The 72089-nt window shown below is 37.0% G+C and overlaps 3 protein-coding genes across 3 annotated transcripts in view; 2 read left to right on the forward strand and 1 right to left on the reverse strand.

Annotated features, from left to right (window-relative positions):
• The first annotated feature begins 11409 nt into the window (after positions 1–11409).
• On the forward strand, positions 11410–31621 carry LOC149842008 (uncharacterized). Its single transcript, XM_089998829.1, has 6 exons — positions 11410–11850; positions 12290–12376; positions 15014–15199; positions 15317–15403; positions 15495–15566; positions 29401–31621. Exons 1-6 carry the CDS (start codon positions 11668–11670, stop codon positions 31363–31365), a joined length of 2580 nt encoding a protein of 859 aa, XP_089854955.1. The 5' UTR covers positions 11410–11667; the 3' UTR covers positions 31366–31621.
• Positions 31622–43269: 11648 nt separating this feature from the next.
• LOC149842009 (uncharacterized) lies at positions 43270–44417 on the reverse strand. Its single transcript, XM_090001244.1, has 2 exons — positions 43592–44417; positions 43270–43423 (listed from the first exon to the last, which is right to left on the reverse strand). Exon 1 carries the CDS (start codon positions 44395–44397, stop codon positions 43597–43599), a length of 801 nt encoding a protein of 266 aa, XP_089857370.1. The 5' UTR covers positions 44398–44417; the 3' UTR covers positions 43270–43423; positions 43592–43596.
• A 25251-nt stretch (positions 44418–69668) lies between these two features.
• LOC149842010 (vesicle-associated membrane protein 711-like) overlaps positions 69669–72089 on the forward strand; it is a 9277-nt gene continuing 6856 nt past the window's right edge. The window contains exon 1 of the mRNA XM_089998831.1: positions 69669–70082. Coding sequence (XP_089854957.1) covers positions 69866–70082 — 217 coding nt within the window. The 5' untranslated portion in view covers positions 69669–69865. The remainder of the gene's footprint in view (positions 70083–72089) is intronic.

Consider the following 72089-nt stretch of genomic DNA (forward strand, 5'->3'; position numbering starts at 1 on the left):
TTAGCGTCGAAATATTCGCGACGTAAGCATACTGTCGCCGCGTTGTCGCTAATCCGTCGCTAACATGGTTAGCGACGGATTAGCGACGGATTAGCGACGAAAGGTGGTCGTCGCTAATCTACTGCTATATATATATATATATATATATTTGGCTTGCTGATAATGTCATCTATGTTTGAATTTACTTAAGATTGCATGTTTACTTGATCTTTAGGCAAAGTTGACACAATGGACCTTTCTGTAAGACCCCCAAATTTCTGAGAAAAATTATAAGGATTTTAAAAATTAGTTGCTAAAGGGTAATGTCAAACTGTGAATTCAGAACTACTGGGATTCGAATCTAGTTCTAACACCAAACTATCCCAAATCCATTAGTTAGAGAAATGGACCCAGTACTTAGACAATATCCAAAGATTAAAGGAAGGACATATATATATATATATAATGGGCCGAATTTTGATAAGTGGATCTGGATATTGAAATGATCTAAATTGGATTTGGATCCCAAAGATCCAAAATCCAAAATTTGATTTCGGTTGGTGTATGGATCGAGAGGCATGAGATTGGATCCAACATGAATCCAAAAATTTATGATTGGACATAAGTTAAAATATATATATATATATATATATATATATATATATATATATATATATATATATATATATATATATATATATATATATATATATATATATATATATACATAGTGTTAAATGCAATTAAGTAAAAGAGGGATTTCATAAGTTAGGAAAGGTGTACATATTATATATAATGCATACACATTGATGTAGGAAGTAAAGGAGTTGAAGAGAGGGGCGTCCTCTCTAGTGGACCCCACTTAGAAAAAAAAAAGTCCTAATGGAAGACTAAATATTCAATAAGTTAAAGAAGAAAACGTGTTTCTTGCTCTCTTTATGGTTAGGAGCCCATTTAAGTAAAAAAAAAAGTGAGCTGCCCATCCACGTAAATAGGGAGTTACAATAGTACTCCAAACAAGTTAGAAAAAAAATGATATACCTATTAGAATAGAAACACATTTTTATTTATGAGTAAGAGGTTACACTAAAGGGTAACGATGGACCGAACCCACTCTCCCATTCACGTGAATGGAGGAGTTACATTAGTTAATTCAAAGTAACTAAGTAAAAAAAAGTATATATATATATATATATATATACATTTTGACAATGGAAGGAAAATATAAGTATACTAATAAGCTTATGCATTTTGACAATGAGGGGGAATTACATTAGTAAGTGACTTAGAAAAATATAATAGGATAGTGAAACATGTTTTGTTTTTAAGATATACATTAAGTGAATAAGGACTTGAGCCAACAAGAAGCGGCTGCAATAACACCCCATTAATGTAAATGGAATAGAGAAGTTACAAAGTATATGAAAAATAAAATATGTAACTCTCACCCACCTATACGTGATCTCTATCTATCCAAAACTCTCTCTCCTAATTGTGACCTTTAGATTTCCTGTGAAACTCCCAAATTAAACTCACTAGAGCCTCTTCTCCCATACTTCTTCCTATCAGTCTCTCTCTCCACCTTGTTTCATCCTCTTCACGGTTAGAAGGTGGTGATTGTAGCAGTGCTTAGCTGAATTCATGGCCAATTACTTTAGTCCAACCAACGATTCAAAACTTCTTGTTTCAAGTAGGTACTCTTACATAGTGTATGTGTATTACCCTAGGTTGTGCATACTTCATCTTGTTCATGATATGAATTTCGGAAATTTGGTATTGTTCGTCAGCCCGATTTAACGTTTTTGTCATATTGTGGTTATTTTCAAAAACTCGCATTTGTGTGAACCATAATTGAAATCTGTGATTAAGGACTTTTTTTAACATGGGAATCTGGAAATTTTATTGGATACAGTATTCATTGTTGTTGCCATAATGTAAATTTCTGAAACATGTATTTCGCTAGTACATAAAATGAAATTGGTGTTTGTCAATTTTTCCTCTACTGTGAAACTCCAAAATTTTAATTGGACTGCCATAATGGTGGTTAATAGAAAACAATTGAGTGATGTGCTTTCACAACATCACTCAATAATTGTTTTCGACCAATTTCATTTTACTGAAAAAGATGAGATGTAGGATCGAAATACATTTTTCATTCATATTATCACAACAACAACAATGAATACTGCATCCAATAAAATTTTCAGATTTTCATGTTAAAAAAATCTTTAATCACGGATTTTAATTATGGTTCACACAAATGCGAGTTTTTGAAAAATAACCACAATATGACAAAAATGTTAAACTTGGCTGACAAACAATACCGAATTTCAAAAATTCGTATCATGAACAAGATGAAGTATGCACAGCCTACCTTAATACATATACACCAAGTCAGAGTACCTACTTAAACAAGAAATTTTGAATCGTTGGTTGGACTAAAGTAATCGGTCACAAATTTCACTAAGCACTGCTACAATCACCATCTTCTAATCGTAAAGAAGATGAAACAAGGTGGAGAGAGAGACTGATAGGAAGAAGTATGAGAGAAGAGGCTCACGTGTGCTTTATATAAAAAGGGAGAGGGAGTGAGAGTTACAAATTATTGAGTGAGTAAAAGTAGTGGGTTTAATTTGAGAGTTTCTCATGCACTCTAAGGGTCATAATTCTATGTAGTGGAGAGAGAGTTTTGGATATATAGAGATCACGTATAGGTGGGTGCGAGTCACATTTTTTTTTTCATATGCTTTGTAACTTCTCTATTCCATTGACGTGAATGGGGGTGTTATTGCAGCCCCTTCTTGTTGGCTCAAGTAACCCCACAACCACCATTATAGGTGGCAAAATCTGACACAACACGACCCACCAACCCGCTTCTTAGGCGGGTTCGGATTTGGCTTAAATGGGTTCATGTCGTAAACGGGTCGACCCACCTAACCCATTTATTAAACAGGTCGGGTTCGTGTTAGGGGTATGCCAACCCGCCAACCCGGCTGACCCATTTAATAAACAGGTTAGGCGGGCAAGTCAACCCGTTTACCCGAACTCAACCCACCAACCCGCCTGCCAACCTGTTTACCCGACCCTGACCTGCCCGCTAACACGAACCCGACCAACCAACCCATTTACTTGACCCGTTTATTAAACGGGTTAACCATGTCGTGTCGGGTTACCCGTTTAATAAATGGGTTAGGTTCGTGTTTGCCACAATTGACCCATTTAATAAACGGGTCAGGTTCGTGTTGAAGTATGTTGACCCGCCAACCCGACCCGATTGCCACCCCTAGCCACCATCCTTATTCACTTAATGTCTCTCTTAAAATAAAACGTGTTTCATTATCCTATTATATTTTTCTAAGTCACTAATGTAATTCCCCTTCTTTGTCAAAATGTACATGCTTATTAGTATATGGATATTTTTCCTTCATTGTCAAAATGTATATTCTCATTAGTATATATATATATATATACTTTTTTTCTTACTTTGAATTAACTAATGTAACTCCTCTACGTGAATGGGAGAGTGGCTTCAGTCCATCATTACCCTAGTGTAACCTCTTGCTCATAAATAAAAATATGTTTCTAATAAGTATACCAATGACTTGAATAATTTGAATGTAATGCAATGTTTAAATGTCTTGCATGAAGTTATTTTCGATTTGATTATGTATCCATGATGATATAGAGTTGTGTAACTGATCAAATTGTATTGCAAGTTAAGGATAAGTTATCCATGATTAGCAAGTGATGTCATATCTTATGTTTTAATCTATCGCGATATTTTATATGAATGATTTGAATGTATTGCAATAACTTGAATGATTTGAATGTATTGCATGAAGTTATTTTCGATTTGATTATGTATCTTCGATAGGTATAGAGTTATGATTTGAATATATTGAAATGTATTGCAATGACTTGAATGATTTGAATATATTGCAATGATCGAATGCCTTGCATGAAGTTATTTTCGATTTGATTATGTATCCATGATGATATAGAGTTGTGTAACTGATTAAATTGTATTGCAAGTTAATGATAACTTATCCATGATTAACAAGTGATGTCATATCTTATGCTTTAATGTATTGTAATATTTGATGTGAATGATTTGAATGTATTAAAATGTATTACAATGATTTGAAGGTATTGCAATGCTTGAATGTATTGCATAATATTTTTTATTTGTTAGAATATGGTTCGTAGATGTTACAGTGGTCGAGCACCTAGTGGTACTCAGTCTCAATCTTCATATTTACGGTCTGCTTCGATAGGTATATTATTTAACTAATTGTATACTTGATTAGTTTAAATGCGCATTGTGTGAATTTTGTAACTCATTTTTCTATAGATGATGTTTTGCCTGCACATGACCTACCTACATCAGTTGTTTATACAAGTCACGAGACAACGCTGGATGCAGGGTTTTCTCAGTCTGACACACGATGACTCATTCAAATAGTGTATATTGATAATCAATCGTAAGTATTTTATTTTTACTTATCCTATACTTAGCTTATAAATATTGTATATTGATACTTAATATGTACCAATTCATATGCAACGAGAGATTCGAGCCACAAGAGGTAATACGAGAGATTAGACATTCACTAGTTCAACATCTACCAGGACTGGTCACTCAATGGAAAGAGTACTCGAAGGAGGTGTTGAACAAATTGTGGTCCTTATTCATGGTATACAATTGTTTCTCATAGTTAATGTGTTTTATATTTAATTTTTTGTTATAGTCATGTCTACTAACTTTCTAAAGTTATTTGTAGGCTTCAAATCATTTTGCGACTATGATGGAGGAGCAGAACACGAGAAAGGTGCGACAGAAGGTGACTGTCAGTCGATTTACAGACATGATACACAATATGAAGACTGCAATAAGAAAAGCATCTGACAGGATAGATGATCCACTACAGTGGAAGGGTCATGACCCTCCTACTATTAGGTCAGATGTTTGGGATGCAATGTGCGACAAGTGAGCGAGGCATGAATTTTGAAACCGCTCAGTGAAGGCTACACAAAACCGAGCGAAGATGCCCGATGCCCATCTACACACAGGTGGATCTAAGACTTTTGAGAGCCACCTAAAGAAAATATCAATTTTATAAGTATTGTTGCATACCTGTTAAATAATTTTTTTATCATTTAACTTCACAAGAAGCAGAAAAATGAGGCATTGTGCCATACAAGGACGTGCTTGTTGAAACACATAAACGTAAGACTATGTGAGAGTTCGTATTAGAGAAGACGATAACGATAACGATATGTATTTATTGTATTAATAAACATTGTAATATAAGGTTATCATAAAAATTATAATTCTTAGTTATTAATTCATATTATAATCATTACTTTGTAGGAGTCATACGAGCAACAGATGGTAGAGCGATATGGCGATGAATTCACTAAGCATTCGCCTTTTGATCCTGCAGCATGGGTGACAGCAACAGGTGAACACAAAAAGGTTCGTGTGTTCAGGTTTGGGAGTAATATGAACACTTCACCAATCGTTGCCTCATCCAGTCACGACTCTCAGACTTCTTCCGTCAGCATCAACTCCAAGCATCTGACTGACCCGCCTAATTCTTGGGATGGTATCCACCAGCTTGTTAAGGACACAATGCGTGACTATTTACATGAAGCAATTTCTGACGTTGTCCGTAATAAGTTGTGCAGCTTTTTTCGGGACAGGAGAACTTCATCTGCAGGTGCCACTCAGGTATGAAAGTTTCATGTGATTTGTTTCATATCGTTAGATTTCAAGCTAATATATGCATGATTAGAACACATATTTGCATGATTGAATCATTATGAATTTTTTATGTCAGCCTTAGAACACATATGAATTCTGTTAATATCCTTCACTTTGTTACTAGCTAGATTATGTGTAATTCACTCATGTTACTTTGATTGCCTATATTTAGGTGCATTGCATATAATTTATTTTATTATATTTTGTTTATCAATACTAACATTTCTTTTCTTTTGTAGGATATTGGAGATAACTAGCGTAGAGGAGCTGAAGGGGCAGATTGAGAAAATGAAGAAGATGATGCACAAAATCTTGGCGATGATTAGATCCATGTGTTAAATTTGTTGTACTTTCTTGTTGTTTCAAAAGAAAAGCTTTGTAAATGTTCACTTGTAAATAATTAAAACTTGGCAAGGATTATACTGGATCGATAAATTGTTTTAGTTGTTTTATATATATATTTTTATGTGTACTTTATTTTTTATACACAAGAAATATAAATTGTATAAGAAATATAAATTGTATCACGAGATTTTTTCTCGATATTTATGTTTTAAATATTTTTTTATTTTTTTTATTGTTTGCGACGGATTAGTGATGGATACTATCCGTCGCTATTTAGTATCGACATCTAATTTAGCAACGGATTAGAGACGAGTATTTATCCATCGCAAAAGTAAATCAGCCAATGTTTTTGCGATGAATTTTAATTCGTTGCTACAATAGCAACGAATTAAAATCCGTCGCCAAACCAAATCTTCACATATTAACGACGGCCTTGCGACGAATCATGGCATTCGCTAATTCATCACAAATTAACGATGAAACTTGTGACAGATAATTTTCGTCGCTAATTAGCGACTAAAATTTTATGATGAAAGTTATCCGTCGCTAAACTGTTTAGCGACAGATTGAGGTCGTCGCTAATCCACAAATTTTTTTTGTAGTAGTATATCATTTTTTTTCTAACTTGTTTAGAGTACTATTTTAACTCCCTGTTTACGTGGATGGGAGAGTGGCTCAACTCACTTTTTTTTTTACTTAAATGGGCTCTTAATAAAGAGAGCAAGAAACACGTTTTATTCTTACTTACTCTTGAATATTTAGTCATCCATTAGGACTTTTTTTTTTCTCTAAGTGGGGTCCACTAGAGACGACGCCCCTCTGTTCAACACATTTACTTCCGACATCAACGTGTATGCTCCCTAAGTATATATATATATACACCTTTCCTACCTTATGTAATCCTTCTTTTATTTAATTGCATTTAACACTATATATATTTTTTATTTTAACTTGTGTCCCATCATAAGTTTTTTTATTCATGTTGGATCCAATCTCATGCCTCTCGATCCATACACCAACCGAAATCAAATTTTGGATTTCGGATCTTTGGGATTTGGATTCAATTTGGATCATTTCAATATCCAGATACAATTATCAAAATTTGACTTTATATATATATATATATATATATATATATATATATATATATATATATATATATATCCTTCCTTGAATCTTTGGATATTGTCTAAGTACTGGATCTATTTCTCTATCTAATGGATTTCAGATAGTTTGGTGTTAGACCCAAATTAGAATCTCAGTAGTTATGAATTCACAATTTTAAAATTTTAAATATCGCAACTAATTTTTAAAATCCTTATAATTTTTCTCAAAAAATTGTTGGTCGTGCACTTTCTCTTTTTAAGAAAGATATCGACCAGCTAGCTCTTGCATTAATTTCCTGTGATCCATTTATTATTTTTGAACTGATCTCTTGAAAATCAATTGATTACACCAAAATGCCACAACACTGGCTGAAATGAATATGATCTGGTTCTCATGAAAGTTTTCTTTCATTGATGAGCCTGCTACTAATTTGGCATTTTTTATTCTAGTTCTGTACGGAATCTGTATGCCTGATGAAGTTTGTATGGACTAAAAATTTGTGAAGCTTTGTCTTTTCTGAATTTTGAATCGAGACTTTCTCTTCCTGTGTTAAAGCTCATATGGTATCCGGAGGTCCTATATCTCAATGACTGGGGGCATTATACTGGCTCTATTATCTTTACGAGACTCATCATTCACTCCAGCTTTCAAAATCAAGAATATGGGTCAATAGCGGTCACCTTTTTCAGCAAAAAAAAAAAATCACCATTATAGTGAGATTTTTGCTCTTGCTATTAGCTTCATCAGTAATGGCGAGTCATAAATCTCATTGTTGTTGCTCTATAACAGTTATGAATCTTACCGTTATTAGCTTCATCAATAATAACGAGCCATAAATCCGGTTGTTGTTACTTTATAACAATTATGAATCTCACCGCAATTAGCTTCATCAATAACGATGAGTTGAATATCTTTTAAAATGTTTTGCCCTTGCACATATCGGATCGTTAAAGATATATATATATATATATATATATATAATATATATATAGCGAGATTATCTGACCATTAGATATTACCATTAAAACATTTTAACAGTCAAAAAATCTCGCTATTATAAATCAATAACGGTGAGATCTGACTCTCACTGTTATAGAATGACGTCAGTGTTAAAAATGTGCCTCAACGTGCAAAAAACATGCATTGTCTTGAGGTGAGGATCTTATCTCATCGTTATTGATCTTTAACGATAATATCTAATGGTTAGAGAATCTCGTTGTTATAGATCAATAACAACAAGATTTAACTCATTGTTATAGGGTTTTACTTTATAATAGCGATAATTATAAAGTGATATCTATAAAAAGTGCTCATTGAATCGTTTTTATATATATATATATTTTCTCTCTCTAGTGTTGTTTGTTTCCTTACCCCTTTTGTTGATGGGTTTGATGGGATTAGGAATGGTGAGATTGTTATCTTTTCCTATCTATTTTGGGTTTTTGATCGAAACATTCACTTTGGAGACCCTTGCCCATTCTGCTTATTTTTCTTGTTTCTTTTTAAATCATTCTCTATAGAGGTGTTTGCAAGAAGAATGGTGAGATTAGAGAAAATAGAAAGCCAAAAACAATCGATCTGGAAAGCCTAAGGTTTCATGAATGTGTTGATTATTATGTTTTTTGTTCATTTTCAAGTTTATTTAGTGCATTTTGCATTTCTACTTACTCTTTTTATTTTCTTTCTTTTTTGTGAGTTTTTTTTTTCTTCGAATTTGTGATGTTGCACTTGTTTTTTGTTGTTTTTGAGGTGAAGTGTGTGAGATCGTGCTAGTGTCTTCTGGAGGAATCAATAAGATCAAAGGAAATAAGAAGCTATAAACAACTAATCATTTTCTGGTAAGCCTAAGGTTTTATGACTGCTTATTATTGTATTTTTTGTGTTCATTTTCAAGTTTATTTATAACATTTTGCATTTCAACCCACTTTTTTCGTTTTTTCCTTTTATGGTCCCACCTATTCTTACTGTAGGCTGCCATCTATGTCTACTCTTATGGGCACAAAAAGTGTCTCATCTACAATTATTTAGGGCTATGGATCTTACCACTTTACTCAAATGCCCTTGGTGCAAGAAATACTTAAATAGGCCTAAAACAAACAGGTATCATCTGTTAATTACAAGTTTATAGCTTATAACTGTGAGTTAATACTCTCTATCGTAACCTATAACGGTGAGATAGGGATTTTGCATCATAACTGGTTAAAACAACTTCATCATTAAAGATTGTTATGCTGCTATTGGTGTTCTTAGTTTGGGAGAGATTTGTGGCTGGTATTGGTTCACCCTTTACCAATGAGTTATTAATGTCATGGTTACTCAACAAAGTTTAATTTTTTAATGATTTATCGACGAGAATTCTCACTGTTATAGGCTTATAGCAGCGAGAAATAAGGCAATAGAGACAAGATATATCTGTTCTATTGACCTGTACCTTTGTAGTGAATTTATCTTTCATCCGGTATGGCCTCTCTCACTTTTCTTGAATCTCTCTTGGTAGGTCAACATTTATTTTAAGGTACACTGAAAATGTGAGAAAGTGATTCAATTTCATAAGAAAATGGACACCATCAATTTTTTTGTATTTATAACTCGGAAAAACTGCATCCGGTGCAAAGACTGGCTCAACCTACCATACCTACAATCATTGTGCCGGTGACATAAAACTATAGTATTAGGCAAAAGAAAGATGGCAAAATGGATCCATAACTTGGGGAACACTATCAAATTTAACAAAGTTCAAATCAAATAGATTGATTCAGCTCAAATGTTTCGGCAAAACGCACATCCTCTCTCTCTCACACACAAATAAAAATGGATTAGATGCAAACAGTACCATATCAACTTGATTGGCGCATTGTCAAATGGAATTGGTTTGGTTACAGGAATGGCAGTGGACCGGGAAAAAACGAGATTCTGCCCCGCTCTGCCTCACCGCATTTGGACCGGAGATGGAGGACATGAAACGGGAGGTTAAAATCAAAACCTGTGCAGGGATGGACTTACTCTTTCCCGAGAGCTCCGCCCTGCCTCGCCCCCATTTGAACCAGGGATGTAGGACATGAAACGAGAATGGAGGCAAGGATGAAGGTTAAAATCAAAACCCGTGTGGGGATGGAGGCGAGAATAGAGGGCAAAATTTTGAGATGGCAGGGGTTAAGACCTTGTCCACCCCCCCCCCCCCCCCCAGTCCATTGCCATCCTTATTTGGTTATGACACTGGATCGGCATGCTTATTCCCTCTTAATTTAATGAAAGGCTAATCCAATTTAAAGAAGGGGGGATCTAGATAAATCCAACTTAATGTAGTATAAAACTAACCTGACAAAATATCTGTTCCACATGTGCAACATAAATATGAGACCATGGGTTTTGAAGTTGTGATGTCTCATCAACTTTGTGACATTTACAAGTGCCCCAACCAGAGCTCCTGTGGGCCTTATATATATATATATGTGAAAATAACTTTGTTTTCTTAAACATGCCATGCATTTGAAAGAGAAAAGAATGTCATTCAAAATTCCAGCAAAAAGTTCATCAAAGTCGGGTTGGATCTAGGTTGGTCCACATCCAAGACCAACTTTGAGCGTCATTGCCAGGTCTAGAACCATCAGAAACCGACTTGATGTAAGCTGATCCAGCTTCCAGCTTCCAGCTTCCAGCTTCCAGCTTCCAGCTTCCAGCTTCCAGCTTCCAGCTTCCAGCTTCCAGCTTCCAGCTTCCAGCTTCCAGCTTCCAGCTTCCAGCTTCCAGCTTCCAGCTTCCAGCTTCCAGTGAGTTCGGGTCGTGTCTAACAAGATCTAGCTCGTATTCAGACCTTTTGCAGCCCGACTAGTTACTACCAGCCTACCAGGTGAGGGGAGCCTTCTTGGACTACTTTTGGTGTCGTGTCTAGAGTGACACGAGCGAACACACTTGGACATGTGGATACGAAGACGCAGTATGGTTAACATTTTAATATTATTTTTCAATATTTTAAAGTTTGATTTTACTAAAATATATTGTTAACATTAAAATATCAATAAATTAGTTTTTTATTGATTAAAAATTTCCTGCTCTCGTGTCCTATATTTTAAAAAATAAACGAACTCGCGTCACCGTCCTCTATTGACGTGTCCTTGTGACAACTCTTGGAGTGGAGCCTTCTAAGATAAAAATGAAAAGGCAAAAGGAAAAAAAATCTTTTTAAACAAGAAAGAGACTCGTTGCTCAGACTCGTATCCAAACCCAAGTGAGGTCTCTCTCTCTCTCTCTCTTTTGGGGTTCGTCCTCTCTCAACGAATCCATCCATGGGTTCCTCCGAGCTCTTCTTCTTCTTCTTCCTCGTCTTCTTCAATTAGGGTTTTAGGGTTTCTTTTCTTCCCTTCTCCTTTGTCCCTAAATCAGAAGTTTCCCTCCTTATATGCGGCCCTCTCTAATCAAACCAAAAAGAGTAATTTCCTGCGATTCCCTCATTTTTATCCGTGGATCTGCCGATGGACTCCTCAAGAGAGCCATCGTCGTCCTCAGCACTAGCGCCCCCTGAGGAAGACGGCCACGCTATCTCCGTCATCGCCGCCATCGCCAATGACGCCGCCCTCCTCTTTCAGTCACGCCGTTACCAGGAATGCCTTGACGTCCTGAATCAGCTATTGAAGATGAAGGAAAACGATCCCAAGGTTCGAATCCCACGTCTTGCCCCTCGTTACTTTCTATCTTTCATCTGTTTTCGATTAGCTTCGTCGATGGGATTCTTGGTATTTGTCAATTGGGTACCAAGATTCTACCTTTTAGATGGTTTTCGTTCGTGTGTCCGGTTGTGGTTTATCTTGTGGGGAACACGTGTTTTGGATTATTTCTCACTGTGGGTATGTGGGTCTGTTTGGTTTGGATAGTTGCTGATACAAAAGTATCTAAAAATGTAGTGTTTTTTGTCTTGTTTGTTGATTTCATGCATTATTTTGGATTAGATGTGTATTGGTGGAATGATGACAATTAGAAAAAGATTATTTTGTGCATAGCATAATTGTGCTAACGAGTTAGAGTTCATAATTTTCTGCATATTTATTTGGTTGTTATGTGTTGTCGTGGGCATGTCTTACGGGTATGGTTGTGCAGGTTCTTCACAACATTGCTGTTGCAGAAAACTATCGGGATGGCTGTTCTGATCCCAGAAAGCTTCTTGAAGTGCTTAATAAGGTCAAAGTAAGTGGGATGAAGTTGTATAACTTGTGAAACAGTACAGAATTCTAGTGATACTTAAGTGGTGAATCTTCTTTGTTTTGTAGCTATATTTTAAGCTTTGAATGCTTTCTATAGATCCATCTTTTTATTTTTTTGTATAGTTTGTTTTTGCTTGTCAGGATGTAACATTGACTTCTTTTGTCATTTTATGAAATCACATTTTCATGGTTTGTTGATATGCTTTCAAGAAAGTGAAAGTTTGTCTAGCGTAGAAGTCATCCTCTTTTTATTTGGTTAAAGCATGAGCAAAGGAATCTTCGTTAGCATCAGAAGCTGAAGTAAGGTGATAATGTGTCATGTGAAATGCAAAAGCATTATACAGAAATCCGAGAATCCTTGGCACAGGTGCTCTGCCTTTTGTCTAAGGCTGGGATTATGCTCTGTGCTAAACTCACAATAACCAACCCTGGATATATTCAAAGCTCAATGTCCCTTGTCATTTACAGATGACTCTCTGAAGGCTGAATGTTGGAATGAAGCACATAACTAGGGATTGAGACTCCTTAAAGAAAGCACTTCCTTGGAGTGTTTTGATGCACCGAGTTTTCCAGAAAGGTTGCCCAAATAGAGTTCATCTGTGACCTTAAAATGCATTTTTTCACTCTGGTGTAACCCAATTCAATAATCTGTATACAGTTTTAATATGATATGGAGGTCATTCTTTGTTGAAAGCTTGTCAATATTTTTGATGACTGAACATGTAACACATGCATTTCTTAATTTTAAGTCCTCAATCAGCAGAGTAGTGAAGCCTCTTCCTGTACACTTTCAGCGGGCAGTATTATTGTATGGGTTGGTCACACTGAGGTCCATCAGAACTTCATCACTCAAAAGTGGATGGATGCTTCTGCTAAGGGTGAAGATCTAGTTGTGTTTAGTGATGTTGAACTAGCAGTACTTTTACTTCATGTGATTAACTTTCCACCATGTTTGCTAGACATTCCTACCAACTAGCTGTGTTCATGTCTGTCATTTGGTTGCATCAACACTAGCAAGGACACTCCTGGGGAACTTTCAGATGATACCATTTTTTAATTCATGGATATCCTAGCACTTTTGGATGTTCCTAAGACATCTATGAACACTTTTTTGTAATTTTAGCTTTAGGTTTACCATTTTCTGTTTTTGTATTAAACATGCTTTGTGGTTAGTTTTCTTAATTTTATCTAAAATTATAAACACCTTGATGATTTCATCGTTGCAAGATTTTTTTTGCTTTGTCGAGCCTGTAAATGTGTTGATTAGTGCTTGTTGACTTAAGTGATTTGGTCTGAATTAATTTCGAATACATTTTGAATTTTTCATCACAGTCTTATCCTAACACGAGTTGTTCATTTTTGTTGATTTGTTGTCTCTCTGAAAACACATCTGAACATGAAAAATACATAATCTAATACGTATTTTCTGCTAAGTTATAGAGAATGAATATGTAAGTTCCAAATTAAGCAAATACCTGCAACTATGCTTTCTGTAACCATAGGAGATTAAATTGGTTAGGACCTACCAATTCCAAATTAAGCAGATACCTGCAACTGTGTACTTTGTCGATGGTTAGCATGGTTAGGAGATTAAACTGATTACAACCTCTCTAGCATTCTCTATATGTGTGTGTGTGTGTGTGTGTGTGTGTATTGTGGAATTGGGACTGAGCTTTCTTTACCATGTACTCCAGTGTCTCCCTGATTGTTGTTAGAAGTGACTTTCTTATTCAGTTATATGCATGTTTATAAATGTAGTTGTTGCATTTTTCATATGGCTTATGGTCGATCTTTTGGTCATTTTCTTTTTACTGTTTGGAAAATTGTTGCATGGATTTTTTGTACTTGAAAATAGGGGTGGGCATCGGGCTGGCCCGGCCCTGCCCAGGCCAGTTTAGAGCTCGTTCCATCGGATTTTAAGTGTGGCCCGACCCAGAGATGGCCCATCTCATTTATTAATGGGTCAGGTTTTGGCCCGGTTCTTAATGGGCTCGGGTTTGAAGAGAAGCCCATGACCCGGCCCATTGGCCCAATGGGCCAATGTTCAACGTGTCAGTACAGCCTGACCCAAACCCATTTGTAGGTTATTTTCGAATGAAGTTCATAAATTAATTCCTATAAGTCTATAACGCTAAAATCAATAAATTAAATGAAAGATTAGTACATCCATCTAATTATCTTTTATTTTTCATATAATCAATGCAACTAATTAGGTAAATAGTAATAATTACCAAGTTACTATGCAACCAGCTACTAAAAAATTAATTAGGTAGTTCAGGCCCATCGGGTCGGGTCGGGTCGGCCCTGTAGACCCGGGCTCGGCACATCTATATAATGGGCCGGGTTTCGGCCGAGTACTTAACGGGTCAGGGCCTAAAATCTTGACCCAAACCCGGCCCATGGTGGGCCGGGTTGCCCACCCCTACTTGAAAACAAGCCCAACACTTCTGTGATGCCATGTTGTGTAGATGTAGATGATACATTTCCCCTAGTTCTTTTCATTGAGCTTTTTTCTTTTTTGTGTAAGTGGCAGCATGCACCTATAGCTTCATCTTTTGGATTTTCCTATAGCAACCTGTCAGCACATTTACTATTTTGTACATTTGAATTAATGGTGTAGAAAAGAAGTGAAGATCTTTCCTGTGGATCTGGAGAACAATCAGATGCTGCTAGCAACTCTGAAGGTAGTGTTGTTTCAGGATCTAGAGGAAGTATGACCCGTGCTGCACACCGGTTTTCCAATTCATATCCTGCCAATGTTGTGTATGTGGATGAGTTTGACACTTCAATAGCAGCATTTAATATTGTATGTTGTCTGTGCTCCCTTGATTATTCTTTGGTTGTAAAGCATTTTAGCGTTAGTCAATATTTTCCATGTATGAGATGGTTGATTTGTTATAGCTTTTGCTTCTGAAATATGCAGGGAGTTACCTTGTATCACCTTCAAGAATATTCACAGGCTTTATCCATTCTGGAACCATTATATCAGAATATAGAACCTATAGAAGAAGTACTCTCTCTAAATTCTGAGTCAGCTTCAGATCTTAATGCGTTGATGTTGTTTATTTATTCCTTTTAAAGGATGGATTTCGTTTTTCCAGGCAACAGCTCTCCATATTTGCCTTCTCATATTAGATATTGCCTTAGCCTTCCGTAATGCATCAAAAGCTGCTGTAAGTTTTAGTTTATTAAGTTTTTATAAGTCGCTAGATATTGATTCATAAGTTTGTTCTGGTATGAAGCTCTTTTAGTTGCTTGTGTTCGCTTAACATCCCACTTCAGGAAATTGGTATTTTTAAAATAGTTGGTTGGATGCTTGTCAACTAGTAGTAGTGATGGAGTTTTCCACATAAGGGAAACTTCCTGATTGTTTCTTTTGAATTTCACCAAAAATTCATTATTGCTGTTCATGGTTCACTATAGTAATGTCTATCTCTAAGTAATCATGTTCTAAAAGTTCAAATGAGACTACTTTTTTGGGCAGTTTGTTAACTTTGAGTTGAACTTTTGTCTGTTAAGCTAGAGTGCAGGATTCCTCTGAGGAATTTTATTTTCTTATTCTTTGTAGCTCCACTTGATTTTCGTTTAGAACTTTTTGTATGAAATGTTCTTCTGGGGGTTTCCCATAATAAGCTGTAATGTTTCCCTTTTTTAATGTCAAATCAATACCATATTTGACTATCTGAAAAAACTCAATGCCATATTTCATGTGCTATTCTGAATGAAGAACTCCACTAAAGTAGTTGTATCCCTACTCTGTAAGTTTAACTGTGTGTCATACTTCTTGCTTGTAGCGGAACTTAGCTCCGGGAACCAGACTGCAGGTGAAATGAGCTTGTGTGTCAGTTCATGATAGTCTCTCTTTCTATCGTGGATAACCCTAGTACTTATGGCTCATGTATTGTAAAGCTGAAAGTTTTGTGAAATTGAAATGTGAAAAAGGTGTATACACCTACTGACAAATGGAACTGTGCACAGAACAGAAGACCAAACTAGAAAGAAATGCCCAATTAGGTTAATTCTATTGCTCTTCAATCCCTCCCCCCTCCCCAACACACAAACATGCAACATGGAGGTTTGCTTGAGGTTCCTGTTAATATATATATATATATATATAATTGTATATATTGATGTAATAAGCAATACCCATTAGGAGTATTTTGGTCTTTTTTCCTGTCCAATAGGGTCAGAGTTGTCTTTTTTTCTTATTTTATTTTTGTCTTTTATTCATTGTGTAGGGGCTCTATGGTCAAAAGATCATAGAGTCATTGGGAGCTCCCCAAGACCATCTAAGTGTATATATAGAGGGTGTTTCCCCCCTCTTTAGTTAGTACTTTTCTTACACATTTGTTGGACAATAAAGACATTTTTTATGTTGCTTGTGTTCTCTTGATTGGTCATTAGTAGCCATTGTATGCACTTTTGTGCTTGTGTGTTCTTGTATAGACTTTTTCCCTTTGTATTGCCCCTTAGTGGACTTGTATTTGTGCTTAAGCACTTTGTTTTTGCATTTTCGCTTGTTTCATTACATAGTATCAGAGACGTTGGATTCTTCGACCTCGGAACGTGTTGCTCATGGTGATCAAAGGAATGTGTGCTCGTGATTGAAGAGTTCATGTTCATCTTCCTTCCTCTTTTTTCTCTACCACTCTCTCTTTCTTTCTCATCTTGTTCGTCATGGAGCGTGAATCAAGGTTGAACTCTCTTTCAAGCTTAATGGAACTAATTATATGATGTGGTCCGCCGCCACGAAGAACCACCTCGAAGGAAAGAAGCTTTGGGGGCACATGTTGGGCACCACTCTCGAGCCTCTTCTAAAGCTCACCAAACTTGGAGGCATAGAGAAAACTCTTGAAGGATAAGATCAAACCATGACTATTTATGGTCATCAAATCGAGGTAGAGAATTGAAAAGTAACCATGCTAAAATTCTAGTTTGGTTCATGAACAATGTCGGCATTAAGATATGTGCCAACATTGCCAAATGTAGAAAGGCAAATGAGGTTTGGTTCTTTATGAAGGGTATGTATACCACAAAAGACCTAGCAAAACAATATTTCTTGCAACAAAAGATTAGAACCACTAAATAAAGGGACATGAGTGTTCGAGACTATTTTAGTGCCTTGTCTCCTTTTTGTGATGAGTTAGCACTTCTTGAACTTAAATGGGTAGCCGTCACAGGCGTGAAACTTAAGCGTGAACAAATAAAAAAAGAACAATTTTTTTCAAATTTTACATGATCTACGCTTAAAATTTGAACAAGTGAGGTCTTTCCTCCTCCATAGATCCTTTGCTATGCCTCTTTGAAGAGGCTCTTGCCAAAATATGCCAAGAGGAAACTCGTCTTGAAATGACTAAGAGAAGTATTGGTCGTGGCTAGGTCCGGTAACAATATGAGAACATACAAATCTTTATATTTTGGAGGCAAAATTATAATGGATGATCACAAAAAATTATTTGCCACTATTATAATGAGCGTCTACAACTCAACAAAAAGGTGGCTTTCGTTGGAGAATCCACATTCAAGAATAATGAAGAGACACATGGAGATCTTAAAAATCCCATTAGTTAATTAACGAAGGCACTCCAACAATTCCTCAAGACATCTTATTCAACTTTAGGTGTTGCTATTGCTTCATCATCTCCTCCAGGTTTGTGCTCTTGGATTCTTAATTCGAGGGCCTCCTTTCACATGACTACTCATGAAAGTGTTCTTTTCGCTGTATGCATTAACTCAAAATTGCTTTGTGTTTCAACCATAGTCATCTATATCATTAAAGGCAATTTCTTGGTGAGGGTATTTCTCGAAGAGATTTTCAAAAGTTGATAAATCTTGAGAATATCTTGATAGTTTAAAAAATTGAAAAAAATATAAATAACAACAAAACAGCTAAGAAAATATTAAGTTTTGTATTGTTTTTCTTTTAAAAATATAAAAAAAACATGTTTTAAAAGTTTTACAATATAAAAGAAACAAAAAAGCAGGAAATGCAAACTTAAAAAAAAGAGTTTTTCCAAAAAATATCATAATATTATGTCTTTCGGCAATATTTTGAAAATATCATGAGATATTACCTTTAATATCGGCCACCTTAAAATATTGGTATTTCTTGCGATATTTTTAAAATATCCTTGATATCAGTGGCAGTGGTTTCAACTACCGATGGGTCATCTTTAAAAGCCAACAATGTTGGAATTTTAGACTGTAAAAAATTCTTTGTTCCAAAAATTAGAGTTCTTAAATTTAATTTAGATTTTTTTTCTATTTTATAAATTTTCGACCATAGATGTGAAATCTTCTCATCTAAAGGGTGCTCTCAGCACGATCTTCAGTCAATGAAGCTGATTGGGCAAGGACATAGGAAATGATCTCTACTTCATAGATTTTTTATCTTTTCCATCCAAATCATTTTTGTAATTATGTCAAAGATAAAGATATTATAACTTGACATAAAAGACGTAGACATCCAAGCTTATCTAAGATGTATCTTTTCCCTTTTGCGGAAAAAAAATTGAATGAAAAATATATTGTTTGCAAATATTGCATTTTTGAAAAATGAAATCAATTCATTTTTCAAATCGAACCTTTATTTCAAAAAACCCTTTTGAGTACTAGCATTCTGATTATGGGGCCTATCCTCAGTCTTGTCAAAAGATGGCTATTCGTATTATGTCATATTTATTGATGATCTAGATATGTATGGGTTTACTTCCTTAATCTCAAATTGGATGTTTTCTCATGTTTTAAAGAATTTCACATGATTATTAAAAATCAATTTCAAAACAATGTTTATATCATGGTTGCCAGTTGAGGAAGCGGGAGCAGGAAGCGAGTCACTTTCAAAATTTTAGGAAGCAGGAAGCGTGGGACCACTTAGGAGCGAACCGGGAAGCAAACCAGAAGCGACCTAGGAAGCTAGGGGGATGCAAAAAGAATAAATAAAATAAATAAAAAATACAAAAAATAAAATAAAAAAATGGGGGAAGCGTGATGGGAAGCGTGCTTTCCATAAAAGGGAAGCACATTTTCCATTAAAGGGAAGTGCGCTTCCCATTAAAAAGTGGCACTTTCCCGCGTGTTTCGGAAGCGCGATGTTTCGCGCTTTTGAAGCGCGCTTCCCCACTTACCTAGGCGCTTCTGGTAACTCTGGTTTATATACTTAGGTCTGATTCAGGTAGAGAATATATGTCAAGATTTTCAAAATTATTTAAAACAAATAGAATTTATCTTTAAAGATCTTGTCCTAAGACTGCTCAACAAAATGTGTTGGTGGATAAAAAACATAGACATATCATAGAAACCGCTAGAACCCTACTTATTTCTAAAGATATTCCTAAATTTTTTTGGACTAAATCTATCTTGCCTTCATTTTATTTGATAAATAGAATGACTTTATCTTCTTTGTAAAATATTTCTCCATTTGAAAAATTATTTAACATAACACCCGATTTTAAGCGTTTACAAATTTTTTGTTCTTACTCATAAAAATGACAAATTATCTCCAAAAGCCTTTGAATGTATTTTTGTTGGGTATGGTGAAACTCAAAAAGGGTATAAGTGTTTTGATCTTAAAAATAATAAACTATATTTTTCTAAAGATGTAACTTTATTGGAAAGTGAAAATGGGTTTGATGAAAAAGGATAACAAAGAGGAAGTAGACTATAGTTTCATCTTTGATCTTTTGCCAAAAGAAGAGCATGGCTCCTATGAATCAAATGATTGTGAGATAAATCAAGATATTATTTGTGATAACTCTTTAGATAATGATGTTGATAATAGACATCATCATGTTGATGATAATTTAGAGTTGTCTCATAATAATGATAATGTTATTGAAAATTCCTCCAAAGATTTGCATGTCTATACTCATCGTGAGCAAAGAGATAAACCTTGTGCTTATGAAAGATATTCACAAGGTCTACCCATAGAAGAGTCAACCTTTAGGAGATCTAATCGAGTCTCCAATCCACCAAAGAGGTTTGTGTTATATGACTCATTTTCTCCAAATTATAGAGTTTGTTTAATGGCACTCTACTTTTGCTATGAATCATCATATTACAATGAAGCTAAAAACTATCTTCTTTGGTTGATGCCAAGAACATAGAACTAGAATCCGTTCATAAGGCCAACACTTGGAAAGTAGTTAGACTACTATTAGGAAAGAAACCGGTAGGGTGTAGATTGGTATTTAAGGTCAAAACTAAATGTGATGATACTCTTGAAAGATACAAAACTAGGTTAGTTACTAAAGGGTACGCTCAAGAATATGAGATTGATTATTAGAAAATCTTTGTGCGGTAGCAAGAATGACTAATGTAATAACTCTAATCGTCGTTGTCTTCATCCAAAAGTGGCTCATTTACCAGTTAGATGTCAAAAATTTCTTTCTCAATTAAGGACTTAAATAAGAAGTTTGCATGGATCCTCCACCAGGGTTTGACATTGGTAGAGGAAAAACTCTTAAACTTAAAAAGGCTTTGTATGTACTTAAACAAGCCTCTAAGGCTTGGTATGATAGATTTAGTGTTGTTATGATCAGTTTGAGTTATCGTTCTTGTTATACTGTCACTTCTCTTTTTGTCAAGAATACATGTACTAATAGTGTTATTCTACTATTTTATGTAGATGATATGATAATCATAGAAAATGACAAAAAGAGAGTTGACAAAATTAAAATTATCTTAAAAAAATCTAATCTCGGCTTTTTGAGATATTTTTTAAGTATTAAAGTTGCTTACTCACCCAGAGGGTATATCTTGTCTCAAATAAAACTTTTTATTGATATTTGTGATAAGTCAGAAATTTCTGATGATAAGCTGGAAACTCATAAAGTTGTCAATGTGAAAATAAGACTAGAAGATGGAACATTGATTGAAGATCCTACTCCTTACAACAAGATCCAACTAATATGCACAAGAGTGCAATGTTAAGGATTGCCAGATACATTAAAAACTCTATCACTAAAGGTTTTTTTTTATCCTTATTATTCGTTTTTAGATCTACTTGCTTATACTGATGCAGATTGAGGAAGAAACTCTAATGGTAGAATCTCAACAATTGATTTTTATGTTTTCTTAAGGGATTCTTTAATTTCTTGGAGATGCAAGAAGCAACAAAAAGTTTCATTATCTTCCATTGAAGCTAGGTATCGTTCAATGATTGCGACAACCATGAAGCTTGTATGACTAAGGAATCTTTTCAGAGATATGGGTGTAAACATCTCCAACCTTTCGAAGATGTGTTGTGAAAATAAACACGCAATTTACATTGCAACCAATGACACCTTCCATGAGTGAACAAAACACATTGGGATGGATTGTCATTGTGTACGAGATAATACCTGAGAGGGATTATTGAGTTGTTGTATGTTACTTCTGAGCTCTGTCACATGGGTGTAGGTACGGGTGCGACACAATTTCAAAAATTTTGGACACAAGGACTCGGCTATATATATATATATATATATATATATATATATAAAATAATAAATTAATAATAAGTTTGCTAAATTTTAAATATGGACAATAATAGGCTCAGTCAAAGTTGACCGAGTCTATAAAGTTGATGAACTTGGCCCCGATGCATTGACCGAGTTCAACACTTGTTGATGCAATGGAGATCGAAGTTTTCGATGCACCTTAACTTGTTTATTGAAGGTAACAAATTACAATGAAGAATAAAGAAAATGTTGGGAATGGAAATAACGGCTGCAGTGGAAACAAATGCTGACAAAAAGAGAGAAACAATAAAAGAAATAAACAAATCTTCAATTCCCCCCCCTCTACGTAACCCTAAGGCAAGGTATTTATAGACTGCATAATGGATCTGGATCTCAGGTCCAACCCTTGGACCCGAGGTTAAATCGATGTTGCTGACATGCTTGATCACCCATGCGTTGGAATGCTGTCGACGAGCAACGTGTTTCAGACCTTCACTCGCTTGGAATAAGTACGCAGGGGCACGTCCCTGCATCGTGGTACTAGACTCGCGATCGGATCCATCACCTGGGTCCGATCGTCCATCCCATTGGTGTCGGGTTCCATGGCCATGTCCGGTTCACACTATATAGGCTCAGCCCTGGCCTGCTCTGCATCACTTGTTGACCGAGTCCGCCCCGTGTCCGAAGCCGCACCCGTGTCCGCACCCATGTCGGGGCATGTCGACACGGATGCGTCGACCTCCTAGCCGAGTCTGTGTGACATAGCTTCTGAGTATCGGCTTGCAAACTTCTTCATTAAAGCTCTTTCTGCACCTCGGTTCATCTTTCTCCTTAATAAACTTTCGGTAATCACACCATAAGTTTGAGAGAGGAAATTAAAATATAATTATATATTCATATATATATATATATATATAATTGTATATATTTATGTAATAAGCAATACCTATCAGGGGTATTTTGGTCTTTTCCCTATGTAATAGGGTCTATCCATTAGGGACAGTTTTGTCTTTTTCTTTCTTATTTTTCTTATTTTATCTTTATGTCTTTTATTCATTGTGTAGAGGCTCTATGGTCCAAAGACCATAGTCGATGAGAGCAATCCCAACGGCTATAATTACAGCCGTTGGGAGCTCCAATGACTCTATTGGGAGCTCTCCAAGGCCATCTAAGTGTATATATAGAGGGTGTTTCCCTCCTCTTTAGTTAATGCTTTTTCTTAAGCATTTGTTAGACAATAAAGACATTTTTTGTGTTGTTTATGTTCTCTTGGTTGTCCATTAGTATCCATTTTATGCACTTTTGTGCTTGTGTGCTCTTATATTGGTTTTTTCCCTTTGTATTATCCCTTAGTGGACTTGTATTTGTGCTTAAGCACTTTGTTTTTGCATTTCCGCTTGTTTCATCCTGCTAACACAGGAGGCACCATATGAATAATATGTGGCTCTCCATCTGGTAGTGGTTATGTCCTGGAACTGTTCTCAATCCATGTTAGGCAGTCCAATCAAAAGTATAGTTTTGAATAAATTTTTGTTCTTTTCCTTCTCTGACACTCGGTCCTTATCCATTTCCTTCATCTTGCTTTGATCTTGCTATCCAGCAGCAGGTTTTCTTCCACATGGGATAGGTTTTCTTCCCACTCTGTATGATTGCACACATGATTTCTATTAAAGTTATCTAGTTTTCAACTCTGAGAAAATAGAATGATCTCTACAACCATGTTTTGTAGCCATCATCCATCTTCATTTCAAATAAAGATGTGAAGTGGCAATTAAAAGTAAATTAAAATAAAATGAAAATGTGAAGAAAGGATACATGCAAAGCATGGGCTTGGTGACTCTCTTTGTCAGGAGACATTTGTAGCCAATGTTTCTTTTTAAATTGTCTTGTTGTGGCACTTCCCTAAGGTGACCAGCTAGGCAATGATGCTCCACAGCAGTGGTCTCATACTCTCCTTGGTAGGGGCGCTGTTATGTTTTTCAATGAGCGTGTAGCATGACTGTGTCATCAACAAGGTAGTGTTTTTGTAACATTTCCATTCACCCATGTCCTTCAGCTATTTTGTTTAGCATCCTCATCTTCCGTATGTGCTGCACAATCACCAAACTTAATGTCAAAGTGACCCCATAAAACTTCACCTTAGCTCATCCTCCTGTATGGTAATGCTACTTTGCACATCTGGTCTTACCTGCCCTTTGTAGGCATATATATTCACGGCCAACGACTAATCTTTTTTGTTTTTTTAGAAGAGCCAATGACTAATCTTGGAAAATGAACCTTTTCATCATTGCTAATTTAAGCTGATATATTTTGTTAATTATTCTTGTGGCAGTCTAAGGTCTATTTTGCATGCAATTGTTCTCCATCACCGTGATTGTCTAGCAATCTTACTTATCTGGCCTTCAATATCCTGGTTCACAAAATTTTCTCATTTTCTTAAAATTACCATTTTGTTTGTACCCAAGCTATCCATGTTGGACCACGATATTTTTCGTAAGCTATCCTTGTTGGACAATAATGTCATCAAGTGCTTGGTGACACTTTTGAAGTTTCTTCCAAGTATAATTTTTTTTCAATCTCTTCTCCATAGGGCGGCAATTGTAGGCTAGAGTAACAAACAGTTCTGTTGTATTTAAATTTTGTTTCTTTAATGGTGTTTGGCCTTTTGCACTATCCGCTGTGTTGTATATACCTCTTTATAGAAATTAGATATGTTTATCTTTCACTTATGAGTGTTTTCTTTTGCGCTCAGCTAGTTTAAAAGACACTTCTACATAAAAGTTACCATAATTAGTTTTGGCATGGGTATTTTTTTCTCTTGTTTTTTGACACTTTCTAGTTCGTGTACAATTTTATTAAAATATTGCATGTGTGGTTTGTTCTTCCATTGGATTTTCTCGATAGTCGGCGGTAAAATGTATATCCATGTAATGACCCCAACTGACCTTCATAAAAATAGTGATTTTTTTTTCTAAAACATTTGCGAAAACACACCAAAGGATCCGAGGCATCACAGATTTAATATACCAAACTACAAACCATAACGTGCATTGAATCAAATGAAGAATAATTCAAACTTTATTAATTTAAATGAAAATGTCAAATAGTCTAAAACATAGAAAATCAACTATATCATATGAGCCATCCTGTCAGAATCCAGAAACCATTCACACAGCTCGTAGTCTCCAGCCAGCTAATCAAGACATCATTGAGCTGTGCCTATAAAACAATTTTAATAACACGGTTAAGAACCAAAGTCCTCTACGAATTTCTCTAAAAATTCAATCAATAAAGAAAATAACATAAACAAATTCATGCGTAACTTTAGAAGGATATCACAAACAACAATTTACCACAATCAACTTACCATTCAAGTATTTAAACAAAATATCACGTCGATTCAAATATTATGCAAAGCCAAATATGCATAAATGCATGAACCAGAGTTACCAAAAGCGCCAAGGTGCATGGGGGAAGCGTGCTTCCCCGAAGCGCGTTTCGGAAGCGCAAAACGTCGTGCTTCCGAAACGTGCAGAGAAGCACACTTTTTTTTGGGAAGCACGCTTCTCCCTTGCTTCCCCATTTTTTTCATTTTTTAATTTTTTTTTCGCTTCCCCCTCGCTTCTGGTTCGCTTCCTAGGTCGCTTCCGAAACAGTTCATAATTTTCTTCTAAGTCATCTCACGCTCCTCGCTTCCTAAAATTTTGAAAGTGCCTCGCTTTCCGCTCCCGCTTCCCGTATCACATCTCGCTCCTACTTCCTCGAGTGGTAACTCTGACATGAACTAATGTTGAATAATAAATATGCATAATTCAATGCACATGTATGAGTAACTTATTAAGTTATTTATCAGAGTTGCTTTTACATGCATTTACCTATTAAATGCACACAAATTTAATTTTCACTTTTCCTTAAACCCGCGGATACTCAAAATAGACACAAATTTTCGAAGTTTAAGTTAGGTTTTCAGTTGTAGCTTAACACAATTTATATTTTATTACTGGATTCTACATTATTCCTTGATCGATATCAGAAATCAACACCATCCATCGGAATATTAGAAATCAACATCTAATAACGGGACACAGAAAAATTACCATCTACTGATGTCACTTTCTTGGTATACCAATAACTACAGTTGAGTCAACAACACCACCCCAAGCAAAGTGACTGAATCTCCTTAAAACTATGGTCGAGAGGTGAATTACTATATCGGGTTCAAGAGCACAATTACACACAGAGTTTTAGTATCCTCACGGTCCCCCAAGACTGCCATCCAAGATTCTCACATTGTAGAAGGAACATCAAGGAAGAGATTAATTACACTGTTTGGTTTCCTTTACCTTCCAAACAATTTCAAGTTCTTTACACGAGAACCATTTTGCAAATCAACATTCAAAACCAATTTTGAGCCCTAACCCCCACTCAGCTTAACAATGCAATGAATTTTAGAAAACTATTAAATTTTCAGAAATAAATTTTGCAATGCATACATAAAATCAACAACAGTTGGAGCAATATATGCGCCTGGCCTACACGGCCCGCAATGATTCACATCTGACCACCAACATATTTCAAAAGTGATTTATCCATCTTTGCAAAATTTTCAGTAACATGCAACACACATTGTTTCAAAACATGTTCAAAATGCATATTAAAACACACAAAATGAATGCACATGAAGCTAAATGCATATGCATGAGAATAGATGCTTGTAGAACACATTATTATGATCAATTTCATGCATAAACAATCAATCATGCATATGTTCATCGTTATGCAAACATCAAATAAATTTTAAATTTCATGTGTATGATATGCACAACTGTAAGTCAATCAAATCAAAATCATGTTTTTATATCATTTTCAAAAGAATTCATACATCAATCTTGAACATGAACATGACCCATTTCATGTATTCAAACAACTATGCAGACATTTTACAAATCCAACAACTGGGGCTGATCCATGTACATGACCATTTCGTGTGTTAAAACAACTATGCAAACATTTTATAATTCCAACAATTGGGGATGATCTATGTACATTATCAAATTCATGTACTTGGGTCGACCAATTCTGAAAAATACACATTTTCAGCGTGCTGGCTGATCCATGTGCATAGCATGTATGCCATGCTAACTGCACAAGAGATAAAGCTGAAACATATAGTTAAATACAAATGCTTGAACACGTATTTCTACTAAAAATAATGCATTCACATGCATGAGCATTTTACTGAAAAGATTTAAATCACAAATCAAATAATCATGTATTCGGCAGATCTGGACTAGATCTGTGTGTTCAAAAGCACATCAGATCTGAATCAAAACATATATTTCAGATGCGTATATTTCATATATATGTTTATGCAGTTTATATAATCTGCAGTAAAACCCAATCTCCTTGGGCAAAACAAATCTGAACCATATGATAATTTCAGAACATGCTAAAAAAAAGTCATCACACATGGACTGTATGCACATATTCAGCTGAAAAAAATCAAGAAGGTCGACAGGACTATATATATATATATATTCAGCATGTATGAATATCAAACTCGTCAAATCCGAAACTGTATGCATGCCTTAGGTGCAGATCTAATAAAACCCATATACCTAAATACATGCGCCTCTTTGCGTGACCATAAAGCTGAACAAGTACATATTCACAAATATAATTAATAGCATGAATAATAAAAAATCATAAAAATATGTTTATATGCATCACATGTATTTTTGCTATACATAAGCCATGAAACAAAAAATCGACATGCCTATTTTTTAATGAAAAACATCAAATCTGAACATGAATAAGCATATACATGTTCAAATGCATAAACCAAGAAATCAACATGTATATTTTTCATTTTTTGATGCATAATGAAAATCGACCTTCATAAAAGGATAAATCTTCATATATATATATAATCAGATTTATACCTATTTCTTCCTCTAAGAACTTAGAGAGAAACCCGTACCTTGATCGAAAAGCGGAAAAAGATTGAAAAAATTGATGTATGTACGAAAAAAACTGTTATTCTTCTTCTCATTTCCTTTCTTCCTTCTCTTTTCTCTTTTTCTTTCTTTTTCTCTTTCTCTCTCTCTCTCTCCTCACACGAGTTTGGGGTTTTCTTTTTTTCTCTCTCTCTCTCTAGAACACGAGTTCTAGAGAGAGGAAGTGACCAACCCCCTTTTATAATTTATTTTTCTAATATTTTATTTTATCTCCCTTTTTTTCTAATTTAATTTAATCTAGAAGGGGGTGACGTCCCCTCTAGATAAGGCCTTAGAGAGTAGAGTTCTACTTAATATAGAACTCTACCTCTTCTAGAAAATTTTAATTAAAATTTATTTAATTATTTTATTTATTATTTTTATTTAATATTCTAGAGAATATTCTAGAGGTGTCGCCCCCCTCTAGAAGACTCTATGGGGTAGAGGTAGAACTAACAGGCCGCCAACGCGATCAATATTCCGAGGCAGGGTGTTCATACTTGACTTTTGCCTTCGAATTTCACTTGATTTTTGCTCTAATTTAAAGGTTAAAAACGAAAAATTTCTCAAATTATAATTAGCTCAACTAGGTCTTTTTATTGGGCTCTGGGCCACGCCCAGACCCAGCTGACATCACCTATAAAATGATATATTTTTTTACGATTTTATCAATTTAATTAAATATAATTTGAAATTCATATTTATCGATTTTAAAAATCATGAAAAAATACGCGAAATTACAATCCAGTTGAAAAATTGTGTGGTACACCACAGTGCTGGTAGATAGTAACTCTAAATACAACATTGCTGAGGCATGCTACCTAGGAGTCTGTGATGTCTTTGTTATAACCTTTTATTTGTGTTTAACTATGTGCAATGCGTATAAACCCTTCACTCTTCAATTTGTGCTGAAACTTGCTTTTTTCTTTATTTAGATGTTAGAATAATTAATATTGTGATTGAAAATTTAACTACAAGGACTGAAAGACAGTTCACTTTGTTGTGTGGGTGTCTTGAACTGTGGACCCAATCCGAAAATATTTTGGAGATTGTACAATAGAAATTTTCATTGAGGTTTGTGGTGGTCGAGGCGGGCTTGATCCAATAAGCCCAACCTATCTAGTTTTGTATTTTTTCCTTTTGTTCCGGCTAGGGGTTTTTTCCCTTCATCACACACACACACACACACACACACACACACACACACATATATATATATATATATATATATAGTTGCTTGTGCCAGTGGACGCACCACCTAAATCTTGTGTCTTCTCTTGTTTTCTTATTCTCTTTATCTAGTCGTTTACTTCATTCCAATTGTGTTTTTTCATCACTTGATAGAAAAACAAGGAGCGTAAGCTAGATTAGGAAGTTTGAACTGTTATAAACTCTCTCATACGCATGATTGAGAGAGAGAGAGTTTCTTGAGTCAGTTTTCTTGTCTACTTCTATGCTAATGTGCTATAGCAATGTGCAGTGAAGTGTTATGATTGTTACTTACATGCCTACTTTTTCATGTATTTATCAAAATTTTGCAACGTTTTCTGATACTTTTTCCTGGCATCTAGGATGTGATTCATTATTTGGAGAAAAAATTTGGTATTGGCTACATGATAAATCAAGGAGATAATGGTAACATACAAACATATCATCAATCTTCAAGTCAAGTGCCAAAAGCTACCTCAGCACCAACCAACTTGGATGATGTTGATGTTTCAAATCTGGACTCTGGTGTAAGTGCAAATGCTTCTGAAAGCTCATTGGTTAGAACCTTGTCCGACGATGCGGACTATGAAAACCTTTTCTCAACATTAGACATTGGTAGCGAAGCCTTGCCAAGGTCTGCAGATTCTGCCCAAGTCTCAAATGATCTAGGCCGAACATCTGAAAGATCATCAGCCGTAATGGACCTGAAGTTCAAGCTACATCTTTACAAGATCCGACTTCTTTTGCTTACTACAAATCTGAAAGCGACAAAACGTGAAGTTAAGTCAGCTATGAACATTGCACGTGGTAGAGATTCTTCCACTGCTTTGCTTTTGAAGTCCCAGTTAGAGTATGCTCGCAGTAATCACCGCAAGGCAATCAAACTTTTAATGACATCTATCAATAGGACAGATTCCAGAAGTTCCAGCATCTTCTTTAACAATCTTGGTTGTATATACCATCAGCTCAAAAAGCACAGCACTTCAACTTTTTTCTTTTCAAAGGCATTAGAGAGTAGCTTGTCAATGCGGTCTGAGAGGCCCCTTAAGCTCAATACATTCTCGCAGGATACGTCTGTGCTCATCATTTATAACTGTGGCCTGCAGTATCTCATTTGTGGTAAGCCAATTGTTGCTTCTCACTGTTTTCAGAAGGCTAGTTCAATTTTCTACAATCAACCCATTCTATGGCTCCGGCTTGCTGAATGCTCCCTGTTGGCACTTGAGAAGGGTCTTGTCAAATCTAATGGGCTTGCTCTTAATGATGAAGTTAATGTCCACGTTGTTGGCAATGGAAGATGGCGGCGGCTCATTGTAGAAGATATGAATGCAAGGGTTAGGCATTCGGATTCTTTAAAGGAGTTGGATCTCTTAAGTGGTGATGGCCCATGTAAACTCTCACTGCCATTTGCTCGACAGTGTCTCTTAAATGCCTTGCATGTTTTGAATACTCGTGATTCAAAGTCATTGAAGGCAGTTTCTGCAGTCTCTGCTTCTGGAGAGGATGAGTCCAGCCAGGGAATGTCAGCTGGTCATGAGAACTCAATCCATAAGAATTCAACAAGTGGGGACTCAAAAACATCAAATGCAGCAGCAAGTTCTGCTCCTTTGGCAAATGGAGATTCAAAAGAATCCAAGGGGGGTGCTAGCTCTAATGCTACAATGCAGAGCTTTGTTGCTGCTTATAATGATCTATGCAGAAAAGAGCATCTTATGATAAAACAAGCTGTGTTAGCAGACCTATCCTTCGTGGAGTTGAGCTTGGAAAACCCTTTGAAGGCACTGGCAGCTGCAAAGGCGCTTTTGCAGCTACCTGACTGCTCCAGTATGTACCTTTTTCTTGGCCACATATATGCCGCAGAGTCCTTATGTCGGTTGAATCGACCTAAGGCGGCAGCTGAGCATCTGTCTGTTTATGTATCAGAGGGTATCAGTGTCCGATTGCCCTTTAATGATGAAGACAGTAGGAAATGGAGAAGTGAGAAGGATGTAGATGTTGAAGAGCCAAACAATGCTGCAGCCTTCAAAAGCACTGGCGGAAGTGGTAATACTAACGACTTACAGAGCATCATGTTCATGTCCAGAGAAGAAGCCTGCGGTGCGTTATATGTAAACCTTGCAGCTATGTCAGCCATGCAAGGTGATCTTGAACAGGCCCACAAGTTTGCATCACAGGCTGTGGCCGTGATCCCATCTAACCCATTAGCCATACTTTCAGCAGTTTATGTGGATCTTCTGCTTGGGAAAGCACAAGATGCCATTTCAAGATTGAAGCAATGCAGGCATCTTAGATTCTTGCCATCTGGTGTAACATTGAACAGCTCTTGATCCTAGTGTGTAGGATATATTAGTTTTGTTTCGCCACTGAAATCAACAACTTGCAGTGTTTGTAACATATCCATGGGAGAGGCGGTAGAATAAGGTTACATTTATTATTTAGGGTTTTGGTGGCATGACCAAAATTGTTTTGGTTAGCAGATGCCCAGCCTTTTTCCTCTTGGTAGAAGAGGTAGTTCATCAAATTCAGTTTCACCAATGTTGCTGTTAGATTCAAAATTCAACAAGGTTTTGTTCTTTCATCAAATCATTGATTCTCTTCTTTTTGCTTCAGTGCTTGATCAGCTTTCCTGCATTTGTCAAAAATGAAGCAGATCAGGTCATGTTGAACATTAGCGTTTTTGCTCATGCCGACATAGTGGCCGTCTGTTTGCAGTTTGGATGAATGCTACGTGGTTTTGTTGACTTTTGAGCTTTTTAAAATGCAAATCGGATGGCCACGATGTCAGCATGCGCAAAAACGCTCATGTTCAGCATGACCTGACCTGATCTGCTCCCCATCGGTTTGACAAAAATGGTACTCTGTAATCAAAATCCTCGACCGGTTGTGGTGGAAATGTCAACAGTTGATTTTTCAATGAATTGCTGTGAATAATGAGGCTAGGTGTATGACCCAAGCCGCAGGCAGAAAAATAGAAACATAATTTCCACTCTGTTTTTATCTGCTAATAAAATATCTCCTGCACTCCTTAGTGAATGAACAGGTCGTACTATCATAACCAAGGGGTCTTGGGTTCGAATTCTGCCGAGTCATTCCCCAAGTTGCCTATAAAAAAAAGAAAAAAGAAAAAAGGAAAAACTGGTGTTATTGATGGATATATCATGCGAGGGTTTGAAACACCAACTTAATTAAGTAGGGTCTTGGTCAAACATGGTCAACTGGGTTTGTCCAAGTAGGTCAAGTGCACATACAGTTTGGTTGACTAAGCTTCAGATTCATAGCCAATTCTTTGATGGAAGGTAGACAAAGACTTGATTGGAGAAATTGGCAGCCCGCAGCCCTTGGCTTTTCTTAAGATCATATTTGAAGTTGATGAAATTATTAAGACCATATTTTCTAAACAGGAGCCTTGGTTTAAAAGCAAAACTCCATTGTTTTTCACTAAAACTTTGAAGAAAAAAAATTTGAAACTGTCTTTTTTTAAAAAATAAGCAAAAAAAAAGTTCTGATAGAAACGTTTTGAACACGAAAATGTATCTTAAGATGATACTGTTAAAAACACTCAATTGTGAATCCAATTGAATCTAATTTTCATGGTTCATATACCCTATCTTGTTTTTGAAGAAAAAAAAACTCATATAACCGTGAGTTATATAAAAATAGCGCAAGTTATATTTAACAAAATCACTAACTACGTATATTGCATAACATTGATAAACACAGCTTTTCAAACCAAAGGTTAAAAATGAGTCTGGATTTTAATCATTTCTTTCTAAAAAAAGGGATCTTAACCACGAAATTAGTCAGGACTTTGTTTCATAGTTTGGCTGAAAACATGTGATTCTTTTGGAATATGAATCAAAAGATGGGTCCTTCAATAGAATATGCCACAAAGATAAACTTTTTAATAAATTCCTTGACAAAAGCAAACCCTTTTAAGGGTCATTTAAATGACACAAAAAACAGGTTAAAAACGTACTTTTGGGTATGGGCATAAAAAATAACGATGCGGATAATATTTGGGTTGGCCCGAACTCAACCCAAATAACATCTGGGTCGGGTTTGGGTCATGATTCTGCAAGGTACCCGACCTGGATTTTTTGCCTGGTACCCAACCCAACCCAACCCAAGTATTTTATATGCATTTTTAATAAAAATGATTTTGTGAAAGTATGTGAGTCCGGGTCTGAAATTTCATTTTCGTGACACAACGAAACCCAGAACCCAAACCTGACAATTTTGTTCTTTGGGCGGGTTCAGGTATACCCTAATGGGTCAGGTACCCGACCTGTTGACAGCCCTAGGATAGAATTAAAAATTTTGCATTTACATTCTTTGGATATGTTGGTGATATCCCAATCAAATTCAATACTAGTTATATATATATCATGTAGAAAATCTGAAACGAGACCGTCATCCAGTGTTCTGAATTATGTGGTAAGAACTAATCACGAAAACATCCCAAAGCAGAAATAGATCAAGCTGCATGAGTCTGAAATCTGATAATCTTGTTTGTGTGCTGATTTATAAAACCAAGACCCACTTATGGGATGAACTACGATTTGGAAGTAGAGTAACTGGAGTCTTAAGTTTCGACAGGATCCCACTTTTGAATAGGTGACCTGGTTGGTTTTGATTTGTGAACCATAATAGCGGATCTTGGACTTGGGGTTCCCTACTACACACGGTTAGGGGTGGGCAATGTGCCGGGTTTTGATCAAGGTTTTAGGCCCTGGCCCATTAGCTACGAGGCGAAAACTTGGCCCGTTATATACATGAGCCGGGCTAGGGTCGGCCCTAGGACTACCAGGCCAGCTCAATAGACCTAAGTTACCTAATTAATTTTTTTAGTAGTTGGTTGCATAGTAAATTGGTAACTATTACTATTTACCTAATTAGTTGTATTTGTTATATAGAAAATAGAAAGATAATTAGTTGGGTGCATTAATCTTTCATGTAATTCATTGCTTTTGGCATTATAAGAATTAATTTATGAACTTCATTAGAAAATAACTTATAAATGGGTTTGGGTCGACCTGAACCAATCCGCTGAACATTGGCTCATTAGGCTAATAGGCCGAATCATGAGCTGCTCTTCAAATCTGAGTTCATTAAAAGTCAGGCCAAAACCCAGCTCATTAATAAATGGACTGAGCCATCACACTTTAAACCCAATGGGCCGAGCTTTAAACAGTCCTGGGCAGGCCGGATGCCCACCACTACGCAGGGTAGCAATATTGTAGAAGAAGCACATTAGCATCGTGAACACAAAAATCCATAAGGTTTAAATCTAATATTTATGTCCAAAATCATTATTCAAAGCATGATTCCTATAAAATAAATTGTGTTGAGTACATCCATAAGGTTTAATTGAGAAGATACAATCTACAACTATGATTTCTAGTATGTGAGAATATAGGGCTATGAGAATATCTACTCCCACATACTAGAAATCATTCTTGTAGGTTGTATCTTCTCAATTAAACCTTATGGATGTACTCAACATTGTTTATTTGATAAGAATCTTGCTTTGGATAATGTTTTTTTGGACACAAAAATAAGATTTTTTAAGTTATTAAATTTTGATACATTGTGAGCCATTGATTTTTAAAGGTCTTAAAAAACATACATGTATGCTATAATCACTTGATCCAAAACTTGTTTTCTACTAAATAATGCTTATAGGTCATATTTATAGGGTCTAATCAACAACAAAAAAAAAAGTTTAAGAAATTTGAAAATCTAAAGCTTCTATTAGGTTTGAGTAGATACTCCCTTATCATTACCAATTGATGGTGCTTTCTATATTTTTTTCTGCTTGTTTAACTTAATTGAATCTCCTGGGTGATCTGTTTTTCACCTTTTATGCAGAAATTGTGGTGGCAGCATTTACACACACTTTCGCCGTGAAACCAGCATAGCACCAGTTTCCACTGAATGCATCATAACTACTAGATTTGGCACATCAGTACTATCCTTTCCTCTTGCTTTTGCATAAAACGTTGTTAGTGTCCACGATGGCATAAAACATTGTATGCAAAATTAGGCGGCATGCATTGATTGCATCCAATTTCTTTTCAACATTAGATGCTTCTTCATGTAATATGTTTTCAATGCACCAAGGAAAAAAGAAAATATCTACATAAAATTTTTGCTCAAAAATGCATTTCTAGAATCTATGATTGGATTTTGTGATGTAGGTTGTAGCCTTGATGGAATTGTGCCTTCTATTTTATTTCATGCTGATATTTGTGAAGTCTAGAAAGGTTGATCATGTAGTTCAAAAATGTATATGTACTGATTGACATGGCAATAGGAGCGGAACTACCAATGACCATTTACCTTATCCTGATTTTCTTTAAGCCTAAGATAAAGTGATGTTTATGTTGTTTTGTTTTTCTATTGACTAATAAAAATTAGTTAGTAAATATTAATTATTCACAGCAAAAGATCAAAACTAATAAAATGCAAGATGGAGCTCATGGATGCTTAGAGATTGACAAATTATTGTATCTTTTCTTTGAATCTGATAAATTATTCGTTGGACAACTTTGCATAATTATAAAAAAAAGTTTTTATGTGCACAATGACCTTAAACTTTATTTATATTGCAGATCTTAATTTCTGTCAACTGTAGCAACCAACGCTGGGTTTTTTGCAAAATGGATACAAATGCGATGAAGTTTAGGTTATATAATTCTACGAGTTTCACAACTAATGCATATGTTAATATCAAAGAAATAGTATGATTACATTACTTATTCAATAATGTATTTATTGCTCTCTAATTTGTAAGGTTTAATATTATGTTGCAGGTTCATTTTTTTAGAGTGGTTTGACTATAATTGTTACATCAATTGAACAACTTGTCTCATAAATTGTATTAAACAACAAGAAAACATGTAATTACTTTGCATATGTTTGTTAACTTAATTTATGCATGTACTTATTCTTGACTTAGTATATGATTGTTACAAGTATGATTATGATATATTTATTCTACTATATATACACTACTTTGACAAAAATATAAAATTAAACTTCATGTAGGTACGTGTTTATATATCATGCTTTGTTGTGTTTTTAGGTAAGATATAATTAGTTATTTTCTGATAACCTTTTTTTCAGAATGATGTAACCGACTATATAAAGTGTATGATCAAATTCTATAAAAGTATAAGGGAGAAAACGACTTTGGAAGGTGTCAAAGAGAAGGCTAAGGAGGAGAAAAAAAAACAAAAAATGACCATAATAGAACACAAAATGTTCAAAGGCCAAACAAAATATAGAGGATGAGAAAACATCATTCAATTAAGTGTCGGATAAAGATATTAGAAGCTGAGTTGTAAACAATTATGGAGAGTATATGTTGAATAATATTCTAAATTTGACAGAATTGTCAAATACTGAATGCAAATTTGATAGAATTGTTCCATAAATTATGAGTTTAAAATTTTGATATTCTTTAAATATTCAATGTTTTATAATTTATATTTTGTAAGTTCTATATATTTTTTAAACAAGCGAAAGTTCTGTAAATTTTGTATTTTAACTTTATTCTAGGTTTAATGTTCTGTAACAAGGAATTGCAAAATATAAAAAATAACATATTTAGGATAAAATTTGCATATTTAGGAGGAAAATCACATATTTATGATGAAATTCACAGTTTTAGGAGAAAAATGTATATTTAATACAAAATTTGCATATTTATGAGAAAATCACATACTTTTTGTTGCAAAAGTTATAAATATCCTTATGTTCAACAAATATTGTCATTGTTTACAAAACTTTTTTACGGACTTCCATATCCACACAAAAATTAGTCATTGTTTGCATACTTGCTTGTGCAAAGTTAATTAACTTTAGTAATAGTGAGCAAAGTTACATGTAACATTCCAACTTACAATTCAACAGATACACAATTTACCTGTAACATTCAAATTTACTTGTAAAATTTACATTTACATCAAATAACATTTAAATTTACAACAGGTGCATAATTTACTTTTAACATTCAAATTCACTTGTAATATTCAAATTTACATATGGTAAAATTCAAATTTATAGCAGATACATAATTCACCTGTAACATTCAAATTCGCTTATAAAATTCAAATTCACATCGGGTAACATTCAAATTTACTGCAAATACACAATTCACTTGCAACATTAAAATTCATATTTAATATTCAATTTTACAGCATATACATAATTCACCTATTATATGTATTCAAATGCAAAACTATATACATTCACTCACAATTCAAAGTTAAGTTGTTAACATAGATGTATACAATTCAAATTTGGAATACTTTCAAACTAGTTAAATTTTTATAGGTATTTAAATACAAAACTATATACATTTGTTCACAATTCAAAGTTAAAATTTTAAATACAAAGCAAATTATAATAGTATTTATAATTATTTATAAAATATTAATTACATAATTATAATAGTTTATAAAACAATAAAAAATAGAAGACACTGATATGGATGCACCAGGTGCACTCGTAGCTTCTCGATGATCTTATTATTGTTAGTAATAAGGTCAACTTGAGTCCATAAAATTGGCTCATTTGCTTTAAGTAGCTCCTTCAACATGCGGTTTTCAGACAGTGCAAGAGCCAACTATGCATCCGCTTAACTTGTAGTCTTTCAGTGTTTTGGACTCCTTGCCCCAAGTTTCTCCTTCGCTTGAATGACCCTCTTTGTAAAGGGACTACTTACAAACTGCAGGTTGTCAGCAACTACATCCTCTCTCTCACAGGCATATACTATGGATGGCAAGTTGATGGCTTCGTCATCATCATGCCAGTCTTTAAGTTCATTGAGAAACATCGTGAGGTAATCCTTTATTGTGCTAGCAATGATTATGCTAACTACGCTAGAGTCAAAGGGCGGTTGCTGAACAAACCCAAATTGCCTGATCACTTGATTGGCTATTTGGCGCCCAACTTCATTCATGTTGTACAACCAAATGTCTCTCCTCGCAATGTCCTTTGCTTGCACAATCACATCTCGATTGTACTCTTCCATATTTTGCAGGCGCACCACTTTACCTATAGAATAAAGTTTCATTCATTGTTAGTCTTATATCGCATTATTTATAAAAATATAAGAAATTGTTCGAATATTACTTACATTTGCCATGGTTAGCTTGCACAATAATGCAACATAATGGGCTCTTCCCATGTGAGAACCCAACGCTTTTCGATCATTCTCCTCATCTTCGTTGTATGACTGACTTAACATTACAACACGTGAAAATTCAATGAGACAATCACGTCTCAAGGGTTTTCAATAGATATGTCATTTCATATTCAAACCTGCAAGAATCAATACAATGATTAACATGAATTAATACACTATATAGTACATCAACAATATTAAATATTAATGTTTGAGTATAAATCAAAAGTTTAGATATAATAAAGAAATAAATAATGTCGACATTCTAGAAATATTTTTTCTTTCATGTCTCATGCTACTTAAACTTGCATATAGGTGTAAAAGTGAGGCTGCTCCCAATGCATATTCATCAACGCAATTCAGGTCTTGTAATAATTGAATGTATGATCCATGAATCAATTTTTCACTAGTGCTGTCGAGGAATATGCATGTGCCAAAATAGTAGAGCAAAAATATTGTAACCTCCTCCACCCTATGACCACCATTTCCTCTGAAGTAGTTTTTTCTTCATTTTTTATGCCCTGCTAGCATCATATGGCTTCCTCAATCATGATAACATGAGCCTTTCACCTTCAAATACATATGCATTCACTTGTAGATAAACACCTAAAGTGTGCTTGAAATCTCTCAAATGATGTGCACTCATTAGCTTCCCATGACACTTAAATTCATTAATTCATGTCATGTCCTTCAACGTGAGTCATCTCAAAATCTTAGAACTAGAATGTGTTAGTTGTCAGATTTCAGAACAATACAACGGCCTCTAAGATATTATGACTAATGTTCTATGGTGTGATCTTCAAGAATTTTCAAAAATGCATCTGATTCATCTAGTTCTTCTCTTCTTTCATTATTTTTAGAAATCATTTGTGTGCTTGAAACCAATATAACTGGTACGTGCAACTTGTTTGATCTTCTGAATCTTATCATTATGGATCCTACAATCATAATTAATCAATGAATTGCAATACTCAACATAGTTATCTTACAAACATGCTTTGCACACATACATATATATAGCATTTTAAATATTAAACTGAAAGAATCAAACTAGTTATCCTAAAAATATGCTTCACACACACATATATATGACAATTTAATTAATGATTGAATATAAAATTGACAATGATTGTAAATATCTTATAAACATATATATACAAAATAACAAATAAATAAAGTACTTGTCCACGAGAACGAGACCTTGTTTTCTGTTGTGAACTCTTTCTCGGAGCATGCACTTTGTCCTCCAAAGACTGATCTACCAAGACATCAACGTCAAACTCATACGAATCCTTATCTGATCTAGCCAAAGGATCCTCAATCTCCTCCACTTCCTAAGGACCCTCAATATCAATATCCACCTTAACATCTCTAACTTCTCTATTCTCCACTTACTGAGGTACTTCCTCCACCCTTGTAGTTGATCCTTTTCATCTGTTCTTTAAACTCTCCCTCTCCATCTGGCCACTGCTTCAGCTTTGTCTAGCTAGACATTAAAGTTAGCAACAACCTTATAGTGAGTTGATAGCTCAAACTTCTTTACTACTAAGCTCCCTTTCCTCTCCTCAAAAGCTTTTGGGGTGAGAGACATGTTTGTGGCTACATACTCATCAACCTTTTTTGCAGATTTAGCCTTAAATTTAGGCCACAATGAAAGTATTAGCACATTGAAAGTTTTAACTGCTGTGAGGTTGAGCGCACTTTTTTTGGGTTTCAACCTACTAATGTATTTTTTGTGAAAAATGTCTAACACCTAGGTTTTTGGCTACATAGCATGCTCCCTCTCTACCCATGTGTCAAGCATACTATGTACTTCATATTTAGAAGTATCACCCACTTTGCAATTTTTCTTCTTTAACTTTTTCTATTGTGTTACAATACTAGCAGATGGTGCGGGTTTGCCCCTAGTGGTACATACGAATCAGGATCGAGTCAAGCTCAAGCTAAAAAAGCTCAGCTCAAATTGAGTCAAGCTTGAAAGGTTGTGTACAAACTCAGCTCAAACCTAGCTCGAATCAGCCCGAGCCACATTAACTAACATTTAAAAAAATCTATTGCATAGAGTGCAAGATTTGAACCGAAGAGCTCACTCATACATAGTATACACATTACCCACTTAGCTAAAAGTGGGATTTATGATTACAAGTCAACCAAAATAATACATATCCAGAAATTAGTCGTTGTACGATACAATTAGACGAGATTAATCGGGCTAAACAAACCTAATCAAGCTTAAATGCCTGATCAAGCTCGGCCCACTACTTACTCGCATGAGTCCAAGTCAGGTTTAAACAAGTTAAGCTTGATCTAGCTGCTCTAGTGCCTCCTTCTAAGACAGACACCCTTCTAAAATATCACATGCAAGCACAAGCAAGTCTTTCAATGTGAGTTTGATGGCTTTTGTCCATGTTATGATTAGGGGTGGACAATGGGTTGGACTTTTGACTTGACTAATCGGGCAGGATTGAGGCCCAGTTTTGGTCAGATTCCTAGCCCATGGCTCACCTGTTGGACCCGTAGAACGGGTCGGGTCGGGTCAGGTTTATTCATTGATTGCATGAATTTTTTAAAACATTATTTAAAAATCACAAAATAAATGGGATCCAAACACTTTATGTTTTGTTCTCTTTAGATTTTCATTGAACTTAAAATGGATTTCCCGTTATAAGTTATGAATCTTTGTCAGGAGACCAGCCTTAGTGGCTCATTGAGAGAGAGAGAGAGCATTCAACTTACCAAGTTGCCGCTTTCTCTAAGTTTATACAAATTAACGTTGAAATGATGAAGATTATTTTAAAGGATAATCAACTTACCAAGTTACCAACTTTCCCTACATTTATCCTAATTATTAATTAACGTTGAAATGATGAAGATTAGGTTAGAGTTTAAGAAACTATGATTTCAAACTGTGCTTTCCAACTTAAGAGTTACATTTGATGGGGAAAAAAAATCTTAAACGTTACTTTATAAAAGAATCGGGCCACGAGCTGGTCTGCGTGCCTGACCCGATTTTGAATGAAGTTTTAATTTCAAGTAGGCCAGCGGGCTGGCCCGACCCGACCCGACCCAATAATTTGTCGGGTCGGGTTCATGCCTGATTCGGGTTTTTCTCCCTTTCTATTTCGTTCCTAATTTTTTCTGTTATCATTTTGTTGTCTTTTCCTTATTTTTCACGATCTTCAATAGTCAGTTCCAGGTTAAAGTGAGAAATGACTTCCGATAGACATCCTGACTGTTATTCATAAAATCACGATTGATGGTAAAGAGTTTTTACCAACAGGGGCCCCGCGTGGTTGGTGGGAGCTGCATGATACGTCTCCTCGTGGTGGGACGTTGCAGGTTCAAAACCTAGAATCACGATTTTAAAACTTCTGCTCGTCCTTGAGTAACTCGTGACTCCGCTGGGTTAACTTGGTGACTCGGTCGGGTTATGTTAATTTTATATGTATATATTATTTATATTTTATAGTATTTTATTAATATATTATATAAAATATATATTAAATGATATTTTTATAATATATTTAATGTATAAATTTATTAATACATATATAATCATATTTTTATATGTAATATATATTATATTTTATATAATATATGTAATTATATATGTATATATGCATGACTGGGCCGAGTTTTGCCTAAAACCAAGTTAAACTTGTTTTTTTGACCCGTAACTGCATTCTTAATGAACGTATCCAGCTGGTAAAAGAGTCTAACAAATTGGCTATGCTTGCGGCGAACCCAGAAGAGATCGAGCTTATGACAAGTCCGAGCTAAACAAGCTGAGCTAGAGTTAACTTGTATGCAGAAAAAAAATGCATTAATTCAACTGTTGAACTATTAGGATTTGGAATTCAAACCTATGAGCAGAGATTGAGCAGGCACCGTATGGAAAAAAATACATTTCTTCAAAGCATTTAACTATACAAAAAATTACTGTATTATTCAACAAAATGTTGCGTTTCTCGAAATGTCCTATAAATTTTAAAATTTGCTCAAATTTTGCAAATTTGTGGCTATAAAAAAACTTTTTTACCTTTTCTACAAGCTAATTTTTTTTCTACACATTTACGAATGTCCTCTTACTTGTGCTCCTTATGCGATTTTATTAAAAAGAGGCTCGTATATTTTGGAGACATTCACAACCATGAATTGCGAAGGTTCTCAAAATGTGTGCACATTATTTAAACTAAATACTCTCACATTTACGAATGTCTTCGCACGTTTGTGAAAGTCCTTCTACTTATACCCCCTTATGCAATTTTAGTAAAAAGAGTTCCCACATTTTGGGGACCTTTTCAACTCATGGTTACTAATGTTATTATTTATATGTGAATGTCAGCCAGACAAAGGTTTTTTTTGCCTGGTATTTGCAAAAGTATCGCTAAAGATAAAATACTTTTAACGGCACTTATAAAGCATGCTAAATCTTTCAGCAATGCTCATAAAAAAGTTGCTAAAGCCTTTAGAAGAAAAATCACATATTTCTTCATATTTTAAGGAAAATTCATATATTTTCATATTTGAAAAGAAAATTCCATATTTGAAAAAAAAATTCACATATTTTTTCATATTTGAGAGAAAATTCATATATTCTCATGTTTGATAAGAAATACCCATATTTGAAAGAAAAATCACATATTTAAGAAAAAAATTACATATTGGCATATTTGAATACTTGGAAAGAAGTTCGCATAAATTTTTTTTCCAGTAGAAATTTTGTGAATTTGGACTTAGAGCAAAATTTGTAAGCCATTTCAGGGAACACGTTTGTGTACTAAGATCATTTTCTTGCAGGCTTGCACGCCAAACTCTTTAACCATTTATTGTATGCTGCACTTTGCAACTTACTCAACCGTAAAGACCCGCGCATATATATATATATATATATATATATATATATATATATATATATATATATATATATATATATATATAGAGAGAGAGAGAGAGAGAGAGAGAGAGAGAGAGAGAGAGAGAGAGAGAGGCACGATTATTTTCAACACAAAGACATCCAATAATGTAAAAGAGAGAACGCAACTCAAAGGTTAAGACACTACACTTAGCACCAATGCCATGCAGAAACAAATCTTGTACACAGAATAAAAAAACAACCAAGACCACCCACTAGACATCCTTTCATGTCTAATCCATCCATCTTCATACACATATCCCACCCACTACTCATTTACCTGCACCCACAATTCATATATCAATCCATATGCTGAGCAACAAAACATGAATAACACTATCATTTCAAGAGAAAAAAATGACAGTGATGAAGATTACTGTGCTAACTACACTGCATGTACTAGGAAGTAGTAACACAAAACAAGTCACCAAAGCAGATCCATACTTACTTTGGTTAAGTAGGGCAAGTGAAACCAGGGGGAGGGTTCTTGCCACAGGTGACAAGGAGCTTGAGTGCAATAGGGAGGATGACATTGATGTTAAGCAGCTTAAGTTTGATGGTGGTGCAAAGGCAAACAGCAGCTTCAAGTTCCACAAGCCCGGCAAGAATAGGACAGCATTCGTTAGCCACTGGGTCACCAAGGCCAATGTGCACCAGACCACCCAAGAGATTAACGCAACCACCCAGCTTGAGTGCGTCAATAGGGCAAGTAGCTGGTTTCTTTGGAGGTGAAGGGAAGGGAACTGATGGGGGTGTCACCACGGGAGGAGTGTAAACTGGTGGGTTAAGTATTGGAGGTGTGACCACAGGAGGAAGGGTAATCGGCGGCTTTACGATCGGAGGGAGGGTGATCGGTGGCTTTACGATCGGAGGGAGGGTGATCGGAGGGAGAGTGATCGGTGGATTTACGATCGGAGGGAGGGTGATCGGTGGATTCACGATCGGAGGGAGAGTGATCGGTGGCTTTACGATGGGAGGGAGGGTGATCGGGGGCTTCACGATCGGAGGGAGAGTGATCGGCGGCTTTACGATCACTGGAGGGACTGTGATTGGAGGTTTTACGATCACCGGAGGGAGTGTTATAGGTGGTTTAACGATCACAGGTGGGACAGTGACTCCTCTTTTGGGTGGCCTCTTGTGGCCTGGCTTTGGAGGTGAGCAGTACCCACAAGCCAAGATTGGTGGGGTTGTGGAGATGAAGATGATGAGGATGAGGAAGAGGGCATAGAGCTTGGGGGGATGAGGAGTAGCCATGGCTCTTCTCACTATTTGGAGAGGACCAAACAGGAAGGGGAGAGGGGAGCTAAGTTTGAGTGGTGAGAGAGGAGTGAGGTTTGTCTTTATAGAGAGAGAGAGAGAAGAGAGAGAGGAAACCCTAAACAGGTGCACGTGAACCCCAATCCTCAAGGCAATGCAAGATGTGGAGAAGCCATTCATGCTAGTTGGCACATGACACAATGTGAAAGCAAAGTAACCATGTTCCTGTTTTTTGTTAGGCATGCATGAATCTTAAAAATTACACTACATTTTTCAATCTGTGTTTGATTTTTTAAGTCCTTTTCATTTGCTTTATTATTCTACATGACCAAAAAGCTCCACACCTTGCTTTCTGATTCTACATGACCTAATTCTGTCTACTGAGTGCAATGGTTGTCGATAATCAAACTGGCCAAGCATCAACAAATTGGCCCATCTTGGTATGGGCTTGGTGTCCTAACGAAATTCAGCTCCTCGAACCCATTAAATTGTAGGCTTCGTATAAAAAAATTTTATTGCAACTTGTCGGATGTGTTTGTTTATGCATAATAGAACGTGGTCAGTGATATGTCAAAACAAAGAATGTTTGTGTTTTGAAATCACCACCATCCATAGTCTTGATCTTTGCATAAGCATGACATCATCCCTCTTCATGGGCCCCACTTTTTGTGAAAAGGATGACATTGATGAAGGAGAGGGTGGTGTATGTTCGCCCCCGATGATTCACTGAATCCAACGTCTGTGTTCAGGGCTTTGAATGAGCACCACGTATACAAGCACATGGGGCTCGTATTCCCGTGTATGTTGACATAACTTTGCATCAGACTCTGGTGTTGTTGCAAAGACTTAAGTACCCTTTCTTGCTATTCTTCTCATAAAGTGATGGTTTGAGAAAATGATAAAAATACCCTTCATTCAAAAAAGAAAAAACAAACAGTTCAAAAAAAGGACAAACATGTCCTCCATACAGAAAGTCGAGGATGATGTTGACTCTTCAAAGTCTTCTTCTTCTTTCTTCGTAAAACACTGTAAAACTCTCTCTCTCTCTCTCTCTCTAGAAAAGAAATCAAGGGAGGCAAAGAGTTCTCCCTAGAGAAGGCCATGAACATCAACCCTCTCACTGTCTCTCTCTTCTTTCTCTACTTCTGTGCACATCCAACAGACGATCCTACATTGCTCAATCGCCATCTTCTTCTTCTTCCTTCTCCGTAAAACCCTCTCTCTCTCTAGAGAAGAAATCAAGGGAGGTAAAGAGTTCCCCCTAGAGAAAGCCATGAACATCAACCCTCTCACTCACTCTCCCTTCTCTCTGCTTCTGTGCCTGATTTAGAGTTTTTGCCCTTACAGGAGGGGGGTCTGGGGGCTCCCCCCCCCCCGGCGCGGATCCCGCTGCGCGGTCAGCGAGCGGGGAGCTCGGGGGGCAGCGCCCTCCGAACCAATTTTTTTTGGGCCTTCCAACAACGATTTGTAGTGTTATCGGGCTTTCCTACAACAATTTGTAGTATTTTCGGGTCTCCAACGAAACGCTATAGTGATTTGCGGAAGACACTACAAATCGCAAATCGCTATAACAAATCGCAAATCGCTATAGCGATTTGTAGTGTCTTCCGCAAATCACTATAGCGATTTGTAGTTTATTCAGTAAGCAAATCGTTGTAAATCGCTACCCGAATTAGGATAAACTTGTCAGAGCCATATCTCCCTAACCGGAGGTCATATTCCAAATCCGTAAAAAGTGGTGTCTTCGTTATTGAGTCTAGTTTATTTCTGTAAATTTTCAGCGATTTCTATTGTCATTTCATTCCTCATTTTAACTAAAAACCAGACTCCTATTATTTTGTGTTGTTTGAGTTGCACAACACCATTCTCGCTTGACATCCACATCTTGATTCTGGCATGCTCCTTGTTGGATTTTCCATTGATTTCTTCCAATCAGACTCCACAACAGTCAATGTGCAGGTCAGCCGGTGCTTGATGAAGCAATGTAAGATCTTCTGTTGGATGTGCATAGAAGCAGAAAGAGAAGAGAGAGAGAGAGAGAGAGTGAGAGGGTTGATGTTTATGGCCTCCTCCAGAGGAGATTTCTTTCTCAGATAATCCTGCAGTGCAGAGACTGGGTCTTAAATAATCATCTTTGGGGCACAAAAATATGTCTTTCTCACCACGATACCCTGTGCATTTTTTGACCACGACACCCGGGACCCATGCCGGGGGGAGCCCCCAGACCCCCCTCTTGTAAGGGCAAAAACTCTAAATCAGGCTCTACAACAAATCAAGTTAAACGATGCTACTCACGCTGGGAGGAGCCCCCAAACCCTCCTCCTATAAGGGCAAAAACTCTAAATCAAGCTCCACAATGAATCAAGTTGAACGATGCTATACACGCTGGGAGGAGTCCCCAAACCCTCCTTCTATAAGGGCAAAAACTCTAAATCAAGCTCCACAATGAATCAAATTGAATGATGCTATCCACGCTGGGAGGAGCCCCTAAACCCTCCTCCTATAAGGGCAAAAACTCTGAATCAGACTCCACAACTCTTCAAGTTGAATGATGCTACTCACTTTGGGAGGAGCCCCCAGACCCCTCTCCTGTAAGGGCAAAAACTCTGAATCAGGCTCCACAACGAATCAAGTTGAATGATGCTACCCACGCTGGGAGGAGCCCTCAAACCCTCCTCCTGTAAGGGTAAAAACTCTGAATCAGGATCTACAACTCATTTAGTTGAATGATGCTACCCACGTTGGGAGGAGCCCCCAAACCCTCCTTCTGTAAGGGTAAAAACTCTGAATCAGGCTCCACAACAGTGAATGTGCAGGTCAGTCGGTGCTTGATGGAACAATATAAGATCTTCTGTTGGATGTGCATAGAAGCAGAAAGAGAAGGGAGAGAGAGAGAGTGAGAGGGTTGATGTTCATGGCCTCCTCCAGGGGAGATTTCTTTCTCAGATAATCCTGCAGTGCAGAGACTGGGTCTTAAATAATCATCTTCGAGGCACTTAAGTCTTTACAACCACTCCTTTTCAAGAATCGTCATTTTTTTTGCACCAATGGAGGAGAGGGTACTTAAGTCTTTGCAATCGCATCAAACTCCAATGCTAATTAATGCTGACAAACATGGGGATACGAGACGCACATGCTTACATACGTGGTGCTCTTTGGGACCCCCGAACATGAGATGTAACTAACTGCCTTGTTCAGGGGGGGAACATATAACCTGCTTTGGTGATGAAGGTCATAGACTGGTGATTTTAAAACACAAAAAAATTGTGTTTATCACCTGATCAGGCCTCTAATAGAACACAACTACATGCCATCTCTCTCTCTCCAACTAGGGCAGATCAAGTGAAATGTGAGCCCATGTAGCCATGGGCTACCGGCCAGCAGCCCCATGGGCCAAGCCGACCCGGCCTGCCATGGGTTGGGTTTGGCCCATGATTTTAGGTCCAAGCCCATTAGGTACAAGGCCAAAACCTGGGTCGTTATGTATGTGGGCTCGGCTCGGGTTAGCTTGATGGGCCTATATAAGTTTTTTTATTAATTTTTTTAATAATATATATATTTTTTAAATTAACTATTGCATAGTAACTTGGATAACTATTATTATTTACCTAATTAGTTGTATGGAAACTTATTATTTGTTAATTATTACTATTTGCATAATTAATGAAACTAATTAAGAATTAGTTGCATGAGAACTTGCAATTCTTTCATTAACTCATAATTCCGGTCAAGCATTTATGCATTTTAAGATTGGGCTAGGCCGGGCTTCACATTGGCCCGTTGGGCCAATGAGGCCAGGCCATGGGCTTCTCTTTAAACCTGAGCCCGTTAAGAACCGGGCCATCGATTGGGCCGACGGGATGCCCACCCCTACTTGCATGTTTTTGGTGTGATCACCAGTAATCAGGTGCAACAGCACACCAAAAGCCTGCAATCACATTGCGCCTGGCGGATCAGGTGCAAACACATTACCCATCTTTTATTGTTCCACCGCACTTGACTAGCCTTCATCTTGGAGATAGAGCCTGTCAGCCGTGGGACTCAACAGCAGATGGAGGGCAGTCAGTGCAGCAGCAAACTAAAAGTTTGCACATGATCCGCACCCTCCTCCCCTCAACCCTCTCTACGAGTCTACATGTCAATTTGTATATAGAACATCAACTTTTGAAAAAGGGAAGGAACTGACTGAAGCAGATCAGGTGATGCTGAACATGAGCATTTTTTGCTCGTGCCGACATCGTGGCCGTCCACGTGGTTTTGTCGACTTTTGAGCTTTTTAAAATGCAAATCGGATGGCCAAGATGTCGGCATGTGCAAAAAACGCTCGTGTTCAGCATGACCTAATCTGCTTCCAACTGAAAGGGGGCAAGTTCTATCACATCATGTTGCTAGTTGCAATGTTTTTTATTTAATAAAAGTGGTAAAAGAGGTTTTTAGGATTACCTCCCTCTATAACCATATAGAAAGCACCTGTCATGACTTCTTTTCCATCATTCTCCTCTCCTGTAATTGCAAATTAAAGTTGTTTTTAGAGAGAGAGAGATGTATAGTTTTGTATAAGAACGACATTGCCAGAAATTGACAAGGAAATATTTTCATTTCTTCATCAGTAAATTAGTATGCCCCGAAGTAAGGATGGCAGTGGAGGGGCGGGGAACAAGGTCTCCACCCCCGCCCCATCTCAGAATTCTACCCTCCATCCCTCCTTTATTCCTGCACGGGTTTTGATTTTAACCTCCATTTCTGCCTTCATCTTCCATTCATGTCCTCCATCTCCGATTTAAACGGAACAAGGCGGGACGAGGCCCCATTTTCTCTCGATCCATTATCATTCCTAAAGAAGGATTGAGGATAGAGTGGGGCAATGCGGGGATCAGGATGGGGATGGGGCAGGGTGGGAGAAAACGTAAGTCCATCCACGGGTTTTGATTTTAACCTCCATCCCTGCCTCCATTCCCGTTTCATATCCTCCATCCCTGAGACGAGGCGGGGCGGGGCGGGGCGGGGCGGGGCGGGGCCCCTTTCCCTCCAGTCCACTGACATCCCTACCTTGAAGCCGAGGGATGCATAATAGCATGAACGTCCAAAAGGCGTTAAGATAACTTAAGATGAACCAATGGTGAGATGATTGTGAATAATGAGAACAAAGAATTTCAGCCCTGCTTAAGAAGGTATGCAGTTGGTTTGAATTGTAGGACGGATATAATATATATATATATATATATATATATATAGAGAGAGAGAGAGAGAGAGAGAGAGAGAGAGAGAGAGGATTAATATGCAAAGTTCAGTGCCTTGTGGGTCCTGTCATTGATGGAAATCAGAAAAGATAACCCAATGTTTGGGAAAGAATATAGTAAAATCAAAGGGGAACTTTGATTTTGGGCCAACCTTTTATCTCTAGTTTGCTTTTCAATTTTCAAGAGACGATACAAAAAACAAAAAAAGGATTCACGTCTTCCTGTACGATGGATGTTTGACTGTTAAAAAAATGATCCATATTCGAAATTCCAAGAACGTACGGCCATGTTTGAAATTAGGTGTAAAAGGTTTGCCCTATAATTATTTGTTTTTTCTAAAATAAAAGTAAAAAAAACATGGCCACCAAGAAACCAGAACATGATTTTTTTTCTTTTCCTTTTTGAAAGACAAGTTGCAGATGAAATGGGTAAGGGGTTTTTGCAATGATCTGTGAGCCCGTGAATAGTTGCACTTGCAGCAGGGGTACGCATGGCCGGCTCGTTGTATCTTTGTGAATCCGTGAGTGGTTCTGCTTATCTTTGATGTCAGAGGTTGTCTCCTTGGTGCCCTCACATTGTTTCTCACTCATTGTCGAATAACGGATCCCATGATTTGAAATAGAACAGGTTTCATCGTACATTCTGTCGTAGCCATTGAGTAGCACCATCTAGCCATTGATTGGATGGTTAGGATTAAATGTATGATGAAACCCAGGCTATTTCAAATGATGGGATCCGTTAACCACTAATTTTTAGTGAAATTCATCACCCTCTTTCTCTTAAAGAGGTGAGACATTCAGCTCCCGAGTTGGTGTGTGCTTTGTCAAGCTGCAGGAGAATCTATGTTTCACTTGTTCTGGTCTTGCCTAATATTTATGAAACTCTTTAGCAGGACCTGGAGGCATCCGAAAGTGTTTGTTAAGGAAGAGTCATTTGCGCTTCATCTAATCTTAGGCCCAGTTTGTATTAGGCGTAGCACGAGGTGGAGGTTGATATGACGGACGTGGTTGCTTACCTCTTGGTGGTTTGTTTGGATGGTGCAAAACTATACTCATTTTTGTCAAATTCTGATTAACATTCATAACATGGTGCATAAAATCTTGGTAGATGTTTATGTGATCCTACGTATGCATCTTAGTGATCTTTCGCTCCCTTCTGTTGTCGCCATCTTCTGAGCCAGTGGCTCTTACGTGAGCCCGTTTTGTTTGTCTGATGTTTTTTTTTTCTGCTTTCTTTTATTTATTTTGGCTTTTGCTCTTATTCAGTTCATGGGTTCAACATTTTGTTGATCTTCATGAGTGTTGGTAAGGTTGAATTTCTTTCGGCTCTCTCTCTCTCTCTCTCTCTCTCTCTCTCTCTCTCTCTCTCTGCCCCACCCAACGAGGTTGTGACCACACAATGGCCCTTCCGCTCTCTATCTCCTTCTCGTCTATGCAAGCGCTGATTAATGGTTGAAATTATTTTGCATAACATCTATGACCAATGATGATCAGACAACTCTCTTTCTCCATTGCATAAGCATTTATCAAACCTTATATATTTGTTATTTATAATACATTTAATAAGAAATATGTTTAACATAAAGATTTTGCAACAACTGGGCATGTTTTTTGAAACATGAAAAATGGATTGTTCACAATTTTATAATAGAAGTATTGTTAGTCATTGATTTTTAGTACTATAAAAAGTGTATTTAAATATCAAAAAATATATATTTTAAAATATGTTGCTTATTAAGTAAATGATAAAAATACAATATATAGAGCCCGATCGATAAAAAAATTATTATTAGAAAAAGAACACCGCTTAGACGTCATTGGTTATAGATGTTGCACTTTGGTTGCACAATCCTCCTTTACACACACACACACACACACACACACACATATATATATATATATATATATATATATATATATATATATAGAGAGAGAGAGAGAGAGAGAGAGACGAAAAGCGATCAACATTACTTAAAAGTGAAACTCAACAAAGCGTTGAGTCCCACAAGCACAAACACAACCGCACAACATGAAAACACCATTTACACAAAAACAAAAAAACCCGAACACAAAACAAAAAACTCATCAAGGACCACAAACATCTAGATGAGGATCGGTTGGAGGCAGAGGCAGGTCTTTGAGATATATACGTAAGATAGCATACACATCAACCAATACCCTATGAGTCAAACGGTTAAGGTTGAACGGAACATCCCGAAAAGTAGCATCATTTCTGGCCATCCATATGAACCACCACACTGTAAATAACCAAACTCTCTAAATAATCCTCCACTTCTTTTCGCGTCTAATTATAGTCGGGCCGAGGATAAGGTCTAACGCAAAGCAGCCCTCCCGCACAACAACTGATGGAGCCCTCCAAGTTTTAAAAAACAATTCCCGAAACACTTAACAGGACCAAAAAAGATATTGTGTAGTTTCTTCAGCCTATCGACAAAGCACACACTAACTAGGAAACTGAAACTCCATCTTCTTGATATTGTTATGGGTTTGTATCCGATCATGAAGAATCAACCAAACCAATACCTTGGTCCTCGGAGGTGGTCCCTTCGCCCATAAAACATGTTTAGGGATCCAGCCCGGACCTGGAGGTAAAAGAGAACGGTAAACCTTGTGGGTTTGGAAAACTCCCGTAATTGAGACTGCCCATTGAAGCCAAGACCTGTCTACCCCCACATCTAAATTCCTGTCAAGAAACAAATGAAATGCCCTAAACCACATTTTCCTCAAATGCAATGTATAGGGTCCATGAGAGAGAGAGAGAGCCTACATGCTAAAATGAAACTTTTTTTAAATTCTAACCATACAAATGTGATATATGTGCTTTTTGTATAGGAATTACTTCTTGGTGCATTTGACTTCGATGCATGGATAGGTCTTTTATAAGGTTTCAAAATCAACGACCTATAATTTTCATACATTTTTGAGATACCAAATACCATTTTTTATCCAAAATGCATGATCCAAGTGCCAATTTTTAATAAATCAATCATGTTGAACACGTCTATGGCATGTTTAATGGACCCCATCAACAGAAAATGGTTTCCATAAGTGAAATGTTATCTGCTTTAGATAGTCCCCCCCCCCCCCCCCCCCAATTTGGCTTCACCAGGATACACCAAAAGAAATTCAAGACCGTCTTCAATGCACACATGATGTTTTGCAGGTTTAACAGATATCTTTTGAACAACCAAACATATACATCACCATCATGATGTATGGAAAACCAACTGGCCTCTGCGTGGTTGATAGGAGCTGTCAGTGCACGTCTCCTTGTGGCGGGGCGTTGCAGGTTCAAAACTCAGTGGTACAGTTGAATAACTGGTGGAGGTCTGCCTAATCCCAGCTTGCCCTTCAGAAAAAATCATGAAGTATGAAAGCTCTCTCGCTCTCTCACAAGAATAACCTAACCTATTTGTGCACACAGAATGCCGAGCACGTTTTACTCCATCTATTGAAATTTCTAATTTGATATAATCATGTTCAGAAACCAAAGCATCAATGATCAGAACCATAGACATAAATATCTGCGCTTTCTTTTAATTCATTTTGTTCAAGAAAAATATACTGTTATAAATTGGGAAAAAATAACTCCAATAGGAAAGTGCCATGATATTATCGTGATATTTTTTTACTTTTTTTAAAGGTGAAATTTTATTTTTGAAAAAGATATTTAAACTATTGTTTTAGCTACCAATACAGTAAGGGGGCGTTGGGAAGTCCCTTTCTTTTGAAAGGGCCTCGTCAGGGGGGCAGAGCTATGAACCCATTTATACTGGAAAGCTCATTTTTGGCATTTTTATGTAAACCCCACCATATATTTCTCATAGACATGTTTGTTTCACCTTTTTGTGAGAAAGATACTTTATTTCCTATGAAAGAGAGCCTCTTTCATAGGAAAGAGCTTGAAACAAATGCACCCTTGGTAAAGAGGGAAAGAAACCATAACTAATTGAAAGTCAAAAGTACAATCTCAAAGAAGCAGCCTAAGTGCACTTTCAAATTGACACTGTTGGCATACAAATAAGAACACAGATGATGCAGAAGGAACATGTAAAGTGTTTAGTGTCTACACACATTTGTAGCTGCACGGATAATCCATTTTGGCCCCCCTATCGCCTTCTCTTATACACTAGTCATATGCAAAACTTCATAAAAATGGCTGCCTCCGGGCGTCTGCAGTGTGGCATAGATTTGTAGCCATCAGGGATCTTCTTACATTCAACAACCAGCAAGTTAAGAGCCACCGGCACATGCAAATTGACACCCAACACACTGGCCTCCTTGATTGCAATGAAAAGGCATGAAGTTTACTAGGGAAGCTACAACATTTGCTTTTATGTTAGGGTGTTGGGGAACGATACAACACACTATGAAAGATCACACTGTTGATAGATCGAAGAAATATACGAGAAGAAGAAGAAGAAAAGAGAGAAAAAATAATCGCACACGAAACATAGATTTTACGTGGTTTGACAAAAGTTGCTGATGTCCATGGCTGAGATTCTTTACTCATATTGAGAAAAATCACACATTACAAAAGGCTGATTGTCTCCTTTGAATAGGAGTCTAAGGAGACTTATTTAGAGTAAAACTTTTTAGGATAATCTTTAGGGTGAAATTATAGAACTAACCTTCTAAAATTTTACTTACAAACCTCCGCTAACTTACCCCGAAGTTGGATCTGCAAAAATTAAAGATTTATATCAAGCTCTAAGCTCCTCAACATAGAGTATGCCAACCCGGTTGCCACCAAGCACCAAGTTAACCAACCCACCAATGTAAGCACAAGAGCTCAGCTTGATATGATATAAGAATACATGATTTTTATGAAAAGTAGGATACAAGGGAAGCAGATCAGGTCATGCTGAACATGAGTGTTTTTGCTAATGCCAACATCGTGGCCGTCTGTTCGCATTTTGGATGAACGCCACGTGGCTTTGTTGACTTTTGAGCTTTTTAAAATGCAAATCAGATGGCCACGATGTTGGCATGAGCAAAAACGCTAATGTTCAGCATGACCTGATCTGCGTGCATGTTTTTTTTATATAACAAATATACTCTTAGTAGTTACAATATATACATGTTTATTAGCAATAGGTCCCAAAAAGAAAGTATGAAATATATTAGAATCATGTCATAGCGTGTCACGTGGCTGCCCAAGTGTTCGTGCCGTGTCTCCCAGACAGTGGCACGCCCCTGTTAACATACTTTGGGAGGCAAAGTGCCAAAAAGATGAACAACACTGAACAGCCTGGATGTGGGGTGTGAATCTGCATCAGACGATTGGTTCAGATGGGCCTAATAATGTGGGCCATATTGGATCTTATTAGCTGACTGTGGGGTATACAAACTGATGGAGTTTTCAACATAGCACCACAAGAAAATTAAATTTTCATAAAAAGGAATCTGGACCAACTGGATTTTGGTATGCAAATTTGTCAGTGAGTTTTTTATTTTCTATTTAACATTTAATTTTCTTGGAAATGCATATTCACCATTTAGAAGAAAGAAATTTATGGTGCCCTAGTGCGCAAGATTCAATAAACATGTCTATTCAATAGAAAGTAAATCGAGTCTGATGAGAGTAACTGCAGGGTCTAAAAATCAAGTAAACAAGTGAATTAGGACCAACTGAAGCTAATATTGGTTTCAATTTAATTTGACGCCAGAGTTTATTACACTCCAAGAAGATAAAAGAACTCATAAATGAATCAGGAAAAGGGAAAAATTTTGCATATTGAAGTGGACTTCTCTGTAGTTAAATTACCAGGAAGATGTCAAAGCTGAGGACCCACATGTAAGCTCCAAGGACAAGCATGGTTTACACTTTACAGAGTAAGTATGAAAATTACAGGATCCTCAGTAACTTCAGAGTTTTACTGGAACTACGGCTGGTAAATGAACCAAACGAGCCGAATTTGAAGCGTTCAAGCATGGCTAATGCTTGTGGCGAGCGCTGAGCTCAAACTTAAGATAAGACCAAGCTAAACAAACTGGACTCGAGCTGGCTTGTTTACTAAAAAAAATACATTTTTTCAGAGCTGGAACTAACAGAAATTGAATTAGACCTACTGAGCGAATCCCAAGCTGGCTTATTTACAAAGATACTGTTTCAAAGCAGGATGCAATAAGATGTTATCTCTAAACCTATTGCTTGATAGCCAAACACTTCAACCATTCATTCCCCACTACATCATGTAAAGTAAATATATCTACAATTTATTTATTCTTATTTGACGAGCCTATAAGACCCGGGCCAAGCAGAACACCTGTTATTTGTGTTTGTCTTGCCAAACCTATCTTATGAGTACAAAAAAAGCTCTTTACAAGCCAAGCAGCTCATCTCATTTCCTAGCCCTAAATGGGATTTTGCTAAATCTGATGTTAGGTTCACAGGCAACTAGACCCAAGCCCAGATGCTTAAGCAAACTCACACAGCTCAAATTCAATTCAAGTCAAGTGAAGCCTTTGAAACATTCAAAGAAAATCTTGTGAGGCTAAGGTATATGCCCTTTACTCTGAAACACCTATTTATTTTTAAAAGGAAAAATAGAGGAAGAAGAGGCAAGATTTGACATCTTCATTCAAGAACCTTTCATTCACCAAGAAGACAGGACATTAGCAGCCCAGGGGAAGAAAGGAAACTGATTTGCCATACTTGCTAGTTAATGTGCCCTTCCTAAACTGTCACACTAGACGCTAATAGGAAGCCTGCCACTTCAGTCTTGGCCAAAAAAATGGTAAAGCTGCAGCTGTAGCAAACAAACTGAGGATCCAAACCCAGGACCGCACCTCAACCATGACAGAAGAAAAGCCAATGGTCCCTTCAATGCTGCAGATAAGTAGTTTGATAGAGCACCAGCTGGAGAAATTGCTTGTTGCAATAAAGAAGCAATACCTAATGGAGCAGCTGAACTCAACTTTCACTCTGCAACAGGGTACAAGTCGAGGTTGGTTCCTGCTTGCAATAACAAACCTACTGCTAATAAAAAGCAACTCATTGTGGTCATTGAATGATCATCAACTAAATGACAAACCAATCACTGGATACTGTAAGTTTGTTCCCTGTACGACCTGGCACTGGCTTTGGAGCATCTATCAATCTCACACCAAGTCCATCAAGGTCTCCGAAAACAGACAGACCTACTTGATTCAGTATGATGCAGCATTTATTGAGAGACAAAAACAGAAGGAAATGAGGGGACCAGCACCTCGGTCATTGAAATAAAAAGTGAATCTCAAGAATATGTTAACTTGGTTAAATCAGAATTCTACTCTTTCATAAATGGCTTTCTTTTTCCTTTTTTACATTTATATGGGGATAGACTACATGCATACAGTAGAAAAAGAAGTTAAAACGTCCCTTATTCACAAGAAATATCTGAACAATTTCACTATCCAATGGCATCCTTCAAAGTTTATGAAAGGAAATCTTGTCCAAGTTATGTTGTCCAGAACAATATATCTGGCTCACAGCAGATGATTTACAAGAAAATAAATGAAATTCTCCATTATTAACGGCATACATGAAATCTGTCACACAGATACTCCACTTTGCCTCCCATTCCATATCCCCTAAGAGTAAGGGAGCGAAGCGACCAATCAACTAACAAGGAAGTGTTGTCTTGCTCTTTCATTAACTACTAAGGGAGCGAAGCGACCGATAAAGAGAGTTACAATTGAGGGAGCAAAGCGACCGATAGAGTGAGTGAGCAAAGCGAACGAGCGGTAAAGCTTTAATCTATGTAGCTTCTGTGCTAAGAGAGGGAGGCTGGGTCCAGACTCCCGAACGCTTAGTAGATAAAAAGACATTGGAAACATCATAAAAATGGCCGCATCCCTGGCATCCTCTACTGTATCCATGTGACATGGCATGGAACCCTTGATGCCCATTCAGTAAAACAAGATTATGGATTCTATGCTAAAATTTGTAAGAATCTACCCCTTAAAATTTAGTTGTGCTTGTTTCTTCCTGTCATGACTCTGCAGATACATTTGAAGCATTAACCTTACAAGCCAATTGCAGACATACACACTTCAGCAAAAAAAGAATATGGATTCTATAGTAAATTTTGTAACCATCTCAAAATTCAGTTGTGCTTGTTTCTTCTTCCTGTCATGACTCTACAGATCCAAATCAAGCTTTAAAGTTAGCAGCCAATCACTCATACGTGCGCACACCTACACACACAGTTTCCTCTTCTTGTCTGACTGCAGATCCAATTCAAGCTTAAATCTTGCTAGCCCATTTTATTGAGGATCCATGTGCACTCATTCACACACAGAAAGAGAGCACCAGCAGCATTGTGTTGGCTGTTAGATTCTAAGGCTGATGAGTGATGTCCTCCTTTCTTCGTAAGCATGTCATTTGTTCCATGACAGTCACATTAAAGCATGAGCAGTATGCTAGGTAATACAATACAGAAAATTGATGAGTGAAAATGTCATCTAGTTCTTTAGATCTGCAAATTTTTCTGTGCCACTGGTTTGGATGGTTCTGAATTGCCAAAATCTTAAAATGATAATAAGAATTTTGAACTCTCAATCCATATGCAAGCAAGGATGACCCAAATCTCCTGAGTTCATCATCATTGTCTACATGTGCAATCAGAACATAAATCAATTCATCAAATAGAGAACATGACTAGACACTAAGCCCCAGGTATACAAATGTAATCTATCCTAGTTTTCTTCACTGAAGAACAGTTGAGCACTGTACTGGAAGAAGCAAACTTTCCAAATAAAATGCATCTATTTATCTGTTGATCCCTTAGTGTACAAATTTTTGCAAAATAGCATGAAGTAGTCTTCCTGAAGTTTAAGGAAATTAAGAATTTAGCATCAGAGAATATACTTTTTTAAACATTGAAGAACATTTCTTGCAATAAAAAGGTCTTCATTTTCTGAACTAGGAAGAGAATCAAAATAGAGATTTATTTCTGAATTGCAAGCATTTATAATCATGGGTTGCAACTCTCAAGAATCAGCTATAAGGCTATTAGGTTTTCCTTTATGCACCCATTGGCTATTGTGCCCTGCTGAAGGCAACCAAACCTGCAAGCAAACATCTAAATTTTAGTTAAGTTGACTAAGATTCTAGATGGAAGCAATTCTGCTTCTGCTCAATGAAGCCAGTTTGCATGTACTGCAGTTTCTGCTGGCATGAATCCGCTGTCATAGCACAATCCAACTCCTAGTATTCACATGTTTTGAACATGAGATCCATATTTTCCTCCAGCATAGCAAGAGGAACAGCAAAACCATCGACCATAACCCCAATTATCTACTCTAATAAGGATTTAGGATTGCATCTAGGCCCTGCATTAAAATTAGGTAGGTAGAGTGAGTTTCTTTTTCACATAAAGACGAATTCCGATATAGGCCATGACCGTGAAGATTAAACATAAGAAAGGTTGGCCAAGGAAGATAACTTGTGAAAAACTCTCAAGATATCAAGTTAAGATAGAAGAGGTAGCCAAAAAGGATGAAATCATAGAAGTTGGCATGGTAAGTTATGAAATATTGGCAAACAAAATTAAATCGGAGTTTTTCCATCCATATAAAAGCTTAAACAGGTTTCAACTTTCAATACATCTTCCGCTTCTAGACTTATTTCTTAAAACAAAGAATCTACTGTCACTTATATCCAATCTTTCTCATAAAACAAAAAACAATCGCATGGTCAGTTTATATAATCATAGAAGATGGCATGCTGAGACATTGGCTTAAGGCCCATTGTACATATCAGGAATCAGTTTCCATCCTATCTAATGCACCTAAAAAGTGCCATTTTGGCTTTTTTATTCCCATTCCCACAGATTTCCTATACATCATATTTCCTTTTTCTCTATGGCTCTGTTTGGGAGACAATGCATGCATAGAATGCCAAATCCAGGAATTGACAACTAGAAGAGTTGGTTTTTAGTGGATTTGGCAATTCCACTTCTTGTTTAGAAGCACTTTGGGGTCTTCACAGGATTCTGGCCCCAAAATAGTGGGAATCAACTCTGGGATCGTATTTTTTCGACGTAAAATACAACTTTATGAGGGTTGAAATTTTTGTACATTGTAGGCCATTGTTTTTTCAACCCCTGTAAAATCTTATATACATGTTGGAATAACATGATCCAAGCACCAATTTCCACTAACCCTAACATGCAGATCACATCTGGAGGGTCAGATGTGAACAAAATATTTTAAAAAAAAATACAGTTTTCTAGAAGAGAATTTCTTACCCATGAGAGTTGCACACACACACACACACACACACAGATATATATATATATATATATATATATATATATATATATATATATATATATATATATTCCTGTTGTCACTCCCAATGAAAGGGCGCTATGGTCACCTATTCTACCTAGTCCTAAGAATAAATGGGTGGAATCCTCATTTGGAGTGTTCTCCTTGAAACTGTAAGAATTTCCAGTGTCTTTTTATACACTGGCGCAATCAAAAACCACATTCTCAAAAATCTTTCTTGAAAGGGCCCCTTCTCTCTCACACACCTTGGGATTTCGTTCGCAATCATTATGATAGGCATGCTAGTTGTCTTAGTGAAATCTCTAGAATACTTTGGATCTAATCTGCAAAACTTCCCATCCAATACCTATATATATATAGTGGTGGGGGTGGGGGGGGGAGTGTTTATCTATCGTTAAACCTCTTATGCTAATGTTAACAATGTTCAAATAATTGAAATGATCAAATGACCTTTAAAAGCAATGACATTTTTAAAAAAATCTTGTTGCTTTTTAGGGTCAAAAAAGTCCCTTTTACTTTTCAAATTCAAATCACTAAATTATATTCTATCACTTTTGAAAAGTATGTTTGAATTTTTATTTCTACTGTCACTTTTGAAAAGTATGTTTGAATTTTTATTTCCTTCCAAAACAAGAGACTCACTTTAAAAAGTTACCATGTATTTTAGAAAATATCATTGTTTTTAAGGGTGTTTTGATAATTTCAATCCACTCAATGCTACAAACATTAATATAAAAGGTTCAATGTATATATATATATATATATATATATATATATATATATATATATGCATGCTTGTAATTGAGAGAAAGTGAGTACAAATATGTGAATATGTATGAAGAAGATCATAAATTCATGCAAACTTTCTTATCAGCGTTATACTAACTAGTAAGAACTAATAAATTAATTTCTTTCATAAAATATGTGAATTATGTTTATTACAATTATAAAACAATCACACAAGTTATAAAACAAGTGTACAATGGGGCTACTTTTAATAAGTAATATATGACATAAATGAAGTATTTAAATGCAACACAGGGCTTCAGGATTTAGAAAGAATATATTCAAGTTGTAGCTACATTAAATTATGAAATGTTCTCCCTTTCTCCAGCACATTGCATCTTTTGTCTCAGTAAACATGTAAAAAAAATGTATGAGATTTTTTTCCAAATGAGTATTAAAACTTTAAACAACATATATCTCAACCAAGGTTACCAGACTAGGAAGTGGAAACGAGAAACGAAACAAGAAGTGAGGTATTTTAAATTTATAAGAAGCAGGACGCGAGGAATCAATTTAAAAGAAAAAATAGGAATAAAAAAGAAGGTGATATGAGATTGAATGGGAAGCGAAATACTAATTGAACAAGAAGGGAATAAAACTAAAATAAAAATGCAGATTCTTAAACTTCATGATTTTGTAGTGTAAGAATTATTTTTTTCTCAAAATCCAAAAATGATGATTGCCAAGTTAGAAAAAGTACACGGGAAATGAGTGGAAAGCGTGAAAGGAAGAACATGAAAAGAAGTGTGATAGAAGTGTAGGAAGCGGGAAAAAAATGTGTGAAAAGCATAGGAAAAGTGTGAGAGAGTTGAGATTTTCATCAAGTTTCGCGCTTTTGAAGCGAGTTTTTGGGAAGTGCACTTCCCACCTATCTATGAAGCTTCCGGTAACTCTGATCCCAACCTTTTTACGGGAAAAAACGTATCTAAGAAAACATGTGGGAAATGTGTTTTGCATGTAAAGCTTCAAGTTTCTCATGTGATGGAAAATGGGTTTCTGCATGTTTTGGAAATGTTGGATTTCACATTCCATAAATGGTTTTCTAAGAAATGTGTTTCCACATTTAGGTGGAAATGATGGTAGATGGACTGACTGATACAGAAAATAAAAGAATAGCTGGAAAAGTAACTGGCATTGAAATTGGTAACTACAACCTCTGCATGAGGATAGTTGATTTGAGGTAATGACTGAGTTTTGACATTGGTAACTGCCATGATACCATCCCAATTCTCTCATTGCTGTTAATGCCTTCCTCCCAATCAAAATCACCGGGGATTCCACAAATCTTCTCCAGTACCCTCCCACGTCCAGCTCCCAAACAATGGCTAAACAAATGAATGGGCAAGAGTGTGGGAACAGATTAAGAAAGTAAACCATTACACCAATGGTCTTGACTGAAAGACAGCAACGATCGCACGTAATTATATAACAGAAATTCTATTTATATTTAAAGCTAGTTAGGATCATTTCCTCGAGGGAGATGGAGAAACTAATTGGTGCTATATTCTTCCCAGGAACACCCAATTACAACATAAACATAATTATTCTACCAGAATCTGTGACATGCATCAAAACACCAAATTGAAGAGAAGGAAAAGGTTTCTCTACTCCATCTTCCTCATCAATCAACTCATCGGATCCATCAGATAGAACCAGCAGGGAATGCAAAAGGAGGTACCAAAGGAAGCTTACCAAATAACTAGTCATTGAATCAATTATGTGTGAAACTGAAGAAAAACCACCACTGAAGATCATTGATTCAGCTACCTTCTATCTTCTAGCACACGGAGAGAATGCAACCCCTGTACAATACAATTTTGGCTAAGGTGGAAAGTTCCTTGCCTGTCTTCTACAGCACAAAACCGTGCCTTGCATCTGAAAACTAGAGCCACTTAAGCAATTAAGGCTCCACAAAAGATAACAGAACACCAAAATTTGAAAAAAAGAAAAGGGGTTGTTTGTGAAACAGAAAGAGAGAGGCTCAAAAAGTTTTTTTTTTATTTATAACCCAAAGAAACCACACCAGGTACAAAGACCTGGTCACGCTGGCCCAGCCTGCCATACCTACGGTTATCATGCCGGTGGCAAAAAACTCTAAAGCTAGGACCCTTGTCCCCAGGGCCTATGATGGGTCTCGGCTTGCCCAGAGGGGCGATGCCCATGGGAGAGGGCTCACAAAGTTAGATCCCTCATCATGAACGGGATCATCAACCTCAAGCAGCCAAACTGAATCCCTAATTCTCCACTATCCGATTGATCCCTAGAATCACAAATCATTCATAAGAAAGCCACTCGATTTGAAAAAAAAAAAGATCTAATGATGATTAGTTGCCTCCGACGCCATGGTGCTTTGCACTCAAGGACTTCTTATAGGCCTTCCCTGACATGCCACTCAATTTAACTGCATTCCACCAATCTAACAAACCTCAACAGGATAAATCCATCCGAAAGAAGAACAACCCATTTATCTAATTATCATCAACAGGATAAAGAAATCGTGCGCGCATAAAAGGAATCAGATAACAGTAAGGCCGTGTTTGGTTTTGTGGAATTTTATGGAATAGGAATACGATTCCAACAAAAATCTTCTATTGCAAAGAGGGAAAGGAGAAGTTTACGGGAATCGGGTTCCATTTCCACCGATTTTTTACGGATCTGAACGGAAATCGGAATTGCGAATAGATTGTCAATACCTCGAAACCGCAATATCCAGGCAGATCAGGGCCGTACAGATCTTTTCCTGCAATTTAAAGAAAATAAATGAGATTGAAAGAACAGAAGAAAAATAAGTTTTTGGTATGAGCAGGAACGGCAGCGAGGTCGATGCGAAGGATGGCCGGATTCGCTGTCAGGCGATGGAGGAGCCATCTCCGGCATCGACGAGGCGGCGGAGCTCCTCCGCCTTCCGGATTGGGCTTCTGGGTCCTTGAGGCTGCGTCCGAGAGAGGTCCATAGTGGGCGGCACCGGTTGGGGAGGAAGGACGTGTCAATGGAGGGTTTCGACCGGGCCATCTCTGTCGTTGGGCCTGATTTCTGAACTCCCGAGGCGAGTGGTTGGCGGCATACCTTGTGGAACGGCGGGTTTGAATACCATCAACTAGCCGTTGGCGGGAAATCTTTTAAAAAGGCGTTTGGAGTGCCACCGACTAACGGTTTGGCAGCAGGTTGATGACGAGAGCCCAGACTTGTCCCGTCCAGTCCGGTCCGGTAGGGATGGCAATGGACCAATGGGAAATGGGGCCCCGCCCCACCTAGCCTCATTTGGATTTGGACCAAGGATGGAGGACATGAAACGGGAATGAAGGCGGGGATGGAGGCAGGATTTTGAGACGGGGCAGGGTGGAGACCTTGTCCGCCGTCCCCACCCAGGTCCACTGCCATCCGTACACCTGATCTGCTCTTGTTGATGACTCCACACCTTGGTCTTTGTTTTCAAGATTCTCCTGAAAGATCTGAGGCAATCAAATGCATCTTGAGGATCTGATTAAAAATCAGTGGAATTGAAATCCTCATATCACAAATCTTGGGGAGCATCATATTGGGTATCTATTAAGGATAGAGTTAAAGAGTGCTTTCATGGTGGACATATAGATCACATTGATCGAACCATGTTAAATCTTTGTGCCTTTGTGAGCTTGAGTTTGTGTATATTACTTTGACAGTATCAAACACATTCACTCTGCGCTTTATACCCAAGATCTACTCATATCAAAGATTCATGGATCTAAGGCCCTACTCTCCTACGTTGGATCTCAAATCCTCTCAACTTGATTTTGTCTCATATAAGGAAAGGAACTCAGATTCATATCCAATTAAATTTGATTCTTGATCGTTATGTGCATATTATTTATCTCAATCTGGTCAAGCAAAGTTAGGGAGTTGGATTGTATTTGGATTTTTTTTTCTCACTAAGAAAGTATTTTCATTGGCACGTTGATGGAAGGCTCATGTCCTTTCTAAGAGTCCTTGATCAGGTGCAATATAATTGCACAAAAATTTGTGCATTAAGCACCTCATGACCCTCCATCAGGCTTTGGGTTCCACACCTGACAGGCTATCCCCCAAGATGGAGGGTGATCAAGTGCTTAATGCACAAATATTTGTGCAATCACAGTGCAGCAGTTCTTTTCACCTTTGTTATGCTCGAAAGATGTGCCTTATTATCAAACATGTCTTGTCTTGTCTAGTAGTAGAAATGCTTCCCTCACTTTGGAATCCAACGGGGGATCAACTACATGGTATAGTACCAACGGTGGCTCCGCTTGTCTGGTACCAGCTGTTCGTGCACGTCACCATGTATTGGAATGTTGCAAGTTCAAAACCTAATGATATATTGTGCAGGGGTCTACCACCGATGTGGTAAGCAGGGTCCAGTGCCAAGTTCGAATCCCTCTGCCGCATGGAGCTTAATAGATATTTGGTAGGGTCTACTTAACCCCAGCTTGCCTTTCAAAAAAAAAAAACTATAGGGATCTGCCTAAACCCCAGCTTGCCTTTCGAAAAAAAACATCTTATAACATGGGATCGATTATGTAAGCCCAAGTTAGAGGGGGTAACCCGGCTCAGGCGTTTGCAAGATATGAATAAGGTCTGAATTCAATTGGCTAAGATGAAATTAAAGAGTTTTCTTATGAGATTAGGAAACTCACAAAGGAGATTATAAAAAGAGAGTCTACCTCCCTCTTCTTGTACGCCCCTAGCTCTCTCTCTTTCCTATTCTCTTTTCCCTTCCTCTCTCTCTCTCTCTCTCTCTCTCTCTCTCCTTCTCTCTTCCCTCTTTCTCTCACATGCCCTTCTTTGGAGAAGACTTCCATTGAAGTTGTGTGGTTGCTCCATTAGTAGTGCATACGTAGAAAGAAGTCGGTTGGTGGATCTGATTCAATAGAGTTTTTTAGTAGATTTTTTTATTTTGAAGTAGATATATTGTAATTTTGTACATGTGCTTGTTGCTAAGATACATGAGCATGTTGTGAGATGATCACTAGATGCGTATCAGCACATTTATTAGCCTAGAATCACATAGGCTTTGATATAGTTTTGAGCATGAAGGTTTCAAAAACCCAAAATCTTTTTTTGAAAAACGGTTTTGAGAAAAACATGTTTTCTTATAGAAAAATATTGAATCTTGTGTTTGATTCATAATATGTGTTGTATCTTTATATATACAACATGATTAAATATTTATATCCATTAATCTGATGTGTTCTTGATTGATCAAAATCATTGGATGTGTTTTTTTTTATGTTTTTGTTGAAAAGCGTAAAGTTCTTAGTTAATTCTTGAAAATTTGTATGTTGTTCTGTATGTTTTGATTCAACCAGTCATAATAATAAATTTGGCTCTCCTAAACCATGAAGTCATTAATTCTGTAAAATTATGTAATGTTTTAGACATATCAAAGTAATATCAGTTCAAATCCTAAACTCATATGAGTCATGGTTTGGGATATATGGCCTCTATAAGTCGGCAGAGGAATCTTGTCTTGACAAAGATTCTGTGAAGACAAAAAAATATTGTAAAAATCATATCTTTCAAAATATAAAAGATCTATGGATACTATTTTAAGGTGTCTTAGTCTGAATATGGAATAACACATGGTTAAAATCTTAAAGATTGATTCCTTATGGCTTGAAAATAAAAAAATGACAAAGTTGCTCCAGAATATGTGATTTTATGAAACCTATTATGTCAAATGATAGAACCCGCAAATATTAGATGATTTTTAGTTTTTTGCTGAAAACAAATTTAAGTTTGGGTTTTTTTGAACTTGAATCAAACATATCAAGCCATATACTATAAAAATCTCAACACTTGATTTGTTTTGTATGATTTATAACTGATTTTACATTTGAAAGACATAATTGGACAGGATTGTTCTATGAGTGCTTACATATTTTTTAATTCCTATTCTGCAATGAGATAAATTTTGAATTTTTGCTTATATGCATGTAATATATGTGAGAATCATTTGTGAAAATTTCATAGCATAAATCACTCTAGATAATTTATGGTATAATTTACAATGACATGAGAACGAAAATAAATGGTTTCACTGTATTTATGCTTTTTGATGAAGGATTCTTGATTTAGGTTGTCTTCTTCACGAATTTAGTTATACTTGGTTAATATAGGCTAGCATTTGTGCACAAGCAAACCCCCTAGTGTTTAGTCTGGTTGAAACATTGTTATCGATAAGGCTTTTCATAAAACAAATTACTTTATTTTTGAGTTAAAATTTTAGAGCATTATACAGTGTGTCAATGCTAAGTCCTGACTGTGAATAACAATAAAGTAAACATAAGTCAAAGATAAACAAAATACAGGAAAACACAATCACATGTCTAGTTCAAGGGTTGTGACCCGTATGATTGAAGGGACACTTTTCTATTGGACATGTCCCAATCCAGTCCCCTTCTAAGAATACAAAGAGGGCTCTAGAGTTCCTAATGAAAGTGCAAAGATTACGGAGCAATGTAGAAATCAAAGTGAAAGGCAGAGATTGTAAAAAGATTATCTGTGGTGATTTATTGCTTAACTATGCACGCCCTTCGACCTAGGTTCACACCTTTCACAAATATTAGAGGTCTTACACCTACCAATAATTTTCTTCTATGCCTGTCCCAAACGGGGGCGGAGATGAGGCGGGGATCGTGGCGGGGACGGGGCGGGGCAGGGAAAAGTGCACATCCATCCCCGCCTCCACCCTCGGACGGGGATGGATTTTAACCTTCGTCCCCGTTTCATACCCTTCATCCCCGGTCCAAACGGGGCGAGGCTTTCCCCCGGTCCACTGCCATCCCTACTTACACTTTTGACCTAAACAATAATGAGACCAACAATACAGACCCGACCCATCGACAGCAATCGTCCATTCAACATGCATTAGATGGAGAGCAGATCAAGCGATTTGCCAAAAAGTGATTTGGCATCCTCACCTTCCACAATGGACACAAGGACCATGAGATCATTTGGGATGATGCAATGGACGGTCAAGATGTCAAATCACTTTAAAGTTATTCCTCAGATCACCTGACTATATTAACACTTCTATGCCCATGATCTTGGAGTCCGGATCGGGTGCAATCACATGGCACAAAATGTGTGCATTAAGCAACTAATTGCCCTCTAGCAGGCCTTTGGGCGCCACAACTGACAGGCCTGTCCCAAAGATGGAGGGTGATCAGGTGCTTAATGTACAAATATTTATGCAATCATATTGCACCCGATCACGTGATCTTGAGACAGTCACACACAATTGTCGCTTTCAACGACTCAATTTATGGGTCGGATCTAGGTTTGGTAATAAGCCCAATATTTAAAATCCCTGGATTCCATGATCAAGTAAAACCCACGGGCCTTCTTCATTTTATTATTACTTTTTAACACGAGTCAAAAGTTATATTGGATTAGCTCCATACTGAGCACAAGTTCGGGCCCTATCAATTGGGTATGGAGGATCCAAAGCCTAACATTGAATTTGTCGTTTGAAGAGTAGGTCTGGTTCTGGACCTGGCTTAGATCTTATATTATAATCTATATTTAGTAATATAATGCAAAACCAGGTTTGGGTTAGTCTTAACTCGGACACGAACCAGACCATATTTGCTTACCCGGTTTCTACCCGAATCAGTTGGCCATACTTTCTTTAGGAGTCCAAATTGGATTCTGATACGTACGAATGTAAACATTTCAGGTTCAGCTTGGATATCCCACCAAATCTGCATCCGTTTAGTCAGCTTCATTAAGCAAATTATATCCCAGAATTAATAAGAGTCTGATCCAGTAGAACGTTCAAGTCCAATTCCAAATCCAAATCCGACCTAAAGCCTAACAAGATTCGACCCCATTGTATGAATCATCTGATTAGGATTTGATTCCGTTTAGTTGCATTTGGTAGGATAAAACAATATGGGATTTGTAAGGAATTATGTTAAATATGTATAGTATATGTACAACGGAGAATGAAAACCTACCAAACCTATCCACTAAGAAACATTTTATCATATTTTTGGTGTTTTTTCGAAATCCTGTCCTTACATATCAGATCTATACACTTGTTTTTATAGGAATCAGTTCTTGGAGTATATATTTTCATAAAGTTTCAAAAATCAATGCCTACAATTTTCATAAATTTTTTAGGCTCCAAATACCATTTTTTTTATAAAAAATGCATGATTAAGTGTCAATTTCTAATAAATCAATCATGTTGAACACATCTATAAGGTGAAAATTTAAAAAAAAATGCCATAAATCCGATAAAATGTTTCTTAGTGGGTAGGTTTAGTAGGTTTTATAGTGGGTAGGTTTTCATTCTCCATTGTACAAATATATGGTATGTATAGCAAATATGGTAACTATATATCATGATACTTGTAACGTGTGTATCCTTATGATTGTGTAGGTTTATCTTTCTTATTCTTTTCTTATCTTGCTCCCTTCATCAAGGGATTTTTGATGTCGAATGATTTTGAATTTTCGAATCCAACAAATATCCAAATTTGATGGATATTCGAATCTGCTTGGTTAAAAAAAGCGGATCTTGTATGGGCTTTTTACCATCCGAATTCAAATCCATTTAGCCAACACCTGACTAGCAGAATATAGTATTGGTCACATCCTATCCAAATCCGAACCGTTTACATAATTAAGATACATACTTTCACCGGATCCAGATTGGTATAGGCTCGAATCTCTATGTATCCGAATACGAAGCCGATTATCTCATATCAGATCATATCGAACCCCCGTCCGAATCGTTCACACTTATTGACGAAAACGGTTTAAAAAAAGAGGGAGAAATCGGTAATTGCGTACTTTTAAATAATAGATGACGTCATGACGCCCACTACCCGTCCCGTGCGTATCTGGTTGTTCTTACGTTGTCCCTCTTTTGGACATCCCTTCCAGCTCATCACCTCCTCCAAAAGGAAAACAATAAAAAAAAGCCATCGATTGAGGACGGTCTCTTTTAAATTTTTAACGCGAACCCTCCGATCGCGCCGATTCGCGCGCGCGCGGGGAGAACGATCGGGGAATCGTTGCGAATCCCGTCGCCGTTGGATTTTCCGGCGAGTTAATTCGTTCCGCCGTCGTCTTTTTCTCTGTTTTCCGCCGGCTTCCTTCCTCGCGCAGCTCGGCGCCATGGCGATCCTCTTCGCTCTTGTCGCGCGCGGCTCCGTCGTCCTCGCGGAGTTCAGCGCCGCGCCGACGAACGCCGGCTCGATCGCACGGCAGATCCTCGAGAAGATCCCCGGGAACGTCGATAGCCACGTCTCGTACTCGCAGGATCGGTACATCTTCCACGTCAAGCGGACGGACGGGCTCTCCGTTCTCTGTATGGCCGATGACACGGCCGGAAGTGAGTTTTCTTCCCGTTTTTTACTTTGATCGGAGCTCGTGGAAACCCTAGATTGCTCTTCTAGGGTTTTCTATATTTTGATCGGTGAACGTTTCTTTGATTTTATTTTCTTGTTCTTTTCGGCGGGATTCTGGACTGATCGGGTTTGAAATTAAGATTTTTGTGTTGAATTTACGATTTTTTTTAGGAGAATGTCGTCATGCTTCTTCCTTTTCTTGAATTGATCGTGTCAACGTCAGATCGTTAGACATGTTCAAGTCGTTCGGTACCTAAATAGCAACTTGATCGATTTGGACTCGGCCGGGTACGAATTTGGGCTCAAGGTGACCAAGTCGCTGAAAATGATTGCGCTTGTCCAGAAAATGTAGACTTAGGTTCGAGATTCTGATTCTACTTGAGTTACTCGCTAATGAAGCTGGTGTTGAGATCAAGAGTCAATGCTATTTAGAAGTTCCGTCGGTTATGAAGCTTCCGTGTGCCGTTTCTTGTACTGTCCGGGCCCCCCGAGTGGCAGCAGGCCTGGGGAAAAGGTGCTGATCCCTTTGTCCAAGGTTCGACTCCCACCGAGTGTGCGGGTGCCTTTAACTGGTAGATTCTCTAAGGGATTCGTCATTAAAAAAAAAGCTTTCTGTCCTGTTCTTGACCTTTTGATTGTTCTGAAGATCTGTTGGAATTTGTTTGAATATTCACGTTCTTCTTTGAATTTTTCTCGTTTAAGCAGAAAACCCATCCCTGAACATGACGAGTTGCTTGGGTTACTTAAAGTTAGTTGCATCAGGCTGGGCGACTTGGAGGTTACTTTGCAATTTTATGTTGTAGAGTCTAAATAATAGTGATCTATGCACTTTTTTTCGTTTCTGTTCGGTGCTAGTTGTTTAGTAGAGTTTAAAGAATCGGACTGTTGTATGATATATCATATAAGCATTATGGGATGTAACATCTAGCTGCATTAACCAAAACCAGGAAAAATAAAAGGTGACAAATCATCGAACTGCAAATGATTGAAGTTAGAACTGAATCTAGGCCTGCACATGATTGAATGAAGAGCCTGACTAAAGTTGCAAACCCTGGAAATACTACGTACAATCCTAGAAGAAAAATTCAATCTTGTGATTTTAAGTCTTTGTGTACTCAAATTAATATTTTTTCTAGGGAAAAAACATCATCCTTAATATGTTCTAAATTTAGGCATATTGGGGGTCAAATAAGATAGTAGAGTAGAAGTATCTTAACCAAAGGGTCATTAACCTGCATTAGGTTGGGACAGTCTGTCTTGTTCAGGTGTTGCTTAAGAGTGAGACGATAAATGGGGTGCAAGTTTTACTAATCACATACTCAACTTGCAGGATTTTTTTTTTGGATAACCTTTGGCCCATTTTGTATATTATACAAGTTCTTATAAAAAATGTTATAATTTCTTGCCCTCAAGGGTGTGCTCATCTGGTAGGGGCGACTTGTGAATGTTACCAAGTTCACATGCTGTCATGAATTTGAAACCCACAGTGGGCGTCCTCTGCCGCAAGGTAGAAGATGGGTGTACCCTCGGGTGGGCAGGGGGGACCTCAAGGGTTTTACCAACCGGAGGCTAGCCAATGTGCGGTTGGTGATGAGTTGTGTGTGTGTGTGTGTGTGGGTGGGTGGGGGGGTGGGGGGGGGGGGGGGGTTCCCTTGTTCTAGCCGAAAAAAAGATGTAATTTTTGGTTGTGCATTTTTCTATGCATCAAAACCATACGCAATTTAAATGGTAGACCATATTTCTATGTGGCAGAAGTATTGAAATCAGAGGCCTTACAATTTTCTGGGCATGGTTTACGTTGTTTGTGGAGCCACATAGTTGGTTATCAACTAGTGATAATTATCATTCAGCCATTTGATTCACATGACACATAGGTCACAACTATGATCTTCATAATTTTATCAATTGTAATCAAATCCAGTGTTGAATGAAGTTATGTAGGCAGTAGTGATTCATGAATGACGTCAAAGACATTGCTTTGTTGTAATATG

This window comes from Nuphar pumila, chromosome 3 (genome assembly GCF_984573655.1).
Source record: "Nuphar pumila chromosome 3, dmNupPumi1.hap1.1, whole genome shotgun sequence".
Taxonomy (NCBI): Eukaryota; Viridiplantae; Streptophyta; class Magnoliopsida; order Nymphaeales; family Nymphaeaceae; genus Nuphar; species Nuphar pumila.

What these genes read in the sequence shown, in the direction of transcription:
- LOC149842009 (XM_090001244.1), bottom strand. Translation starts at nt 44,397, where the DNA reads ATGGCTACTCCTCATCCCCCCAAGCTCTATGCCCTCTTCCTCATCCTC.
- LOC149842008 (XM_089998829.1), top strand. Translation starts at nt 11,668, where the DNA reads ATGGACTCCTCAAGAGAGCCATCGTCGTCCTCAGCACTAGCGCCCCCT. An exon ending in TGAAGGAAAACGATCCCAAG is followed by an intron (nt 11,851 to 12,289) that starts GTTCGAATCCCA and finishes ATGGTTGTGCAG; the next exon opens with GTTCTTCACAACATTGCTGT. An exon ending in GTAATGCATCAAAAGCTGCT is followed by an intron (nt 15,567 to 29,400) that starts GTAAGTTTTAGT and finishes CCTGGCATCTAG; the next exon opens with GATGTGATTCATTATTTGGA.